General features: G+C 39.3%; 3 protein-coding genes across 3 annotated transcripts; all 3 read left to right on the top strand.

Moving 5' to 3' along the window:
* The first annotated feature begins 17337 nt into the window (after nucleotides 1–17337).
* On the top strand, nucleotides 17338–34075 carry LOC128923507 (uncharacterized). Its single transcript, XM_054235766.1, has 3 exons — nucleotides 17338–17655; nucleotides 33445–33913; nucleotides 33996–34075. The coding sequence occupies exons 1-3, from the start codon at nucleotides 17338–17340 to the stop codon at nucleotides 34073–34075; spliced, it is 867 nt and encodes a 288-aa protein (XP_054091741.1).
* LOC128923506 (uncharacterized) lies at nucleotides 34001–45257 on the top strand. The gene is made up of 2 exons (XM_054235765.1): nucleotides 34001–37049; nucleotides 45031–45257. Exons 1-2 carry the CDS (start codon nucleotides 34514–34516, stop codon nucleotides 45255–45257), a joined length of 2763 nt encoding a protein of 920 aa, XP_054091740.1. The 5' UTR covers nucleotides 34001–34513.
* Nucleotides 39375–47306, top strand: LOC128923528 (uncharacterized). The gene is made up of 2 exons (XM_054235794.1): nucleotides 39375–40563; nucleotides 46294–47306. The coding sequence occupies exon 2, from the start codon at nucleotides 46300–46302 to the stop codon at nucleotides 46879–46881; it is 582 nt and encodes a 193-aa protein (XP_054091769.1). The 5' UTR covers nucleotides 39375–40563; nucleotides 46294–46299; the 3' UTR covers nucleotides 46882–47306.
* The last annotated feature ends 24783 nt before the right edge of the window (nucleotides 47307–72089 follow it).

Raw genomic sequence — 72089 nt, 5'->3', positions numbered from 1 at the left:
CCGCGGGTTTTGGTTCAGGGGGTTCACATCGAAATCTCCCATGATGACTTCATGGAGGAGCTCTTTCGGTTGAACCTTCAGGACATCAGCCCTGAGGCACGAAAGTCAGATGTGCGGATGGTCAGTCGGCCCTGGAAGGTGGCCGCTGATGGTAGCACCAACGTTGTCCTTGAGGGGTCGGACAAATTAATGTCCGCCCTCTTGGAGGCGGGAAGGTGCTACATAAAGTGGTTCTCCTTCAGGGCTGCTGGCTGCTTCCGGTGTATGGGTTTTGACCATAAAGTGGCTGAGTGTAGGGCCAAATCAGATGTTTGTAGGCGGTGTGGTCAAGAAGGGCATGGAGCTGCCGGTTGTGGCAATGCACCCCATTGTCGCAACTGTGCATTTAGGGTAGGCCAGCTGGGCATCTTATGATGTCAGCTATCTGCCCGATATACTGCGGCGTTGTTGAGCGCGCCCTTGCCAGACACTAATGGGAGGGATTTTTCAGCTTAATTGTCAGGGGTCGTATGCCGTTATGTGTGAGTTGGGGGGTTGTATGATTGAGGGGGGGTGTGGCATTGCCTTACTCCAGGAGCCTTACGCCACCAATGGTGTGGTTCGGGGTCTTCCTGGAGGTTTAGGGTCTTTACGGACCTTGGGGTTAATGCTGCAATAGTTGTGAATGATTCCGGCTACGATTGTGTAGTGTTGGATTCGTCACAACAGGGGGTGTGTGTGTCTATAGAGGGGGAGTTCGGTAGAATGATTGTCGCTAGTTTGTATTGCAAATTTAGCGAGCCCCTAGAGCCCTACCTGGGCTATATGAATAAGTTACTACTTCTGGCGAGTGGTAGCCCATTAGTCCTAGGGTTGGATGCGAATGCCCCGTCCTCGATGTGGTTTAGTAAGGTATCCAGACATTCGTCTGGATATCAAAGCCACTTTCGAGGCGAGGTAATAAATGAATGGGTGTTGGCTAAGGGCCTTCACATTCTGAATGAGCCGAGTGAGTGGTATACGTTTGATGTCCCTAGGGGTGTAAGCGATATTGACGTGACGCTTATGAGTGAGGCAGCATGTAGAGTGTTTGATTTTAAGTGGGAGGTTAGAGGAGGGTGGGGTCTGAGTGATCATAATTTGATCCAAATTGTGGTTGCTCCTCGTTCCCCTCCTTTGGTGTGTGTGAGTCCGTTGCGGCGATGGCGTACCTCTGGTATTGACTGGAACCGATATGGAGAGAGTGTAAGGAAGCGGTGTTAGAAATACCGTGTTTGTTTGATGATCTGGAGGTGGAAGAGCAAATTGCTCGGCTGTGTGAGTTGGTGTGGGGTGTGAATGACAGATTGTGCAGGAAGTGTGGAAGTTTTAGGGTTAGAAAAATTAAGTGGTAGACGCATTAGTCGGCGGTTCAATTCTGATAAGCTGTCCCAGATTAGGTATGATTTTAGTTGTGCGATGAGTGAATATAAAGATATGATTGTGAAAATTTAAGAAGAAGAGTGGAGGAGTTTTGTGAATGACAATAGGGATGACCCCTGGGGTCAGGTCTATAAGATCTGCAGGGGTCGTAAGAGGGAGGATATCACCTCTCTTCGTGTTGGTGACACTGTGTTATCAACGTGGAGAGAGTGTGCTGGGGTTCTGTTAGGAGCGTTCTTTCCCAGGGCTGAGGTTCAGGCACCCCATGCACATGAGGTACCTGTTCCTCCATTAGATGATGGGGAGCTGGGATATGCCTTTGGCTTGGTCAGGTCTAAACGGTCTCCAGGTTTTGATGGTCTGAACGGAGAGATGTGCAAATGCTTGTGGAAGTTCATTCCGGAATACTTGGAGGTCATTTATGATAAGTGCATTTGTGAGGGATATTTTCCACGTGAGTGGAAAAGTGTCAGGGTTGTTCCTCTCCTGAAGTCTCCTGATAAGATCAGGAGTGATCCTCGTTCTTCGTTCTGGAGGAACGGCTTCAGGAGCTAACGCGGGATTTGAGGTCGAATAGGCAGTATCGGTTCAGGAAAGGACGCAGTGTAGAAGATGCCAGGATGTATGTTCAGAATGCTGTGAGGGAGAATACCAACAAATATGTCCTTGGCATATTGTGGTCCATACATTTGAAACCTCATGATGGACTCATTGCTTGGGCAGCTCGAACCACTCTGTAGGTGTTGTGCGTATGCGGATGACCTACTTTTTTTGGTCGAAGGTCGTTCGAGGTCTGAGATTGAAAGGGTAGGAGGGCAATTGTTGGAGATTGCTCATAATTGGGGTGTGGGTGTGGGGGTTGACATATCGATGGATAAAACGGTGACAATGCTCTTAAAGGGTAGACTGTCACCGGGGCGTCCACCGGTTGTCCGTGTGAATGGGGTCAGCATCAGGTATGTGACGCAAGTCAAATATCTGGGGTTGACCATGAGTGAAAGAATGTGTTTTACTCCACACTTAGTGAATGTGAAGCGGCGGCTGCAGGCGATTGTTGGTAGTGTCAGGCGCGTTTTACGGAGTGATTGGGGTCTCGGGCGTCGTGCTGTTCGCTCCATATATCGCGGTTTATTTGTGGCCTGTGCCACTTATGGATCTGCTATATGGTGGAAGTTGGCTACGATGGCTTCGGGTCATCGAAAACTTCTTTCCATACAGCGTTGCATGATGCTTGCCTGTTTGCCTGTATGTAGCACCGTTTCTACGGATGCGTTGCAGGTTTTATTGGGTGTGCCCCCTCTTGATCTGATTGTTTTACAGCGTGCTGTTTCTTTCAGGTTGCTGCGGAATGAATGAATTTCTGACGATGATGTGGAGAGGTTGGGATATCTAGGAAGCAAGAGGCTTCTAGATGACAGCGTTAGAAGTAGGTGGCAAGACCGTTGGGATAATAGTCCTAACGGTCGTGTGACTTATGAGTACATTCGGGATGTTGGGTTTGTTGGGGAAAACCCAGATTTCAGATTCTGTCTGAGTCTGGGTTTCCTATTTACGGGGCATGGGCCTTTGAGTGCTTTTTTGCTTCAGAGGCACCTCTCTGATGGAATGGAATGTATGTGTGGGGCGCGTGTTGAGGATTGGGTGCATGTTATTGCTGAATGCCCGATGTACTCGGACATTAGGGACCATGGGGGTATGGGGAATAGTTGGACTGATGGACGGTTAGATGTCAGTGGTGTGATCTCCACTAGTTGGGATGCCGAACGGTTAGAGTTATTTGGTGTGTTTGCGCGTGAGGTGTTTAAGCGGCGAATTAGCTGGAAACCAAGAATTGTTTCTTTGTGTGAATGGCGTGTGTATTGTGTGTGTGTTGGATGGAAGAATGGGGTCCAACCCCTGGTCACCAGTCCAGAGCAGTATGGAAGCTCAACTGGTAGTAGCTTTTTGGCTACGAGGTCTGACCGGAGACTTAATTCTGGTACCACGGGGAGTAGGAGCCCTTGGAGTTCGCTCCAACCTACTCGTGCGGACTGGCCCCTCGGGGAGCATCGTTGTGGTTATGGTTTAATACCCGAATGCGGGGAGAGTGATCTTTGTCACTCAAGGTGGAGTTGCATTGCACCCGTGTGCCGGACCCAAAGTACGGCAGAGGTTTTAGATAGGCCTCGAACCTCACCAAGGTGGTTAGTGTGTTCATTCCACACTGCCAATTGGTACCGAATAATGCTTTGCATATTCGGGGCGCTGATCATCGCATTGATTTGTTCCGCTGTATTTTTGAGCACCGTGATGTAAGGCCGTCGTCGGCAGGTACTCACGTTAATATTGGCTCTAGATGTCCCTATCTTTAAAGAGCCGAAACCACATGGTTGGTGATATATTTGCATATAAAAGCTAAATGTTTAAATTCGTACAAGTAAATAATTTTCATATAAGTACTAATTATTTTTCATATAGATACTAAGTTTATGAATTCATACAAGTAAATAATTTTCATATAAATACTAATTGTATGAATTCATACATGTAAATAATTTTCATATAGATGTAGGATTGTGTAAACGGACAATAAGACTGAAATAGAAATTCAACACTGTGTAGGGAACAGATGTGACAGTAGCGAACGGACTGGAATGACAACGAAACAGTAGGGACGAAGACGAATTAAGGACAGACAAACAGACAGACCACCGGCAACCACGGACCACGCAAGACCACGGCAGATCACAGCGGACGTGATCGCTATTTAATATTTTTCCATTTTATCTGGCCATTGCAATAATTTCTTTGCGGTCATACTTATTAAATAATTGAATAAAGTTGTTATTAATCATTTTGCATAAAACGCGGTGTTTTTATTCGTCAAGTTAATCGGCCATCCCACAAGTGGTGTCCGAAGATTAAAGTGCTATTTTGCGTGAAAAACTTGCGATTTAAAGTGAATTTTTTTTGATAAATTTCAAACGCGTTAATTTCAACAAGTGGTTCGAAATTTGCGGTACTCAAACCGCATAACGGAGGAGTGGTACAGCGACACTTGGCTGTCGAGAGGAGCGCTAGCAACAGTGGTAGCAGTAGCAGCGGCATCAGCGGTAGCGGCAGAGCAGCAGTAGGGGTAGTAACAATTAAAACATTTGTTAGGTTTCTTAAAGTAGTTCTTACTTTATTGAATCAAAGAATATGACTAAATTGGTTTACAAAAATTCTTAATCTTAAATACGAAATCAATAGCAAAAATAGAGAGCAAAATACAATTAAAATTCTATAGAATTCTTATCAGCAAAATTAATAAGTGCAATGCTTCTTAAGAATTTCGATCGTAAAGCAAAACGGAAATGCACTTAAAATTCTTTAGAATTTTGGTTACAAATATTGTCAATGCAATTTCAACTATTTTATAAACAAATGAAATTCGATATTATTCTTAATATGAAAATTAAAGAGTTCAATGCCTCTTATGAAAAGTACATTGCCCACAATTAAGTGGAAAACAATAAAAGAACTTAGTTTATTTTAATTTATGTATTGATGACGTAAGTATGTAAACTAAATAAAAGTGTACATGTATGTAAACATACATACATGTATGTTTATAATAATGTTTTGTGTGATGGTGAAGTGGATATCATAACTCCCCCACCGTTAGCCTGAGGCTCCGACGAAGAGATTACATAAGTTCTGTTGTTGTTTTTTATACAGATTATAATAATAGTACAGGTAAAAATCATTAGTATTCCTATATTACTCCCAGTGTTTATTATAGCATTTCTAAAAAGATTATGTTTTACAGCCTTTATTGTTTCGTTAAAATGTATTTCGTTAAGATTTAAATTCGGGAGTGATATATTATTTTCTTTAACTCTTAATGCTAGTTTGTTTAGGATAAACATTTCTTTTACATTTATTTTATAATTTTCATAGATTTTTAAATTAGTTTCTACAAAGCAATTTTCATACTTTATCAAAAATGTTTTTAAATTTTCAAATATTCGTGGTTTTTCACAATTCTTTAAGATCTTTAGATAATTCATTTCGTTTAGGGCGGTCATTGTCTCAGTCTTACTTTTTTCTAGAGTTTGAATTTTGTCCATAATTTCTTTTTCGTCATCACTATCCATTGTCCCTACTACAAATTTAAGTCCTTTCCCTATTTCTTATTAGTCCTCGTTTCTGTCTAAAATTAGGAATTAAGTTTTTAATTTTTGTCCTACATATGTCCATGCTTTTGTTAACGCTTCCTAATAGAGGAGTAACATTTGTATATGTTTCCGAAAGTTTATGTATATTGTCTTGTATTGTTATAAAACATAATTATTTTATATATTTTTTCTTCTGTATCTTTATTAGGATCACGTTTTAAAATTCTAATATGTTCATTTATAGTGTTGTGTAACCTCTCTACATCTGAGTTAGATGTATGATTATTATTTGACGTGTAGTGTATCTCAATTTCTTGTTCTCTAAGAAATTCCAATAGAGGTAGAGCTTTAAAACCTAGTTCATTATCTACAACCAATTTCTTTATATTTTCTACTATTGATAAATACTGCGTTAGGGCTAATTTAAATTCTAACCAAGATCTTTTTTTAATTTTAATTGCCTGCGCAAATTTCGAGAATTTGTCGATAAACGTTAAAAATAGTGTTTTCTGTAAACTATAAAAAACATCTACGTGAATAATTTCTCCAGGTTTCTCAGGAGTTTCAGTTATTTTATATTCCTGTTTGATTGGGCGCCTGTCATATTTTTCCTTGTTACAAATATCGCAGTTATTTATATATTGGGTTATTCGTATTCTTAGTTGGGGGTGATAGATTATTGTTTTCAATTCAGCAAAGTTTTCATTTATTCCTCTGTGATTATTTCGTTTATGTTCTTTTTCGATTTTTGTTAATTGATTTTCATCTGTGATATCTTCTAGTAGCTTTTTACATCTAATGATTTTGAATTGCCTATTATCGTTAAAATATTTCTTGACTGTTTCATTGAAAATATTAAATAAAGATTCATCTGTAATGAATATGGCATTAGTCTTATTAGGATTAAAATGTTTTTTTTATTATAGTGATAAGTGTTTGTTCGTCGAATATTTTTGCAGTTATTGTTTTTCTTTTATTCTTAAAAATATTTTCGTTTTTTTATTTTTAGTGATCCCGATACAGTTTTATTAAAAATTATTTGCTGTCGATAGAAATTTATTGGGTAATTAGTTTCTAAAATGATATTTTCATTCTGAGTCATCTCGGCAGTTTCATCCATTTCAGTATTTTGGGTTTCTTCATTAGTATTTATTTCAACTCTTGATAAGGCATTACCATTTAAAACTCCTTTCTTATATTTTATTTCATAATCATATTCTTGTAAACGAAGTCTCCATCGGACCAATTTAGAATTCGGCTCTTTAATAGAAAATAGCCACGTTAAGGGTCTATGATCCGTTTCTATCAGAAATCGCCTGCAGAAACAAATATGGTCTCAATTGTTGAGTAGCCCATACAATTGCTAGTAATTCTTTTTCTATAGTACTATAGTTTTGCTAATGATCATTAAGTGTTCTACTAGCAAAACAAATAGGATGTCCATCTTGGGACAGCACTGCTCCCACTGCAAAGTTGCTTGCATCCGTTTGCAAAACAAACTTTTTATTGAAGTCTGGATATGCCAAGACAGGGGAATTAGTTCATAATTTTTTTAGAGTATCAAAACTTTCTTTATAATCAGGATCCTTAACATCAATTTTAGCGTCTTTCTTTAAATACTTTGTGATTGGTCGTGCAATTTTCGAGTAGTCTTTAATAAATTTGCGGTAATATCCTGCGAGACCTAAGAATTGCTTAATTTGTTTTTGTGTTGTTGGTAATGGAAATTTTTGTACGCATAAAATTTTATCTGGGTTTGGTTTTATTCCTGATTCAGTTACTATATGCCCTAAAAAACTAGTTTCTCTTTTCATAAATTCGCTTTTATCTAACTGGATCTTTAAATTTACTTCTTTCAAACGATTAAATACTTTTCAGCCTTTGAAAAGTGGCTGGTGCTGTTTTTAGTCCGAACGAAGGAACTCGTATCTTTTTCATTTATTTCAATCTGATGGAAGCCTTTAGCAAGATCAAGGGTCGTGAAATATTGACACCTTCCCAATTTCTCCAAAATTTCGTCGATGTTGGGAATGGGGTATTTATCATCCATGGTGACTTCGTTTAGCTTACGATAGTAAACCACCAACCTCCATTTTTTCTTTCCGCTTGCATCCAGTTTTTTCGGTACAATCCATACTGGAGCTGAATATGATGAATGGCTGGGTCTGATTATTCCGGCATTCAACATTTCTTTAATTTGTCTACCCACTTCTTCCTTATGAATGCATGGGTATCGATAAGTTTTCGTATTAATTGGAATGTTATTCACAGTCCTTATTTCATGCTTTATTGCATTGGTAAAAGTTAAACCGCTATTTTCTGAATAAAATATTTTTTTAAATTTCTTTATTAACTGTAATATTTTTTCATTTTCTTCGCTATTGAGGTGTTCAACTCTTATTTGTTCCGAAATTGGAAGTTGTTGGGTTTCCTCTCCTACATTATATAAGCAAAAAATTTTTGTATTAGCGTTTTCAATTTTAAAAGGTGAAAATTTTATTATTTTTGGAGTGTTTCCATTAAAATCTATTGTAGCGTTAGTTTTAAAGCAGTGTTGTCCAATGCAATAGTATGTAGCTTTCACTTGTGTGCGTAAAGCGTTGCTGCAAACTGTGTTGGCAGAAAAGTACACAGAATAAATAATGAGCAATTTTTTTTATAATGTTGATGAAAATGATTTAAGTTCAATTTGTACAAATGTTGATCAGTGCGTTTTCCGTTACTTTGTCCACATTTATCTCAGAATTATACTCCTTAATTCGAATGAGGTCAGCTATATGTTGATCCGAAAGATTGTTTCTATACTTATTTTGGACCAATTTAAGTGCTGAAAATGAAACTTCACAGCTATATGTGGATTCAAACATGGAATATAATCTAAAAATTTGTGTTTTTATGTTATAATCTTTTGTTTCATCTATTTTCTTCCAAAAATGAATCCCTGATTCAATAGCCAATGATAAATCACTCCGCATCTGCAGTAATTTTTCTTGAACCTCAGGGTCTTGGTTATGAAGGGTGCAATATAAGGGATTATTATGAATCGAAATAATTTAAATAGTATTCTGCTTTTTTTTGTAAAAACAGACTTGATCGTTCGGTACCTAAAATTAAATCATACTGATTGTGGGAGGATTGATAATGTCTATATAATGCATAACGTGTAAGATGTGCAATCACTTTATTACAAATGAGGCAATGGGCTTCTACCTCCATATTTTCCACAAAAAAAAATTTGTCTCCCATTCAATTTTAAAAATTTTTATAAATTACGCAAGGGGGTATTTTCTGGCAGTGTAAAAATTTAAACTTGCGCATACGTGCTAGCTCACAGAATTCTGAAACGCAACTGAAATAATTAGCTTCGCCATACGCTGTTGCCGAACCAAGCCATTCGTATGTTATACGAGCAGTTTATTGGCTCTTTCGTTTTTTCTGAAGCTGGCAGAAGAGTATACGTGTGAGTATACGTGTTTGACGTCGCAGCAGCTAGCCTATGCCCCGGGCATAGGAAAAACGCATTTTGGCCGACACTGTTTTAAAGTTATCTGCTTCATATATGCCTTCTAATATTTCTAGACTTTTATCGTTTGAAAATTCTTGGTTTTTGTATACTAATCCTTCTTTGCACTCTACTGGTAATTCAACTTGATATATTCCTGGTTTTCCAAAATGATGTTCCACTTGTTGATCTCCATATATTAAAGGTATTTTATGTTCACCTATAATGATTACATCGTCGTTTAAATTTATTATTGCTCCTAATGGCTTTAAAATATTATTTCCTATCAATCCATAGTAAAAATCATGGATGTTACAAATAAAAAATTCAATTGATACGTCCATACTACCTAGTTCTTTAAAAAGAGGTATCCGAACTTTTTTATTTATTTTGATTATATGCTGTAGAGTTTTAATAGTTATTTCATTCGTTGGTATATTCCATTTTGGGTGGCATATGTCTTGATTAATAATTGAATGTGAAGCTCCTGTATCAATTAAAAATTTTAAATAGCCTAATTTAGATTTTATTGTTATATGTGGTAATTTTCCCGTGAGGCTGGAAATTGAAAATTTTCATATGCTGGTTGTTTTTTGACGTTTTGGAAAACATTTACGTCCATAGGTTCTGGTTGATTATTTTGCTGGTGACTTGTATTGGGTGTATTATAAGAGCTATAAAGATTTCTTTGTTGGTTTGAATTATCGTTAGGCCTATAATGAAAATTTTGTCTAGGATAATTTTCTTGCGAATTATAATTAGGTTTATATTGGATATTTTGTCGGTGATAATTATTAGAATTAAAATTATGTCTATATTGAAAATTTGAATTTGGTCTTTGTGAATTAGAATTATTTTCGTTATCATTTTTGTAGTTTTGTTTATTAAAATTTCTATTTCGTGGCTCATTTTCGATTTGTTTGGTCTTGTGGCCATTATATGCCATTGCTATTGCTTCTTCCAGCGTGTTTGGATTTCTACAAATCAATATAGTCTTCATTGGCACGGGAATTTTTTCTTTAAAAATGTTAAGCGCTGATTTCATGTTATTTCTGGCTACTTCTGATGTGCCAGGATTTTCTCCCATTTTTAAATTTTTTTATTATTTAACCTCCGTAGCTTATCTTTTATTTCGTTATAGAATTCTGTCGTGTTTGTTCTGAATACTACTGCTCTCATATTATCATAAAGTTCTTCTACGCTCAATTTTTCTCCAAAATTATTTATAAGAACATTTTTAATGTCCGCCCACGACTGTACATGAAAATTTATTTCTATTATTTCCCTAGCTCTACCTTGTAAACCACTTTTTATTATATCAGAGAAGAGAAGTTGGGACATTTCGTCATATTGCGTTAGTAAGGGGTGTATTCTATCTATAAGAGTAGTAAAGTTGTAAAGGTCATGTCGTGTTCCGTTAAATTCAGGTAATGTTTTGAGGTATTTGTTAGGGTCAAGCGTAATGCTTTGCATATTCGGGGCGCTGATCATTGATTTGATCCGCTGTGTTTTTGAGCACCGTGAGGTGATTGTGTATTAGTTTGTGATTTGTGGTAATTTTTTTAGCGCTTTTGCGTACATATTTACGCATTAGTATATTTATATATTCGTGTGTGTATATATGTGTGTATTTTCATAAAAGTATTCAATTTTCAATATATGTTCGGTTGTGTGTGTAAATAAAGTTTGTCAGTACGTGTATACTTTTTCTGTAGTTGGCTTTGTATATTCTTACATTACCGCAGGTGTTTGAATATATATACGATTGTATGTATATTTTCTCATTTGTTGGTTTGTGTGTGCATATCATAGCTGGCTTTTGAAAATTTTTACATTGCGGCAGGTGTTTGTTTATATACGTGTAGTTGAGTGTATTTTTTTGAAATTTTCAATTTGTTTTTGTGAAAAGAAAATTTGTTACAGCAAGTGTTTTTTGTGTGACGTAATTTGTTTTCGTTTGTTGTTTTTTGAGCACAGGTGTTTTTGAGCACAGGTGTTTTCGAGCACAGGTGTTTTTGTGTGTAGGCGCGTGTTAGTTAGTGCCTTTTGGGGCTACCCACATTGTTAGCGTGTGTGCTGACTCTCTTAGAGTCTCAGTGTTTCTGTGGTTGTTGTTTTTCTGCTTTTTGGTTTTTCTACCAGTGAGTGTTGTGTGGGGTGTCTGGTACTGAGTTGCCACTTGTTTCCGGGGGGATTGGGCAGGTTTTGCCCAAAGGGTACCGGTGTCTGTCCGAGTGTTGAAGGTGCTGATTTTTGTTTAGACTGCGGTTGTAGCTGTTAACCTTAGACTTACAGTGCGATTCGGTTCAGCTCCACATCGGTTGGCTTGGAGCCGTTACGGGGACTTTGTTCTGTCCGGCGGTTTATTGGGTGACCAGTTCCAGACCGTTGGCTGGAGTTGTAGGTTGTGCCCTTGCGATATCGCAACAATCGACTGCTTAGGTGGTAGCAGCTACTGGGCGATTCTACTCTTCTAGTTAGTTCCTTCAGTGCGTTCAGTCACACGTGTCTTGAGAGCAGCTGTTCCAAGTCTTGTCTGGTCGAGTGGCTTCTGTGCCAGTGTTTTGCCGGCGGATCAGCATGCCTGGTGAGAGGCCGGAAGTAGAAATGCTTCCCTCACGGAGGAGAAGGGCTAAACACCCTGCTGGGAATGAGGAGAAAGAGCTTGCGTTAGCAGTGGAGACCTCGTGGTGATGAGGGTACTGGACCTTCGGTTGGGTCTCCGCCGCATAGGAAGGTAAGGATAGGTTCGCCATCGTTGGTGATGTTAGGGGATATGAGTAGTTGCGGTGATATGGGTGACACCACTGAAGAAGTGGTTGTCCACCCTGTTGTTAGCAAGCGTGGAGGTGTAGCGAGGACTAAGGGGAAGAAGCGTGTGAAGGGAACTTCTGCTAAGGAGTGTCCTATTAGCGCTGTTAAGGAGGGTGGGAAAGAGGATATTTTTGTTGGGGGAGGTGCTGTCAGCTATGTTGCTGCTATGAAGGCGGTAACAGCTGAGCTCAGTGGAGTTGTTTTTGGTGACAAAAACTTTGAGGTTACGACTGCGAAGGGGCTGATGGAGCTTGCCTCGAGGTACGAGGCACTCCTGATGACGGTAGTAACCGAGAATGACCATCTTCGCGGTCAGGTTGACGCGTTCAAGGGGGGTTGTGGGGGATCTATTCCCCAACTGAAGAAATCGGTTGTGGGTTTGGCTCCGGCTGAGTTGGCTCCGGCTGAGTCTAAGGAGGTGATTAAGAAGGTCGTGAAGGAGGTGGGAACTTCCCTCGGAGTGCGAGTACACGAGGTGAAGCCGATTAAGGGTGGTGGGGTGGTTATTCGCTAAATTCGGGGAGGTGGGGTTGGATGTGATTGTGAACCGGAAGTTGGGTCCGCGGGTTGTGGTTCAGGGGGTTCACACCGAAATCTCCCATGATGACTTCATGGAGGAGCTCTTTCGGTTGAACCTTCAGGACATCAGTCCTGAGGCGCGAAAGTCAGATGTGCGGATGGTCAGTCGGCCCTGGAAGGTGGCCGCTGATGGTAGCACCAACGTTGTCCTTGAGGGTTCGGACAAATTAATGACCGCCCTCTTGGAGGCGGGAAAGTGCTACATAAACTGGTTCTACTTCAGGGTTCGAATCCGTTGCTGGCTGCTTCCGGTGTATGGGTTTTGACCATAGAGTGGTTGAGTGTAGGGCCAAATCAGATGTTTGTAGGCGGTGCGGTCAAGAAGGACATGGAGCTGCCGGTTGTGGCAATGCACCCCATTGTCGCAACTGTGCATTTAAGGGTAGGCCAGCTGGGCATCTTATGGCGTCAGCTGTCTGCCCGATATACTGTGGCGTTGTTGAGCGCGCCCTCTCCAGACACTGACGGGGGGGGAGTAAGTTGCCTTACTCCAGGAGCCTTACGCCCCCAATGGTGTGGTTCGGGGTGGTAAACGTTTGATGGGCCTAGGGGTGTGAGTGATATTGACGTGACACTTATGAATGAGGCAGCAAGTAGAGCGTTTGATTTTAAGTGGGAGGTTAGAGGAGGGTGGGGTCTGAGTGATCATAATTTGATCCAAATTGTGGTTGCTCCTCGTTCCCCAGGTGGATGAGCAAATTTCTCGGCTGTGTGAGTTGGTGTGGAGTGTGAATGACAGATTTTTCAGGAAGTGTGAAAGTTTTAGAGTTAGAAAAATTAAGTGGTGGACGCATGAGTTAACCTTGAAGAGGAGGACTGTCCAGATTAGGTATGATTTTAGTTGTCTGATGAGTGAATATAAAGATATGATTGTGAAAATTAAAGAAGAAGAGTGGAGGAGTATTGTGAATGACAATAGGGATGACCCCTGGGGTCAGGTCTATAAGATCTGCAGGGGTCGTAAGAGGGAGGATATCACCTCTCTTCGTGTTGGTGACACTGTGTTATCAACGTGGAGAGAGTGTGCTGGGGTTCTGTTAGGAGCGTTCTTTACCAGGGCTGAGGTTCAGGCACCCCATGCACATGAGGTACCTGTTCCTCCATTAGATGATGGGGAGCTGGGATATGCCTTTGGCCTGGTTAGGTCTAAACGGTCTCCAGGTTTTGATGGTCTGAACGGAGAGATGTGCAAATGCTTGTGGAAGTTCATTCCGGAATACTTGGAGGTCATTTATGATAAGTGCATTTGTGAGGGATATTTTCCACGTGAATGGAAAAGTGCCAGGGTTGTTCCTATTCTGAAGTCTCCTGATAAGGTCAGGAGTGATCCTCGTTTTTATCGGGGCATCAGTCTCCTGCAGTGCTTGGAAAAGTGCTGGAAAAAGTTTGGTGGAACGGCTTCAGGAGCTAACGCGGGATTTGAGGTCGAATATTCAGTATGGGTTCAGGAAAGGACGGCGTTTGAAGGGGGCGTTTGATTACCTAATCTGGGATCGAGTGATTCAACTGCTAGAGGAACTTAACTGTTCGGAAATTAGTCTCTGGCGGAGCTTCTTTTCGGAGAGAAAAGCCTCTATCGTTAGTATGAATGGGAGTGTGGAGATCGGAGTGGTTCGTGGCTGCCCGCAGGGGTCCATCTGTGGTCCATACATTTGGAACCTCATGATGGACTCATTGCTTGGGCAGCTCGAACCAGTCTGTAGGTGTTGTGCGTATGCGGATGACCTACTTCTTTTGGTCGAAAGTCGTTCGAGGTCTGAGATTGAAAGGGTAGGAGGGCAATTGTTAGAGATTGCTCATAATTGGGGTGTGGGTGTGGGGGTTGACATATCGATGGATAAAACGGTGACAATGCTCTTAAAGGGTAGACTGTCGCCGCAGCGTCCACCGATTGGCCGTGTGAATGGGGTCAGCATCAGATATGTGACGCAAGTCAAATATCTGTGGTTGACCATGAGTGAAAGAATGTGTTTTACTCCACACTTAGTGAATATGAAGCGGCGGCTGCAGGCGATTGTTGGTAGTGTCAGGCGTGTTTTACGGAGTGATTGGGGTCTCGGGCGTCGTGCTGTTCGCTCCATATATCGAGGTTTATTTGTGGCCTGTGCCACTTATGGATCTGCTATATGGTGGAAGTTGGCTACGATGGTTTCGGGTCGTCGAAAACTTCTCTCCATACAGCGTTGCATGATACTTGCCTGTTTGCCTGTATGTCGCACCGTTTCTACGGATGCGTTGCGGGTGTTATTGGGTGTGCCTCTTATTGACCTGATTGTTTTACAGCGCGCTGTTTCTTTCAGGTTGAGGAGGGGTTTGAGTGTGTTATTGCTGCGGAATGAATGGATTTCTGACGATGATATGGAGAGGTTGGGATATCTAGGAAGCAAGAGGCTTCTAGATGACTGGGTTAGAAATAGGTGGCAAGACCGTTGGGATAATAGTCCTAACGGTCGTGTGACTTATGAGTACATTCAAGATGTTGGGTTTGTTGGGGAAAACCCAGATTTCAGATTCTGTCTGAGTCTGGGTTTCCTGTTTACGGGGCATGGGCCTTTGAATGCTTTTTTGCATCAGAGGCACCTCTCTGATGGAATGGAATGTATGTGTGGCGCGCGTGTTGAGGATTGGGTGCATGTTATTGCTGAATGCCCGATGTACTCGGACATTAGGGACCTTGGGGGTATGGGGATTAGTTGGACTGATGGACGGTTAGATGTCAGTGGTGTGATCTCCACTAGTTGGGATGCCGAACGATAAGAATTATTTGGTGTGTTTGCGCGTGAGGTGTTTAAGCGGCGAAGACAATTAGCTGGAAACTAAGGATAGTTTCTTTGTGTGAATGGTGTGTGTATTGTGTGTGTATTGGATGAGAGAATGGGGTCCAACCCCTGGTCACCGGTCCACAGCAGGATGGAAGCTCAACTGGTAGTAGTTTTTTGGCTACGAGGTCTGACCGGAGACTTATTTCTGGTACCCTTGGAGTTCGCTCCAACCTACTCGTGCGGACTGGCCCCTCGGGGAGTATCGTAGTGGTTGTGGTTTAATACCCGAATGCGGGGAGAGTGATATTTGTCACTCAATGTGGAGTTGCATTGCAACCGGGTGCCGGACCCAAAGTACGGCAGAGGTCTTAGATAGGCCTCGAACCCCACCAAGGTGGTTAGTGTGTCCATTCCACACGCCAATTGGTACCGAATAATGCATTGCATTTCGGGGCGCTGATCATCGCATTGATTTGATCCGCTGACCTTTGGGGCACCGTGAGGTAAGGCCGTCGTCGGCAGGTACTCACGTTAATATTGGCTTTAGATGTCCCTATCTACTCATTCGATTGTAGTGTTTCGTAGTGTTCACACGTGTTTACGTTTTCTGTGCGTTTTGTGTGTCTTGTAATAGTTAGATAATTAGTGATTTTGTGTGGGAGCCCTCAGTATTGGATGTAAGTACATTCATCAGTGTATTTGTACGTTAGTTTGTGTTTTTGTCGTAGTTTTTTAGCGCTTTTGCATACATATTTACGCATTTGTATATTCATTTATACGTGTGTGTATATATGTGTGTATTTTCATTAAAATATTCAATTTTCAATATATGTTCGGTTGAGTGTGTAAATAAAGTTTGTCAGTACGTGTATACTTTTTCTGTAGTTGGCTTTGTATATTTTTACATTACTGCAGGTGTTTGAATATATATACGATTGTATGTATATTTTCTCATTTGTTGGTTTGTGTGTGCATATCATAGCTGGCTTTTGAAAATTTTTACATTGCGGCAGGTGTTTGTTTATATACGTGTAGTTGAGTGTATTTTTTTGAAATTTTCAATTTGTTTTTGTGAAAAGAAAATTTGTTAGAGCACGTGTTTTTTGTGTGACGTAATTTGTTTTCGTTTGTTGTTTTTTGAGCACAGGTGTTTTTGTGCACAGTTGTTTTTGAGCACAGGTATTTTTGAAAATCGCCATCAATCAAAACAAAAGAGTGTTCACCGAGCTTTATACTCGGTGCTTAAACGAAGGAGTTTTTCCAAAAGTGTGGAAAAAACAGCGCTTAGTCCTACTACTGAAGCCGAATAAACTGGCAGGTGAGCCGAGTGCGTATTGAACACTTTGCATGATCGACATCATGGGTAAAATACTGGAGAGGTTGATCTGTGCACGTCTGCAACGACACCTAGAAGATGAGCCATCTGGTCTATCTGATAACCAATTTGGCTTCAGAAGGCTTTGGCTGTAGGGAAAGTGACTGATATTGCGGCCAAAGCCATATCGGGCACCAGATGGATGTTCGGTGAGAAAGAATATTGTGCGGTTGTCACACTTGACGTAAAAAATGCTAAAATTCGGCATACTGGCCGAACATTATAAGCGCATTGGAGGCGAGAAATACACCGAGGTATCTACTGCGAATAATTAGTAGTTATCTGTCTGATAGGCTGCTATTGTACGATACCGATGTAGGTCCAAAAAAGTACGTGGTGACAGGTGGAGTACCGCAAGGCTCCGTATTGGGTCCGTTATTATGGAATGTGTTGTATGATGGTGTGTTACGCCTACCCCTACCAAAAGGCGCCCAAATAATTGGCTATGCGGACGACATCGCCGTGACGATCGTTGCGAAGGAACTTTTTCACATTCAAAGCGTTTGCAATGAGACCACTGCAAAAATCAAAGATTGGCTCACCAGAACTAAACTACAGGTTGCTGGGGAAAAAACTGAAGCTGTTCTTATCACGAGCAGGAAAAAACTGGAAACCGTCACCCTAAATATTGATGGGTACAACGTTGTAACACAAAATGCACTGAGGTATCTCGGCGTTATGATCGATGCGAGGCTGAATTTTAAGGCACACATCGAGAAAGCATGTGGCAAAGCAGCTAGGGTGACAGCGGCCCTATCGAGAATCATGGCCAACATTGGCGGACCCAGCCATAGTAGGAGAACTCTACTAGCTAAAGTTAGCCAGTCAGTACTGATGTACGCGGCGCCTATATGGGGGATGGCTTTACATCAAAAAACATGTGCCAACAAGGCAAAGACAGTTTCCAGACTAAGCGTCATTAGAGTTGCCTGCGCGTTTAGAACGGTGTCACATGAAGCTGTTGGTATCATAGCTGGCCTTATGCCACCGGATATAATGGCTTCGGAGCTTAGCAGAGTCTATCAAAAGACAAAACGTGTGAATAGGCGCCTAACGGACGATGAGCGCAATGAGGAGAGACAAGTGAGTCTTAACGAGTGGCAAGTGCAATGGGATGCGGCAGAAAAAGGAAGATGGACCTATAGACTCATTAAGAACGTATCAACCTGGATTGAGAGGCTATCTGGCCATGGCTGTTTCAGGCAGTACCTCCACAGGTTCGGCCACGATGACAATATTGAATGTTCCTTCTGCAGAAGTGCAGAAGAAAATGCAGAACATATATTTTTCTCCTGCTCGAGATATGTAAAGGAGAGAACCTCGGTAGAGCAGATAATTAATGAAGAAATGACGCCTGATAACATAGTGAGTCACATGTTGCAATCGCAGCTGGTGTGGGCCAAAATGAAGGAGTGGACTGCTATAGCGCTCCAAGAACTTAGGGTTAAAGAACGACAGCGCAGAAGTGTAATACAAAATGAATAAACCTGCGGGGAGTATCTGAAGTGGCATAGTGGCCCAGCTTGGTCCTGCGAAGTAGTGCCTAACGGCGGTCCCGCAGGTCCAATTAAAAGCTATAGGAGCCGGAGTTCAGGGTTTAGTACGCAGGCATACTGTTTCGCAAGTCCAACATAGTTGCGCGTGGTCCCGAATGAGGTGTATCTTTAGCGGACAGTATGAATCGTGCATACTGGTAACATACATTACCAGTATCTTTTGAAGATTCCCCCTTCGGAAACAAAAAAAAAAAAAAAACAGGTGTTTTTGAGCACAGGTGTTTTTGTGTGTAGGCGCTTGTTAGGTAGTGTATTTTGGAGCTTACGTGGTTTACCCACATTGTTAGCGTGGGTGCTGACTCTTAAAGAGTCTCAGTGTTTCTGTGGTTGTTGTTTTTCTGCTTTTTGGTTTGGTTGAGTGTCAACTGAGTTGCCACTTGTTTCCGGGGGGATTGGGCAGGTTTTGCTCAAAGGGTAGCGGTGTCTGTCCGAGTGTTAAAGGTGCTGATTTTTGTTTAGACTGCGGTCGTAGCTGTTAACCTTAGACATACAGTGCGATTCGGTTCAGCTCCACATCGGTTGGCTTGGAGCCGTTACGGGGACTTTGTTCTGTCCGGCGGTTTATTGGGTGACCAGTTCCAGACCATTGGCTGGAGTTGTGGGTTGTGCCCTTGCGATATCGCAATAATCGACTGCTTAGGTGGTAGCAGCTACTGGGCGATTCTACTTTTATAGTTAGTTCCTTCAGTGCGTTCAGTCACACGTGTCTTGAGAGCAGCTGTTCCAAGTCTTGTTTGGTCGAGTGGCTTCTGTGCCAGTGTTTTGCCGGCGGATCAGCCTGCCTGGTGAGAGGCCGGAAGTAGAAATGCTTCCCTCACGGAGGAGAAGGGCTAAACACCCTGCTGGGAATGAGGAGAAAGAGCTTGCGTTAGCAGTGGAGACCTCGTCGGCTGATGAGGGTACTGGACCTTCGGTTGGGTCACCGCCGCGTAGGAAGGTAAGGATAGGTTCGCCATCGTTGGTGATGTTAGGGGATGTGAGTAGTTGCGGTGATATGGGTGACACCACTGAAGAATTGGTTGTCAACCCTGTTGTCAGTAAGCGTGGAGGTGTAGCGAGGACTAAGGCGAAGAAGCGTGTGAAGGGAACTTCTGCTAAAGAGTGTCCTGTAAGCGCTGTTAAGGAGGGTGGGAAAGAGGAGATTTTTGTTGGGGGAGGTGCTGTCAGCTACGTTGCTGCTATGAAGGCGGTAACAGCTGAGCTCAGTGGAGTTGTTTTTGGTGACAAAAACTTTGAGGTTACGACTGCGAAGGGACTGATGGAGCTTGCCTCGAGGTATGAGGCACTCCTGATGACGGTAGTAACCGAGAATGCCCATCTTCGCGGTCAGGTTGAGGCGTTCAAGGGGGGTTGTGGGCACCGACTGTCCGAGTGTCAACAAGCACAAGGAAGGTTCGACATCGAGAAGCTGCAATCACACCGACAGCCGATTTCCCACTCGAACAGACTCCGAACGGACCAAAATTGGTAGTTTGGTTGGTAGATTGAAGGTTTTGGTCTGCAAAATTTTTTATCAGTTGTACATAACTATAAAGAGTGCTAATCTTGAAATATTATTAATATTTCGTCGTAAATTTGTTGGTTGACATATTTGTATGCTAAAATTATTTTTACACTTTTAACATGAAAGAATTTTAAGACACTTAAGTGGGAAAGCAACTTAATTAAATAAATCCCGGTTAAGTGCCTCGAGGTCCTTATCAAGCTCTCTCAGATTATGAAGGCGTTGACAATGCTCGGAGTTCCGACTCCATAGTGCGAGCTTGTATATTTCTAATATTTTCTTCAAGCCGCTACACACGCTCCGTACTCGATTTTTAGTTTCAGATTGCGATTCTCCACCACCAAGTCCTTTTTGATACCCTCTCCTGGGAACTATTTCCAGAAAGTTGAGATCTAGATTAAACTGCTTTGGTACACTGTTCTAAATTATTTGCTTAATAGCTATAAAAATGTAATTGAAAAATCATAAGAAATAATCGAGTCGCTACGCTGTTCCGATAGTTAAATAGTATAATATATTATTTACTGGAAAAATTAAAATAAGATGGATTTTGTTCTGAAAAGAACTGAATATTAGTTCTGATAATTTTTCATTTCCACAAAACGGTGTTAATTAAATATATTTTTTTAAATTAAAATCACTTATTATGACAAATAATATTTTTTGTAAATATTGTTATGTTATTTAATATTTTAGAATATACATTTGTTCTATTATCGATAATGTCTTTCTAAGGCTAAATGAGCCTCAATCCCATACGCTCAACCAACATAGTTTATATAAATACATATCACACTAGCACACAATCCCGGAAAACTAATAGCACCCGATTTTGATAATTTTTCCACAAGTTTTATTCCGCTATCTTCATTGGTTCCTAATGTATATATTATAAAGTGAACGAATCAGTTTGAATTCAAAATAGAGTTATATGGGAAGTAGGCGTGGTTGTTTACCGATTTCGCCTATATTCCATCCGTGTCATCAGGGTGTCAAGAAAGTGTTAATACCGAATTTCATTGAAATCGGTCGAATAGTTCCTGAGATATGGTTTCTGGCCCATAAGTGGGCGACTCCACTGCCATTTACCATTTTATAAAAATATCTGAGTGCAGCTTCCATCTGCCATTTCTTATGAAAAATTTAGTGTTTCTGATGTTATTCGTTTGTGAGTTAACGCACTTTTAGTCATTTTTAACATAACCTTTGTATGGAAGGTAGTGATGAGCGATATTACTATTTTTGAATCACTGTGATTTCAGTGATTGCTATTTTTAAATCACTGTGATTTTATATTGCTATTGCGATCACAACAAAAAAAAACTAATTTATGAGAATTTGTACCCCGCATTTTTTTTTTTAATTTTTTTATATTTACATTTTTATTAATTTTAACAATATCCAATTTTACCTGCTTTTGTAATCTGAATTAAATAATTAATAAATTTTGGGTACATTTAACTGCTTTTGTAATCACCGTACCCAAAATTATCGGAATCGCAACTAAATTTGCTGCTGTGATCACTGAACAGTGATTGCTACTTTCGAACTGATATTGTTATTGAACAGTGATTACTACTTTCGAACTGATATTGGTACTGCACAGTGATTGTTACTTTTCAAACTCCTATTGCTACAGTGATCGAATTAGAATTACTGAACTCCTATATGTATTGTGCCCGAACAAAAGCACTGAACTTCTCTATAGCTACTGTGATAGAACTCAAATTACTGAACTGCAATTGCGATTGTAAATCACTGATATTTACAAAAATTGATCACAGTTGCTATATTAGATTTTTCAATCACAGTGAAAAAATCACCGGTAGTGAAATATCGCTTATCCCTAATGGAAGGTGGGCGTGGTTATTATCCCATTTCTTTCATTTTACGACTGTAAAAGAAAATGGCTAAAAGAAACAACTGCAGAAAGTTTGGTTTATACATTTTTTTGGCTTGCAAGATATATACAAAAAACCTTTTTGGGGCGGGGTCACGCTCACTTAAAAAAAATTACATCTAAATGTGCCCCTCCCAAATGCGATCCTCTATACCAACTTTATCTATGGCTTAGTTATGACACTTTACAGGTTTTCGGTTTTCGCCATTTTGTGGGCGTGCCAATGGTCTGATTTTACCAACCTCCTCAATGGGGCTAAGGAATATGAGTTCCAAGTTTCATTAAGATATCTTAATTTGTACTCAAGTTATCGTTCGCACGGACAGACGGACGGACAGACATCCGCGCGAAATCTAATACAAATAAAATAATTACCACAAAAAACGAAAAATCAACTCAACTCATTGGATCATCAGAAGAGGAAATTAGCAACAACTTCGCCACATCCCAAACAAACTCCCACATGGACTTATTTATACACTTAACGAAAACCCCTTAAGGAAATTCAAAGTGAGTGCATCCATTTCATTTTTGGCCTTAAATTTTCATGTACGAGGGCTGCTATATATATTTCTGGCCTAATAATGAAAGTAGGAATATTTATCAACGAAAATGGTTTTATTGTTTTTCAAAATATTCTCCATCAAGATTTATACACTTTTACATGCGCTCAAACCAATTTTCGAAGCACTTTTTTTGAGCGATTGTCAAATTGTGCGGGATCCAACGAAAACAAACCTTTTTTACGGCCAGGTGTTCATGCGATATCGAATGTATGCTGGTGGGAGAAATCCATAGGCATGCCTCTATCTCAAGGTGTGTTACATGACGGTCTTGCATTATCAGTTCACGTACGGCATCGATGTTTTCTGGCACAACGGCTGTTTTTGGACGACCTTCACGGTATTCGTCTTTGAGCGAGCGTCGGCCACGATTGAATTCGTTGTACCAGTTTTTCACATTGCTATAGGATGGTGCTTCATAGCCATACAAAGATTTTAGTTCATCGATGCACTCTTGTCGCGATAATCCACGTCGAAAGTTGTGAAAAATGATCGCACGAAAATAAATAAAACAGCTCACGATTAAATGACAAAACGTTCTGAGCGATGTTATGCTAAAAAATGTCAAACTTTCCAATAGAAATGTCAGATTGCACCAGGCAACACTTAGTGTTGCCTAAGCCAGAAATATATATAACAGCCCTCGTATATATGTATGTTTATACGGCTTTATATCACATAAAACCAGTAATTTGAAATCCGTTTAAGCAGCAAAAAAAGATTAAATATACGGTTAAATTCAAGTACCGATATTAAGGAAAATAAACAGTTTTATATACTAAATTTCAAAATATATAGTTTTGCATATATGTATATATTGACAAAGTGTTGATAGCCTACATATGCCCAACTTCGTGTAAAAACGCACACACATAAAAAATCATGTATTTATTTGCAAATTTCTGGCGCAATACCCCTTCTGTTTCTTAAAACACAAGCAGGATTGCATCAAAAGTGAGCAAAGGCAAATAACAAAATTCATACAAAAAGAAAATAAACCAAAGCACACTAGCGTACAAACATACATATATACATACTCGCTTAATTACTACATACACATTTATATTGGTGTAACAAGCTAGTTACAAAGTATTTATATATGTATGTATGTGATTGGCGTTGCAACCGTTTAGCCGGTTACAGCCGAATCGACGATAGTGCGCCACCTGTCTCTCTCCTTCGCAGTTCGGCGCCAGTTGGAGATCCCAAGTGTAACCAGGTCGCTCTCCACCTGGTCCCTCCAACGGAGTGGAGGCCTTCCCCTTCCTCGGCTTCCTCCGGCGGGTACTGCATCGAACACTTTCAGGGCTGGAGTGTTTTCGTCCATTCGGACAACATGACCTAGCCAGCGTAGCCGCTGTCTTTTTATTCGCTGAACTATGTCAATGTCGTCGTATAACTCGTACAGCTCATCGTTCCATCGTCTGCGGTATTCGCCGTTGCCAATGTTCTGAGGACCATAAATCTTGCGCAAAATTTTCCTCTCGAAAACTCCTAGTGTCGTCTCATCTGATGTTGACATCGTCCAAGCTTCTGCACCGTAAAGCAGGACGGGAATGATAAGCGACTTGTAGAGCTTGATTTTGGTTCGTCGAGAGAGGACTTTACTGTTCAATTGCCTACTCAGTCCAAAGTAGCACCTGTTGGCAAGAGTTATTCTGCGCTGGATTTCGAGGCTGACATTGTTCGTGTTGTTGATGCTGGTTCCCAGGTATACGAAATTATCTACGACCTCGAAGTTATGACTGTCAACAGTGACGTGGGAGCCAAGACGCGAATGCAAAGAAGCTGATGCATGCACCTTATCAGTTCTTCGCCGCCGTATTTGAATAGTTCTGCCGGTAATCTATCGGCCCCCGCTGCTTTGTTGTTCTTCAAGCGGGTAATTGCTATTCGAATTTCTTCATGGTCGGGTAATGGAACATCTGTTCCATCGTCATCGATTGGGGGATCGGGTTCGCCATCTCCTGTTGTTGTACTCTCACTGCCATTCAGCAGGTCGGAGAAGTGTTCCCTCCATAATCCCAGTATGCCCTGGACATCGGTTACCAGATTACCACCTTGGTCTCTACATGGGGATGCTCCGGTCTTGAAACCTTCGTTAAGTCGCTTCATTTTTTCATAAAATTTTCGAGCATTCCCTCTGTCTGCCAGCTTCTCAAGCTCTTCGTACTCACGCATTTCGGCCTCTTTCTTTTTTTGTCTGCAAATGCGTCTCGCTTCCCTCTTCAGCTCTCGGTATCTATCCCATCCCGCACGTGTTGTGGTCGTTTGCAATGTTGCGAGGTAGGCAGTCTGTTTTCTCTCCGCTGCGAGACGGCACTCCTCATCGTACCAGCTTGTTTTTTGTCGTTGCCGAAAACCAATTGTTTCGGCTGCAGCGGTACGCAGTGAGTTTGAGATGCCGTTCCACAGTTCCCTTATACCGAGATGCTGATGAGTGCCCTCAGAGAGCAGGAGTGCAAGTCGAGTAGAGTATTTCGTGGCTGTCTGTTGCGATTGCAGCTTTTCGACGTCGAACCTTCCTTGTGTTTGTTGACGGGCATTCTTTGCTGCACAGAGGCGGGTGCGTATCTTCGCTGCGACCAGATAATGGTCCGAGTCTATATTTGGTCCTCGGAGCGTACGCACGTCTAAAACACAGGAGACATGTCTTCCGTCTATCACAACGTGATCGATTTGGTTCCGCGTGTTTCGATCAGGAGACAGCCAAGTAGCTTGATGTATTTTCTTATGCTGGAATCTGGTACTACAGACGACCATATTTCGGGCCCCAGCGAAGTCGATCAGCCTCAGGCCGTTTGGCGATGTTTCGTCATGGAGGCTGAATTTTCCGACTGTTGTGCCAAAGACACCTTCTTTACCCACACTGGCGTTAAAATCACCAAGCACGACTTTTACATCGTGGCGGGGGCAGCGCTCATAGGTGCGTTCTAGGCGCTCATAGAAAGCATCTTTGGTCACATCGTCCTTCTCTTCCGTTGGGGCGTGGGCGCAAATCAGCGATATGTTGAAGAACCTCGCTTTGATGCGGATTATGGCTAGACGTTCATCCACCGGGGTGAATGCCAGGACTCTGCGACGGAGTCTCTCTCCCACCACAAGTCCAACACCAAATTTGCGCTCCTTTATATGGCCGCTGTAGTAGATGTCACAAGGACCCACCTTCTTCCGTTCTTGTCCCGTCCATCGCACTTCTTGGATGGCGGTGATGTCAGCCTTAAGTCGTATGAGGACATCAACCAGCTGGGCAGAGGCACCTTCCCAATTAAGGGTCCGGACATTCCAGGTGCATGCCCTTATATCATTATCCTTAAAACGTTTGCAGGGGTCGTCATCAAAAGGGGGGTGTCTCATCCGAGGCTTTCGTAGATTTTTCATTGGGGGGTGTTTTTATGTGGTGGGTCCCAAACCCTACGCACAACCGCATAAGCGGGCTTCGCCTTCTCACTTTAGCTCGCCTTCAAACGGATGTCTGTTGGCTACCCAGAGGATACTTGGTCTAAAACCGGAAGTCGTGAGCTGCTTGAACCATGTGGAGAAGAATCGTTTCTGGCCACTCCCAAGTGAGTGACAATCAAAAACTTTCCTCACTTGCGTGAACTTCTACACATGATCCCATCCTTTATGCATACATTAATCTACCTACTTATTCGCACATAACTGCAGACGAAATTTACCTGCATATAACGAATTACATTTTTACATCTCTTCTTCTTGACTAGACACCGCTTACGCCATTATAGCCGAGTCCACAACAGCGCGCCACGCATTCCTCCTTCTGGCAGTTTGTCGACAATTGGTAATACCCAGTGAAGACAGGTCCTTCTCCACCTGGTCCTTCCATCGGACTGGAGGTCTCCCTCTTCCCCGGCTTCCACCAGCGGGTACTGCATCGAAAACTTTCAGAGCTGGGGCACTTTCGTCCATTCAAATAACATGACCCAGCCAACGTATCTGCTGTCTTTTTATTCGCTGGACTATGTCAATGTCGTCGAACAACACATACAGCTCATCATTCCATCTTCTGCGGCATTCGCCGTTGCCAATGTTTAAGGGACCATAAATCATTATCTCGAAAAAACCATTCTCTCGAAAACTCCTAGTGCCATCTCATCGGATGTTGACGCCGTTCACACTTCTGCACCATAAAGTGGGACGGGAATGATGAGGGACTTGTAGAGTTTTGTTTTTGTTCATCGAGAGAGGACTTTACTTTTCAATTGCCTACTCAGTCCATAGTAGCACCTGTTGGTAAGAATGATTTTGCGTTGGATTTCAAAGCTGACATTATTATCAGTAATGATGCTGGTGCCCAGGTATACGAAACTATCTACAACGTCAAAGTTGTGACTGTCAACAGTGATGCGGTAGCCAAGACGCGAATGCGCTGACTGTTTGTTTGATGACAGGAGATATTTCGTCTTGTCCTCGTTCACCACCAGACTCATTCGCTTCGCTTCCTTATCCAGGCGGGAAAAAGCAGAACTAACGGCGCGGGTGTTATTTCTAATGATATCGATGTCATCGGCGTACGCCAGTAGCTGAACACTCTTATAAAAAATGTTACCTTCTCTGTTTAGCTCTGCGGCTTGAACTATTTTTTCCAGCATCGGAGAGGTCTTTCCCGATCCTGACGGAGCTTTTGGTGTTGCTCAACGTCAGCTTACACAGCCGTATTAGTTCTGCGGGGATACCAAATTCAGACATCGCGGCATAGAAGCAACTCCTTTCCGTGCTGTCGAAGCCAGCTTTAAAATCGACAAAGAGATGGTGTGTGTCGATCCTCTTTTCACGGGTCTTCTCCAAGATTTGGCGCATGGTGAATATCTGGTCAGTTGTTGATTTTCCAGGTCTAAAGCCACACTGATAAGGTCCAATCAGTTTGTTGAGGGGGCTTTAGTCTTTCACACAGTACGCTCCATAGAACCTTATAAGCGATGTTAAGGAGGCTTATCCCACAATAGTTGGCCCAGATTGTGGTCTCCCTTTTTGTGGATTGGGCAGAGTACACTGAGATTCCAATCGTCGAGCATGCTTTCTTCCGACCATATTCCGCAAAGAAGCTAATGCATGCACTTTATCAGCTCTTCGCCGCCGTATTTGAATAGCTCGGCCGGCAATCCATCGGCCCCCGCCCCCTTATTGTTCTTCAAGCGGGTAATTGCTATTATAATATCTTCACGGTCGGGCAATGGAACATCTGCTCCATCGTCGTCGATTGGGGAATCGGGTTCGCCATCTCTTGGTGTTGTACTTTCACTGTCATTCAGCAGGCTGGAGAAGTGTTCCCTTCACAAACACATTATACTTTGGTCATCAACAACTAGATCACCTCTGGGGTCCTACAGGAGTGTGATCCGGTCGTAAAACCTTCAGTTAGTCGCCGGATCTTTTCGTAAAATTTTCGAGCATTACCCCTGTCGTCCAGCTTGCCAAGCTCTTCATACTCACGCATTTCGGCCTCTTTCTTTTTTGTCTACAAATGCGCCTCGCTTCCCTCTTCAGCTCTCGGTATCTTTCCGATCCCGCTCGTGTTGCGGTCGTGTTGTGTTTTCTCTCCACTGCGAGACGACAATCCTCATCATACCAGCTGTTTTTTTTTTTACTTTTCCGAAAGCCAATGGTTTCAGTTACAGCTGTACATAAGGGGTTTGATATGCCATCCCACAGTTCCCTTATACCGAGATGCTGATGAGTGCTCTCAAAGAGCAGGAGTGCAAGTCGAGTAGAAAATCGTTCGGCTGTCGGTTGTGATTGCAGCTTCTCGATGTTGAACCTTCTTTGTGTTTGTTGACGTGTGCGCTTTTCTACACAGAGACGGGTGCGTATCTTAGCTGCTACAAGATAGTGGTCGGAGTCGATGTTGGGACCACGAAGCGTTCGCACATCAAAAACACTGGAGACATGTTGTCCATTTATCACAACATGATCGATCTGGTTGCGAGTGATTCGATTCGGGAACAGCCAAGTAGCTGGAATCTAGTTATATGGCCGCTGTAGTAGATGTCACAAGGACCCACCTTCTTCCGTTCTTGTCCCGTCCATCGCATTTCTTGTAATTTTATTCATTTGCGGTGATGTCACCCTTTACTCTTACGAGGACATCAACCAGCTGGGCAGAGGCACCTTCCCAATTAAGGGTCCGGACATTCCAGGTTCATGCCCTTAAATCATAGTCCTTTATACGTTTGATGTGGTCGTCATCAAAAGGGGGGTGTCTCATCCGAGGCTGTTGCTTCCTATTCATTGGTTATTCGTTTTTATGTGGTGGGTCCCAAACCATACGCACATATTTACATATTCTCATTTTTCTCTTACCAATCATTTATACATTAGATTAGATTATATAGTAAGGATTGCACCGCGACCTAAGGTCTATTGTGCCCTCTCCAGTTATCACAGCACGTTAAGAAACCTTAACAGTGTTGTAGGGCTAATTCATGCGATACTACCTCTTTGTGGATACATAGCCCTAATTGTCTGTCCCCTTTTCTTCGCGATCGCCGGGCAGTCAAGGAGTAAGTGCTCTGGTGTCTCGGCCACCTAGAAGAGGCAAAGATCACACGAGTAGATTCACAGTTTATGCAGATGACACCGTAGTCTGCAGTGGCCGGTATAGAATTGTCTCAGTTTGTTCCTGGGGAACGCAATTAACTGTTTGAATCTTATCAGGTTGTATCCTCCGAGCAACACTTTGGAGTGACGATTCCTGCTTGCTACTTCCTCTTCTGTAAATGGCTTGTAAGAACGTGACGAGCAACCGCGATGAAGGGCTCCGGCCCTATTGGGCTGGTAGCCGCAACTTTCCTTGTCGGTTGGTCCGCAAGTTCATTTCCTTGTATGCCTTTATGTCCTGGAACCCAGATCAAGGTTATGCTCTTGTTGTTACAAATCCTGTTCAGATTGCCTATGCCAGTCCCGAGTCCACTTCGAAGGATAATATTGGCTGGAGAGCTGCTTGGCTATCGCTAATAATAGCTATGCGCTCATTATGGTATTTCCTGTCTTATTAACCTCTGCACATTTGATAATAGCATAAACTTCAGCTTGGAAGATGCTGGGGAATTGACCCATGGATAAAGACAGCTTGAGGCATGGCCCCGTTATCCCGGCGCCTATACCAACTGCTATCTTTGATCCGTCTGTGTACCATTGTTGTAGGCTTCTGCGTATAAGTTCCTTGAGAGTTGAGTCCTCCCATTCCCTTTTATTGCACAGAACTATTTTAAATCGTCTCACAAGGTGTACCCTTTTGATGACATCGTCCCTTGGGAGGAGAGTCGTTGGAAGCTTTCTTTCGATGATCTCCAATTGTCGGGCGCTTAACATCCTACTGTTTCCTACACCTAGTCTTGTTAGGGCCAGTAAGTCTTATTGGCCATAGTGCCAACCACCAAATAAAGTGCGGTGAGGTTCAGGACTGCCTCCAAAGCTGCAGTTGGACAAGAGCGCATTGCACCAGTGATGCATATACGAGAGTATAAAATGTTCGGTTGGACCCGAACTTGGCGTCTCCTTATTTGTTAGAAATTGTTTTGTTTTCTCTTTTTATATTTTTTCCTGTCAACTCGAATAAAATTCTCTTATTATTATCTTCCTCACAATATTTCCAGATTTCATCACTTTCTAATCTTTTCCTGGCCTTGCACGAATATTTCAAGACTAAAATTAGCCAGATCGGTTTATAGAAAAACTGATAAACACTATATTGCATTCACGGATAATTAAACAAGAAACCAGCCAGAAATTTCCAAAATTTTACTCGGCAGTGACTAATTGCCTATCAGTGTTAAAAACACAAATTACCCCTGTATAATGGTCCCACGATTGTATGCTCTGAAAGTTTTCGATGCAGTATCCGCTGGTGGAAGCCGAGGAAGAGGGAGACCTCCACTCCGATGGAAGGACCAGGTGGAGAAGGACCTGTCTTCACTGGGTATTACCAATTGGCGCCAAACTGCCAAAAGAAGAGATGCATGGCGCGCTGTTGTGGACTCGGCTATAACCGCATAAGCGGTGTCTACGCCAGTCAAGAAGAAAAAAATTGTATAGTATGATGATAGTAACTATTTGTGCAGAAAAACTCCCTGATGCTGCATTACTACGATGGGAACAATCACTAGTGGATAGAAGGGTAATGTCCACATGGCAGCAAATGAAAACATTCCTCACTGCTCAGTACGAGATAGCTTAGCGAATGGACAGACAAACTATAGATCTAACAAGTCATCAAAATGAGTCAAATAAAACCTTGTTTAAACCTCAAGTCAGCAATAATATGTAATACAATAAACACGTCAATTAAAGTCACACATTCGTTTTCAATCAAAATAATCAACAGCAATCGTGAACTCTGTAAGGGAGGTCATAAATTAAGATCTTGCGAGAGATTCAAAAAAATACCCGTTTCAGATAGAAACAATGTCACTACGCGCGGAAGAAGTTATACTTCTTAGTGTACTCCAAGAAATGCATATCATTTTGTATGAAATAAAACTAGCGAGAGGGAAAGGATAAAAATTTGGTGGAGTAACCAACACGTTCTTAAATTCACATTTTATAAATTTATTATGCACATTTTATAAAGCAATGTCCAAATCAATTATCATTTCTGGGTTCTGATATCAATCCATCTATAATATTTACAATTGGTTTATGATAACTAAAATACGATATGAAATGTCTTACATCTATTTTATCTATATTTCTCGCGAATACCGCATCAATACCTCCTTTTGTCGTAGGATCATTTCTTCCATTGATCATTTCTAATGAAAATTTCTCTCTGAGGAATACCAGTAATGGTTCAGCTTTTGGCAATGAGAAATTTACATTGAAATCTCCTGCAAGGAGTACCGGTTGTTCGCTATACTCTACTGGTTCTCCGATAATATCTGCAAAAGCCTGCGAACCTGCAGTTGACAGTTAAATGGCAATTAAATTCAATTTTTATACTCTCGCAACATGTTGCATAGTGTATTATAGTTGTGTTCACATAACGGTTGTTTGTCTCACCAGGAAATAAAATAGTTAGATATGGGGTTATTATATATAAATGATCAGATGACGCCTCAAAATAGGTTTTTTGTATATATCTTGCAAACCAATAAAGCTATATAAACCAAACTTTCTGCAGTCGTTTATTTTAGCCGTATTATGTTAAAACCTTGCTGATAATGATGATGTAAGAGTTGTTGAAATTATGGATGAGAATTGATAAATTTTGTATTTACTATTAACTAATATTTAATCATTTAAATAAAACCACTTCCTTCGAATATAGTTTCTATATTATTATACTTCATGTCCATTCAAAAAGTGCCCACTTTGCTTTGATAAACTTGATTTTTTTATGTACAATTTCTCATGTCGCGAACGCACCTAACAGTTGTCACCCATAAAAGTGCCCAACGCGCCATAAGTTCAAGTTTTCACTTCTGCCTGCACTCCCGGAGTGCAACCCCACTCGGTTTACTTATAACAGTTTGTCTCTGTACCAAAAATGGTTAAAATGGGGTCATAACTTCCCCCAGATCCCATATACCTAATTATAAGTAATAAAAAATTAAGTGACCGAAATCGGTTTAGGAATTACCTCAGTCCCCATATATTATTTATGATAATTTTCGTTATTCTATTGAACCTTATGCCGAATATATGGGTCGAATTGTGTTATCTTTATAAAATTACATCAATAAGTTGCGAGAGTATAAAATGTTACACACGAACTTATCCCCTCCTTACTTGTTTTTCTTTCGTTTCTGTTTCATTTCTGCGAATTCTCAACTATTTTGTGTGACTTTTGGCTGCCACACTACAAACATCTGCCATTTCTTATGTTAATTTAGTGTTTCTGACGTTTTTCGTTAGTGAGCTAACCCACTTTTAGTAATTTTCAACCTAACTTTTGTATGGGAGGTGGGCGTGGTTATTATCCGATTTCTGTCATTTTTGGACTGTATAAGGAAATGGCTAAAAAAATAGACTGCAGAGAGTTTGGTTTATATAGCTTCATTGGTTTGCGAGATATATACCAAAATCCTATTTGGGGGCGTGGCTATGCCCACTTCCCCAAAAAAATTACATCCAAATATGCCCCTTCATAGTGCCATCCTTCATACCAAATTTTATTTCCATAGCTTTATTTATGGCTTAGTTATTGCACTTTATGTGTTTTCGGTTTTCGCCATTTTGTGGGCGTGGCAGTGGTCCGATTTTGCTCATGGTGCCAAGAAATAAGTGTGCCAAGTTTCATCAAGATATCTTAATTTTTACTCAAGTTACAGCTTGCACAGACGGACGGACGGACGGACGGACAGACAGACATTCGGATTTGAACTCCACTCTTCACCCTGATCACTTTGGTATATATAACCCTATATCTAACTCGTTTAGTTTTGGGTGTTACAAACAACCGTTATGTGAACAAAACTGTAATACTCTCTTTAGCAACTTTTGTTGCGAGAGTATAAAAAAAACAATTGTTCACATTAATTGCATGCCTACAACCTCACATACATAGTGACATTTAAGTTACTAGAAACTCTAATATAATTTCAAATTTAAGAGAAAAAGTAAAAAATATTCGTATATAAAAACAAGTAAGGAAGGGCTAAGTTCGAGTGTAACCGAACATTTTATACTCTCGCAATTTATTTATTTAACTTTATTTATCAATATATAAAATTCTCGTGTCACGGTGTACGTTATTGAACTCCTCTGAAACCGCTCGACCGATTTTCGTGAATCTTAGCGTGCATATCGGCTAGGGTGGAGAATCGGACAACATCTATTTTTAATCCTCCTAAATGTTAAGGGTGGTACACCCCTAAATTTTTTTAACTTTCCGATCTGGCTAATTTTAGTCTTGAAATATTCGCGGAAAGCCAGAAAAAGATTAGAAAGTGAGTAAATATGGAAAAATTGCGAGGAAGATATCAATAAGAGAATTTTATTCGAGTTGACAAGAAAAACATAAAAAGAGAAAACAAAAAAATAATATTTTGAAGGTTGTTATTGTTGCTTTGTTAAAATATTTTTGTTATTGTTCAATTGTATAAGGTTGAGTCGATAGCCCAAAACAATTTGTAAAAAATAAGGAAAGGCTAAGATCACGTCCAACCGAACATTTTACACTCTAGCAGTTTATTGATGTAATTTTATTAAGATAACACACAATATGACCTATATATTCGGCATAAAGTCCCATAGAAAATCATCTATATATATAAAATTAAGTGGCAAAACTTCCTGTTCGTATACTCCTCCTAGACGGCTTGCCCGATTTCAATGAAATTTTCAGGGGTGATTGGGATCTGTTAATACTGTCTGGTTTTTATTTTGTAGATACAAGGACAGGACGAAGATACACAGAATAAATTTTTACAAATATATTTCATGGGCAACATGGAAGAACAACTTGATCGACGCCTAGGGATCAATGCAGGAATGAAGCGAGCAATTCTTCAAGACTTGCAGTGTCTGCTTCATGAACATCATGCGTTGGTCAGGTTGTTTAAGAGTGCTTTAGAGCGCATGCCAAATTATGACTATAAAGTTGTCATCAAAGCAGATAAACGACCATCTGGAACACACGAACGCACATTTAATGCTCCAACAGTAGACGAAGTTGCCATCTTGATTGTTGGTGAACAATTGGAAAAACGCGATATTGTGCTTACACGTCGCGATACTGGGCAACTGCAACAAATATCGGAAACTCATCGATCATATGACGCATTGCAATACCCACTGATGTTTTGGCAAGGAGAAGATGGATATTATTTTAATATTAAAATGATAAATCCATTGAATGGTAAAGTATCAGTATCTTAATAATGGTTAATGTCTATATTATTTGCCTTTGAAATTGTTAATTATCAAATTTTTAATTTCAGGTGAAGAAACTACAAAGAAAGTTAGCTCAATGAATTATTATGCATATCGTTTGATGATTCGTCAAAATGCTGACAACTAGAGTTGTGCGGTTTCGTCGATTGTTTCAGCAGTATTGCGTTGACATGTATGTAAAAATAGAAACGGAACGTTTAACATTTATTAGGTTGAACCAAGCCAAACTGCGTTCTGAGGAGTACATCCATTTACGTGATGCAGTTAGTACTGAAGGAAATGCACCTAATATTGGTCGATTAACTATTCTGCCGGCGACGTACATTGGTAGCCCACGTCAAATGCATGAATATGCACAAGATGCAATGACATATGTTCGTCATTACGGCCGGCCAGATATCTTTATTACTTTTACCTGTAATCCAAAATTGATAGAAATTACTCAATTGCTGCTTCCCGGACAAACATCAAATGATAGACACGGCATCACAGCACGTATATTCAGGCAAAAAATTCGGTCCCTGATGAACTTTATTGTTAAACAACGCGTCTTTGGAGATACTCGATGCTGGATGTATTCAATCGAATGGCAAAAGCGAGGGCGCCGCACGCACACATTCTTATTTGGTTAGTGGAAAGAATTCAGCCTGACCAAATTGATGATATCATATGTGCCGAGATTCCTGTTCATGAAGTCGATCCAGACCTACATGATGTTGTTACTACTAATATGATTCATGGACCGTGTGGTGCCATCAACCCCCAATCACCTTGCATGGTCGATGGAAAGTGCTCTAAACGATATCCACGGAAATTAACGGCGGAGACTGTCACTGGCAACGATGGGTATCCGCTGTATCGGCGTCGATCACCAGATGACAACGGTCGAACTGTCACAACGAAAGTGAAAAGAATGGATTTCGTTGTCGACAACAGTTGGATTGTTCCATATTCGCCACTTATTTCTAAAACGTTCAAGACACATTGCAACGTTGAATACTGCAATTCAGTTAAGTCCATAAAATATATTTGCAAATATGTTACGAAAGGCAGTGATATGGCGGTTTTTAGATTGCAATCCTCGAATACCAACGATGAAATTTCACGCTATCAAGTTGGTCGTTATGTGAACTGTAATGAAGCGATTTGGCGTATGTTCGCATTTCCCATTCACGAACGTCATTCTACTGTTATAAATTTGCCGGTGCATCTAGAGAATGGTCAACGAGTATATTTCACGGCTTCGAATGCTACGCAACGTGCTGAAACACCTCCAGCAACTACATTGACCAGTTTTTTTGCAATCTGCCAAAGCGATCAGTTTGCACGAACTTTGCTTTACTCGGAGATGAAACGTTATTATACTTGGAATGCTTCATCCAAGAATTTTCAAAGACGGAAGCAAAGTGATGCGGTTTCTGGGTATCCAGATGTGCGTTCTACTGATGCTCTTGGTCGTATGTATACAGTTCATCCAAAGAATGATGAATGTTTCTATTTGCGGTTGTTGCTGGTAAATGTGCGTGGGCCAACTTTATTTGAGACACTACGAACTGTTAATGGTGTAATATTCCCAACATATCGTGCTGCATGTGAAGAATTGAACTTATTAGAAAACGATACCCATTGGGATACGACAATCGCTGAAGCCATTATCTCTGCATCTCCAAGTCAGATACGCACATTATTCGCTATCATAATTTCGACATGTTTTCCATCAAACCCATGTAACCTGTGGCACAAATACAAGGATAGTATGTCAGAAGATATTTTACATCAAAGTCGTGTCAGTTCCAGAAATCACGATATTGAGATGAATGAGGAGATACATAATCGTGCTTTACTCTTGATCGAAGATATGTGCTACCTCATGTGCGGTAATTTATTAATCAGGTTAGGAATGCCAGCGCCAAATCGTGAAATGAATGACGCATTTAATCGAGAATTGGAACGGGAACGTGAATATGATCACCAGGAATTAGATTTAGTAGTTCAAAGGAATGTACCCCTGTTGAATTACCAACAAAAGGAAGTTTATGATACTTTAATGAAGGTAATCGTTGATGAAAATGGTGGTTTATATTTCCTAGATGCCCCTGGTGGAACTGGCAAGACATTCCTTATGTCATTAGTTTTAGCAACTGTTCGGGCGAGATCCAACATAGCGGTTGCAGTTGCTTCTTCTGGAATAGCAGCCACATTGTTAGAAGGATGCCGTACGGCTCATTCAGCATTCAAATTACCGTTAAATCTTCAAACTATTGAAGAACCAATGTGTAATATTGCAAAACACTCAGCAATGGCCAAAGTTTTAGCGACATCGAAAATCATCATCTGGGACGAATGCACAATGGCGCATAAACGTGCATTAGAAGCACTTAACCGAACATTAAAAGATTTACGCAATGACTCGAGATGTTTTGGAGGAGCAATGATTTTACTGTCTGGCGATTTCCGCCAAATACTGCCAGTAATTCCAAGATCTACGGCTGCCGACGAAATAAACGCTTGCCTCAAATCGTCAAATCTATGGCGCTATGTGAAGAAACTGCAGCTGACAACAAATATGAGAGTTACATTGCTTAATGATACATCTGCTGAAGATTTCTCGGAGCAATTGCTGACTATCGGTAATGGTCAAGTACCTGTCGATGAATCGAGCGGATTAATATCATTTCCAAATAATTTCTGTAATTTTGTCTCATCAAAAGACGAACTTATCAACAATGTATTTCCAAATATTATTTCTAACTACAAAAATAATGAATGGTTGAGTGAGCGAGCAATTTTAGCGGCTAAGAATAAAGATGTAGATGACCTGAACTACATAATTCAAAATAAGATCATTGGAACAATGCATTCATTCAAATCTATTGACTGCGTCACAAATGAAGATGAAGCCACCAACTATCCAATTGAATTTTTAAACTCTTTGGACGTACCTGGCTTACCACCGCACAATTTACGCCTAAAGGTTGGCTCCGTAGTAATCATGCTTCGAAACATAAACCAACCAAAACTGTGCAACGGTACGCGTTTGGTGGTTAGTAAATTGATGAACAATGTAATTTACGCTACGATAATGATAGGAAAATTCAAAGGTGAGGAAGTTCTCATTCCGAGGATCCCGATGATCCCAACCGATATGCCGTTTGAATTTAAAAGACTTCAATTTCCGATACGTCTTGCATTTGCCGTGACAATCAACAAATCACAAGGCCAATCCTTAAAAGTTTGTGGTTTAAATCTAGAAGATTCATGTTTTTCCCATGGTCAATTATACGTGGCATGTTCACGGGTCGGAAGACCATCTGCGTTGTTTGTTTTTGCGCCTGATAATAAAACAAAAAATGTCGTGTATCACAAGGTGCTTAAGTGAAGAGCAACCTATGTACTAAAATACAGAAATAATAATGAATGATTAATGTAGTTATTTAATTTTATTTTGTATTTTTTCGAATAAAATAAAAAAAAAACTGCTTATTTATTGCCATTAAGGCGGAACAAAGTTCGCCGGGTCAGCTAGTAATTTAAATATTTCAAACATATTTTTATGAATGACATTTGTAAAGCATATGTTGCCCATAACGTTGCCATATATCATAATAAAATTTTATAGAAATTAAGCATTGACTGTGAAACGCAAACGACTACTCAGTTTGCAACAATACTTAGCTAAGATTTTATTTAGACACAACTTAAGTATGGACTGTGAAACCGGGCATTAGCCATACAAAATTCTATACCTAAATGCCCATAACGTTGCCATATATCATAATAAAATTTTATAGAAATTAAGCATTGACTGTGAAACGCAAACGACTACTCAGTTTGCAACAATACTTAGCTAAGATTTTATTTAGGCACAACTTAAGTATGGACTGTGAAACCGGGCATTAGCCATACAAAATTCTATACCTAAATGCAAATAAATGAATTTTTTTTTTTTGCATTTAGGAAATACTTGCAGAAATCAACTCTGCGATTTCCTAAATTCCTCTGAAATCTCCCAAATTCGAGGAAGATTTACTGGAAAAGAGTGGCAGCATTGCTTATTTGTCTGACCATACATATGTACATAACTTTATTTATTTCACGGATTGTATGTGATTTTTTCTTAAATTTAGAATATTGGAAGTCATAGATTCGTATAATATAAACTTCAAACAACGCATTTTCATTTAATGTTTTTAGCAAGTGGCAGCTTTTGTTATGACAGCCTAAATCCATGAAAGAAATATAGCGCCATCTACTGTAACATAGCGCACTTAGCGCCACCAACTGGTGGATAGCTCTTTGCTAATAATAAAGAAATAATTTGCAATAAATAAATAATGCGACTATAAGGAGAGTTATAAACTATCCTACCTTTCAAGTTGGACCAACCTGCACACAGTGTTAAAAATTTCATTAAAATCGGTTCAGTAGTTTAGGAGTCCATCGAAAACAAACAACGTGACACGTGATTTTTATATATTCAGACTAGCTGACCCGGCGAACTTCGCCCCGCCCAATTTTTATTTGAAATAGTTAAAACGCTTTTTGAACTCTGTTTAAGGCCATTTATTTGTATGGAATGTTAATATATTCAGGGAATAACGTCTCTGATCAATATAAATATTTTTGGCGAAGTTCGTTCTTTGTTTTGTTGCGTAGCGTGTAAACAAATAAAGAAGATGGCTCTCCAACACGCTAACATGACACATACATACCTATGTATGTACATATGAAACTGTAAAATTTTGAACTTAAATGATAAATCGGTTTGAATCATTCGAATTCTCAGAATGAACATTTCCTCACTTTTAGATTTCTATTCACTACAGTGAAATTATTATTTATGAATAAAGACGGAAACCTTAGTATATACATATCTCGTATAAAAATCCACGGGATTGAGATTTGAACTTGAGGTCAAAATTTTTAAAATTATTGATGAAAATTTTCGTAGAGTTGATAATAAGCACAAATTTTCATAAAATTTGTTTTAATAAATAAGTTAATTACAAAATTATTAGTTGATAACATGTAACATTTAATTTTATAATCTTAGGATAGATAATTCTTAATTTTTAATAGTAGTATTTATTTTTTGAATTATAAACATTTTAATTTAACTTAGCGCTAATTGGTGCACAATATTTTTGGTTAACCTCTCTCGAGCTAACACAAATAGATTTGATGGTTTTCCCACACGTGAGCATGCAACATATAATTGCCCATGGGAAAAACATTATCCAAATCTAACCCACTGTCTAAATGAGTCTTAGCACCCTCAACCCAACACACCAATACACCATCACACCACATTTTCACTCAACCACACAACACTGACACGGCACATTCACCACACTCCCCACATCAGTATACCACGCCTACACCACACATAAGAACACCACCCCAAAAGGAACAAAAAGAAGGAGGAGCGATCGCGCTGATTGCCCTTTTTGCCTTACTAGGTCAAGGCCAGACCGCTCACACACCAGTCTGTCGCCGAGTTCAGTCGAAGACACACCGTGCCGTCCGTGGTCGCTGCATACGCTTTGATTCTTCATACGTACTCGTTTCCAATTTTATATACTTACCTAGTGTAAACCGAATTTATAAACTTAAAGATTACTATTTATATACTTACCTATTTTTATATATTTATCACCGTGAAATAAACCGAATTTGTAATCTTATAACTTATAATTCGTTATTAATCCTTTTTTGATATCATCAGCGATCATCAACACGCAAGTTTTTTTTCGTAATTTCCGATAAACGAGCATCTCGGCCAATCTTTTTTCTATTTTTTATACATAAATTTAATAAATTATAATTAAAAATAATTATCTATTCAAAACGTTATACCATTAAAGCCAAATATCCTTTGGTGAAACCCTTTCGAAGGGAATGCGTTAAAGTGTAAATTGAAATAAACGAAAAGCAAAGAAGCAAAAGACAACACCACTTATTTTATTTCTTCGGTATTTGTAAAAAGGCGAGTGTAAGATTTTAGACATGGTCCTTCGAGCCTAAAAGACAGGCACCAATGAAAATTAAAAATAAAACATTAACTCAGTGACCAATAAATAAAAACAACACATGAAGTGAAGTGCAATATAAAAAATACACAATACAAACCTAAAAGTTTAGTGAAGCTCCAGTGAAACAAATGTGCATATTCTGAGGAAACATAAAAAGAAGCCAAATACAAAATTTTTGTGCGTATATACACAGTGTGGTGAAATTACAAAATATACCTTGATAAGTACAGTGTTAAGTACAAGAAGAGAAGAATAAAGTGGAGTGCAAATTAATAGAGAAGGTCAGTGACCCATAAAATACATACATATGAAGAGAGTGTAAGGTGAAGTTCTGTGCGAAAAGGAAAAACTACAAAACATAATATAAATACATATACCCAAACAAAAAAAAAAAGAAAAAAAAAACGGGCGCGAAATCTAATACAAACAGAATAATCACCACAAAAAACGCAAAATCAACTCAACTAATTGGAGCATCAGGAAAAGAGGAAATTAGGAACAACTTCGCCACATCCCAAATTAACACCCACACGGACTTACATATCTATCTAGCCAATACCCAATACCCCTGAGGAAATTCAAAGTGAGTGTATCCATTTCATTTTTGGACTTAAATTTTCATGTATATATGTATGCTTATACGGTTATATTACATAAAACCAGTAATTTTAATCCGTTTAAACAGTACCAAAACAAGGCTTAATATACGGTTAAATTCAAGTACCGATATTAAGCAAAATTAAACAGTTTTTTACACTCAATTTCTAAATATATAGATTTCCATATACATAAATTGACAAAGTATTAATAGCCTACAGATGCTCAACTTCGTGTAAAAACACTCACACTCACACAAAAAAAAAATTCAAGTATTTACTCGCAAATTTCTCACGCAATACCCCTTTTGTTTCTTAAAACACAAGCAGGATTGCACCAAAAGTGAGCAAAGGCAAATAATAAAATTCACACAAAAGGAAAATAAATCGAAGCATACAAGCGTAAAAACATACATATATACATACTCACTTCATTCCTACATACACATATATATGCATAAATATTTGATATAATATACAAGTCGATTAATATACCAACTTATTCGCGCATAACTGCAGACGAAATTTACCTTAATTTCTCTCTTACCAACCACTTATACATACATACATATTCGCACATAACTGCAAACGAAATTTACCTGCATATAACGAATTAGATTTTAACATATTTCATCATTTCTCTCTTAACAATCATTTATACATACATAAGGCGTAAAACCACCAGTGTTATTATACCCCACGTACACTGGGAAAAATTATTTATTAAAGAACATATCAATTTGGAAAAATAATTTATTATTTCGAAATTATTACTAACAAATTATAAAATTCAATAAACAGCGAATATATCAAACATATAACAAACAAAGCTGTCGGTTAAATCAACAGAAAAACAATATATACACGTACTTCGAAAAAAATAAAAAAATAAAATAAAATAAATAAATAAATATATATATGCGCACTTGTACACATTTATATACATAAAAATTCAAAGTCCTTATTGGCGAATTTCACGTAGTTCCCCTTGTTCTTTGTCAAACAAAAACAAGCAGGACAACGAAGAACATATAAGAGCATTATTATATGCACATACATAAGCACATATCGTGCACACATATGTACAAATGGCATTGACCCTTATAATCACGAGCGCGCTCATATACAAGGGCATACGGATAATTCCGTAACAAAAAAAAATACGATAAACGCGGCATTTAATAACTTACGGAAAAATAACTCTTATTTATATTTAAAAGAGTTTTCGGTCACGACAAATCTCAGTTTACACTGAAAGAAAATATATATATTATTAAATAACATTTTCTAAATGAACATAGATTCAAAAGACTCTAAATCAACTCAGAGTTTAAAAATTCCTAAAATGATTACAGACGATAAGAGTCCATGTACACCGGCAGAAGCTACACGCTCAAAGCAAGGTGCTACAAATCCGAAAAGAGGGAAAGAGATGTTGTACTTTAAATTCATTTCTGAGAGTGACTGTCTAATAAGATACTGCACTCGATTTACATCTTCGCCGATGCAAAACAACTCTGAATCGGCACTTGAAATAAAAGGTCAAACAATTGAAAATTTTTGGACACGTCTCCAAGCGGTGTATGACTTAATAGTAGAAACTGATGATTCAGATCTACCAGAAAATTTTAAATCTTCGGCTTACGCCAAATATGAAAACTGTTTAGACCAGTATGTAGACAAACTTTTGAAAACTTTTTTTGTTAAAACTTTTGAAGTCAATCGCGCCTACTCCCCAATCGGGAGTAGAGCTGGCACAAATAAAACCCCAAGAAAATAATTCAGACATTTATCTCCAAGTGCCAGCATGCGATACGGAAATATTTCACGGATGTTATGATCAATGGCCGTCCTTCCGGGACATGTTCACAGCTCTTTTTATAAATCATCCTAAGCTCGCAGATGCACAAAAGCTATACCACCTAAGATATAAAACACAAGGGGAAGCAGGCATGATCGTCAAGCAATTCGGCTTAAATGGCGAAAGTTTTAAGCTGGCTTGGCAAGCACTAGTCCAAAGATACGAAAATAAAAGAGTAATGATAGAAAATCCTATTAAAACTATACTACATTACCCTAAAATCAAACAAGAAACAAGCCATGAATTTCAAAAGTTTTACTCGACAGTGACAAATTGCCTATCAGTATTACAAACACAAAATGCTCCCGTAGAATATTGGGACCATATGATAGTAACTATTTGCGCAGAAAAACTCCCTGATGCTGCGTTACTACGATGGGAACAGTCACTAGACGATAGAAGAGTGATGCCCACATGGGAGCAAATGAAAAAATTCCTCGCTGCTCAGTACGAGATAGCTGAGCGAAAGGGCAGCCAAAATATGAATGTAACTAGTCTTCAAAATGAGTCGAGTAAAAACTTGCTTAAACCTCAAGCCAGCAAACATATCCAATACAATACACACGTGAATAAAAGTCACTCCTTTGTGCCAACAAATGGCAAACAGTGTGTGAAATGTGTAAGGGGGGTCATAAAATAAGATCTTGCGAGAGATTTAAAAAACTATCCGTCTCTGATAGGAACAATCTCGTCAGACAACATAAACTTTGTATTAACTGTCTGTCGAATGCTCATACGACTAAAGACTGTGAAAGCAAATTTAATTGTGTGTATTGTCAACGAAGACATCACTCATTGTTTCACATTACCAATTATCAAAATACGAAGCAAAATCAGTTTCATAAAACCACGGGGTTAGTTGCTACAACCACATCAGGTAATCCCGAAATAAGGGAGGAACAACCAAGTTGCTCTAAAGCAGCAAAAATTCAAGCGCTTTATTCGGAAAATGAAAGCAAAACTCTTTTACCCACTGCGGTCATCACCATTGAACATAAAGGTGATATATTCAAACTAAGAGCACTAATAGACCAAGGCTCTCAAAGATCCTTCATATCAGCAATAGCTCAAAATCGGATAAAATTGCCAACCAAACATTCCAACTTCCAAATTTCAGGAATGGGCGGAAGAGTAGTCCAAAGCTCTAATAAAATCTGTCCCATTACCCTAATTTCACCCCTAGCGGATAAGCGCATTCAAGCAGAAGCTATAATCTTACCGCAACTTACAAACATGCTTCCTAGATACAAAATACAGAGCAAGCATTGGGATAAAGTTTTACACCTAAAACTAGCAGATCCCAACTGCAATACTCCATCACAAATAGATATTCTATTAGGCAGCGACCTTATACCGCAAATCATACTAGAAGGTGTTGAAAAAATTTCAAACACCCTTCTAGCTCAAAACACAATATTCGGTTGGATACTGAGTTGGCTAATTACGGAAACAGTTTCCACCATGACAACTCAAGTTGAAGAAATTTCAAATGAATGCCTTAATTCACAATTAAGAAAATTTTGGGAGTTAGAAGAACTCCCCCCTATACCACTTAAAACCCCAGAAGATCAGTATTGTGAAGACTTTTACAAAGCCACAACTACTAGATCAAGAAATGGTCGGTACGTCGTACGACTACCATTCAAACAACAATTCCCCAACACACTCGCCTTAGGTCACTCTCGCACCTCTGCAATACAGCAGTTTCTAAGTATGGAAAAAAACCTACTTAAAAAGGGCGAAATCAAACCAGAATATGATGAGGTCTTAGAAGAATACCTTCATTTAGATCATATGGAGGAAGTAAGCCCATGTGAAAAAATAATTAACGGCAAATACTATTCATTTTACTTGCCACATCATGCGGTAGTAAAGCCGGACAAAAAAACAACAAAAGTAAGAGTTGTTTTCAATGCATCGAGATCCACTAGTTCGGGGAATTCCCTAAATGACATTTTATTTACGGGACCGACACTGCAGCCGGACCTAATGCTCCTCGTTCTAAATTGGCGTTTATTCAGATACGTATTTAACGGGGACGTTGAAAAAATGTATCGACAAATAGTCGTACATGAAAAAGATCAAGATTTTCAACGAATTATTTTCCGAAAATCTCCCAATAGTCCACTACGCGACTTTAAACTAAAAACAGTTACCTTCGGCGTCAACTGTGCTCCATATCTGGCCATTCGTACCCTCTACGAATTGGCAGAAGACTCAAAGTCAGAATTTCCTCTGGCAACCGATGTATTAAAAAATCATATGTATGTTGACGATATTCTGTCTGGAAGCCACAGCCTTCCACAAGCATACGAATCACTATCACAGGTCATAAAAGCTCTCAAAACTGCAGGGTTCCCCTTAAGGAAAATCGCGGCAAATCACCCAAATATCATAAAAAATATACCAATAGATAATTTGTTGGATACTAATTTCTTTATATTCGAAAAGGAAAGTACAACAAAAACTCTAGGCATACAATGGAATGCGATATCTGATCAGTTTTCATACACTAGAGATTCAATATCTGCATTATCCGCCAAAACAAAGAGAAACATTTTATCCTCTGTGGCAAAACTGTTTGACCCCGCAGGATGGCTTTCGCCAATTATGATACGAGCTAAAATCCTGATACAAAAATTATGGCTAGACGGAACCGACTGGGACGAACAAGTGAAACCTATTCGCTTAGAAAAATGGTTCCAGTTCGCTAACAATCTCAATGACATCTCGCAAATACACATCTTCCACCTGAACGCTGCAATTTCGCTCTGCCTTTCACTACTACCGGTGTGGATTTTGCTGGGCCTTTTCAGATAAAGGCGTCCATGCTAAGATCACCCACGCTCATGAAAGGCTATGTGGCTGTCTGTGTGTTTCACGACAAAAGCAGTCCACCTTGAGCTATGTACTAATCTGACGACGGACGCCTTTCTCGCGGCATTTGCTCGCTTCGTCGGACGACGTGGCTTCCCTCAAAAATCATGAGCGATAATGGCAAAACTTTTATTGGAGCTCAAAGAGCGACAGAAAGACAATTTGTGGATTTCATGAAACAAGTATCACCCGATATTGTGCAAAAATACGCTCCACAAGGTATCAATTGGCAGTTTATTCCTCCAAGCGCTCCTCATATGGGTGGCCTATGGGAATCAGCTGTAAAAAGCTTCAAATCTCATTTTAAGAAGCTGGCTGGCAACTACAAATTTAATTATGAAGAATTCTCAACATTGTTAACCAGAATTGAAGCCGTTCTCAACTCACGGCCTCTCGCTATCCTCTCGCAAGATCCATCCGACTTCACAGCCTTAACCCCAGGGCATTTTCTTAAAGGAGCGCCCATACTGGCCACACCTGAGGCAGACGTGGCGTCGCTTTCCTTATTAAACAGATGGTAAAGAATTAAAATTCTCCATCATGAATTCAGTCTACGATGGAAAGAAGATTACTTAAAGGACCTCCACAGGTGGAAAACCGGTGGAAAACACCAGAAAAGGCGCCTCAGCTTGGAGATTGCGTTTCAATCAATGATGATTGTCTCCCCCCAACCGAATGGCGGCTTGGCCGCATAGAAAAGCTTTACCACGGCTCCGACGGTCATATTCGCGTAGTCGATCTTCGTACGCAAAACGGAACACTAACTAGGCCGCTCGTTAAACTATGCTTTCTGCCGACAGCCGATAAAATAATAACCTAAAATGAAAACAATAAACCGATAAAACGATAATTAATGAAACTATGAAAACAAATTATAAATGGTCGATCCACATGACGACCAACGCATACTATATAACGTAGCAGCAACTAACATATCGATATCTACAACACGCATATAATATTAGTACTATTTTAACAGGTAAATATGGATAGCGATATGCCCACAGCACCAACGCCAGCCGTTCGGTCAACGATCCACGTGACACGCCCGGGGCCCGCTCCAGCTCCTCGAACCCCTGCGGCCATAGCGCCACCAACCGCTGCCCGTGCATCACGCGCGAACCCGACGCCGGTGCCAGCAGCTCCGCAGCGCACCCGATGCCCACTTTGTCGGCGCCCACACCGATTGCCACACTACAGCATCTTCAAGAAGATGCTACCACCGCTACGACAGCAGATCGCCCAGGCACATGGCCACTGCTTGAATTGCTTGGCGACTACCCACTCCACGCCGGAGTGTACTTCAAGCTATGGGTGCCAAATATGCATGCGGCCGCATCACACCCTCCTACATCGCGAGGGGCAACCTGCCCCCCGCAACCGTGGTACGAACCAACGCCCGCAGTCGAACCATGTTGCACGAAGGCAACCACGGCACTCAGATAATCGACGCTCACACTATGGCACATTCACACGCCGCCGTCCACACAGGTCGCCGTCCCGTCGGTCCACTGGGCTCAGCAATGTGGTGGCTACTTTACAACAACTGCAACGACTACTAGGCTAATTACTCGCCTAGGGGGGCCGGGATGTCTAAATGAGTCTTAGCACCCTCAACCCAACACACCAATACACCATTACACCACATTTTCACTCAACCACACAACACTGACACGGCACATTCACCACACTCCCCACATCATCACATCACCACTTAACTTCCAGATCAGTATACCACGCCTACATCACACATAAGAACACCACCCCAAAAGGAACAAAAAGAAGGAGGAGCGATCGCGCTGATTGCCCTTTTTGCCTTACTAGGTCAAGGCCAGACCGCTCACATACCAGTCTGTCGACGAGTTCAGTCGAAGACACACCGTGCCGTCCGTGGTCGCTGCATACGCTTTGATTTTTCATACGTACTCGTTTCCAATTTTATATACTTACCTAGTGTAAACCGAATTTGTAAACTTAAAAATTACTATTTATATACTTACCTATTTTTATATATTGATCACCGTGAAATAAACCGAATTTGTAATCTTATAACTTATAATTCGTTATTAATCCTTTTTTGGTATTTTCGGCTAGTAATCACAAGGTGAGTAGGGTGACAGTAAAAAAACCCACAAATGGACATTTATTTATAATTTTACTCCATACTTATGTTGTGCTTAAGATAAAACAGGAAAATAGTGTTTTACAGTTCATACTTAGGTTATGCTTAAGCACTGAAAATGGGAGGCTTAAGCAATGCTTAAATAACAGCTGATTTTTGTTTTGAATTTGCTTTGAATTTTCAGCGACATCTTTCGTAGCGTAGGACAAGTGTCCGTTCGTTTGCACTCAATAACAGCTTATACTTTTCCTTCAGTTCCCATAGGTGCTCCGACTCGCTAGTATCACGGATTGTATGTGATTTTTACGAATGTTTCAACGTGTTCGGCGGTTCAATTCTGATAGGCTGTCCCAGATTAGGTATGATTTTAGTTGTGCGACGAGTGAATATAAAGATATGATTGTGAAAATTAAAAAAGAAGAGTGGAGGAGTTTTGTGAATGATAATAGGGATGACCCCTGGGGTCAGGTCTATAAGATCTGCAGGGGTCGTAAGAGGGAGGATATCACCTCTCTTCGTGTTGGTGACACTGTGTTATCAACGTGAAGAGAGTGTGCGGGGGTTCTGTTAGGAGCGTTCTTTCCCAGGGCTGAGGTTCAGGCACCCCATGCACATGAGGTACCTGTTCCTCCATTAGATGATGGGGAGCTGTGATATGCCTTTGGCCTGGTTAGGCCTAAACGGTCTCCAGGTTTTGATGGTCTGAAAGGAGAGATGTGCAAATGCTTGTGGAAGTTCATTCCGGAATACTTGGAGGTCATTTATGATAAGTGCATTTGAGAGGGATATTTTCCACGTGAGTGGAAAAGTGCCAGGGTTGTTCCTCTCCTGAAGTCTCCTGATAAGATCATGAGTGATCCTCGTTCTTATCTGGGCATCAGTCTCCTTCCAGTGCTTGGAAAAGTGCTGGAAAGAGTTATGGTGGAACGGCTTCAGGAGCTAACGCTGGATTTGAGATCGAATAGGCAGTATGGGTTCAGGAAAGGACGCAGTGTAGAAGATGGCTGGATGTATGTTCAGAATGCTGTGAGGGAGAATACCAACTAATATGTCTTTGGCATATTTGTTGACTTCAAGGGGGCGTTTGATTACCTAATCTTTGATCGAGTGATTCAACGGCTAGAGGAACTTAACTGTTCGGAAATTAGTCTCTGGCGGAGCTTCTTTCCGGACAGGAAAGCCGCTATCGTTGGTATGAATGGGAGTGTGGAGATTGGAGAGGTTCGTGGCTGCCCGCAGGGTCCATACATTTAGAATCTCATGATGGACTCATTGCTTGGGCAGCTCGAAACACTCTGTAGGTGTTGTGCGTATGCGGATGACCCACTTCTTTTGGTCAAAGGTCGTTCGAGGTCTGAGATTGAAAGGGTAGGAGGGCAATTATTGGAGATTGCTCATAATTGGGGTGTGGGTGTGGGGGTTGACATATCGATGGATAACACGGTGACAATGCTCTTAAAGGGTAGACTGTCACCGGGGCGTCCACCGGTTGTCCGTCAGCGTGATTGTTTTACAGCGTGCTGTTTCTTTCAGGTTGAGGAGGGGTTTGAGTGTGTTATTGCTGCGGAATGAATGGATTTCTGACGATGATGTGGAGAGGTTGGGATATCGAGGAAGCAAGAGGCTTCTAGATGACAGGGTTAGAAGTAGGTGGCAAAACCGTTGGGATAATAGTCCTAACGGTCGTGTGACTTATGAGTACATTCGGGATGATGGGTTTGTTGGGGAAAACCCAGATTTCAGATTCTGTCTGAGTCTGGGTTTCCTCTTTACGGGGCATGGGCCTTTGAATGCTTTTTTGCTTCAGAGGCACCTCTCTGATGGAATGGAATGTATGAGTGGGGCGCGTGTTTAGGATTGGGTGCATGTTATTGCTGAATGCCCGATGTACTCGGACATTAGGGACCTTGGGGGTATGGGGATTAGTTGGACTGATGGACGGTTAGATGTCAGTGGTGTGATCTCCACTAGTTGAGATGCCGAACGGTTAGAGTTATTTGATGTGTTTGCGCGTGAGGTGTTTAAGCGGCGAAGACAATTAGCTGGAAACCAAGAATAGTTTCTTTGTGTGAATGGTGTGTGTATTGGATGAGAGAATGGGGTCCAACCCCTGGTCATCAGTCCAGAGCAGTATGGAAGTTCAACTGGTAGTACTTTCTTGGCTACGAGGTCTGACCGGAGACTTAATTCTGGTACCACGGGGAGTAGGAGCCCTTGGAGTTCGCTCCAACCTATTCATGCGGACTGGCCCCTCGGGGAGTATCGTGGTGGTTGTGGTTTAATACCCGAATGCGGGGAGAGTGATCTTTGTCACTCAATGTGGAGTTGCATTGCAACCGGGTGCCGGACCCAAAGTACGGCAGAGGTTTTAGATAGGCCTCGAACCTCACCAAGGTCGGCAGGTACTCACGTAAATATTGGCTTTAGATGTCCCTATCTACTTTCCCTGGTTTGGGTAAAGAATATGTCCGAGGTAAGGTATGCCTGTCGTAAGAGGCGACTAAAATCCCATTAGGTCCTGCGGGTTTGGATCGAGAATATGCCCGAGGTAAGGTATGCCTGTCGTAAGAGGCGACTAAAATCCAAACATGCACAAATAGATAATCAGACTGATGCTAATGGCTGATACTCAGTCTGTTATCTATGCGTGCTAGATGATATATTTCATGGCTTGACCGGAATTATGTTATCTTTTTAATATGGCTTTTTCCAAAAAGGAACTCGTCACTCCTTTTATTAAGGACAATTGTGTTCAAGCCACAATTGTCTACCAGTGCAGAGCAGTATGGAAGGGCTCAACTGGAAGTAGCTTCGGCTACAAAGTCTTACCAGAGACTTAAACATGGTGCCACGGGGAGCAGGAGCCCAGGAGGCTTCGGTTTCCGACTGCTCGTTGGGTTACGGCCCTTCGGGGAGTTTCGTGGTGGCTGTGGTTTTAAAACCTAAGAGCAGTCAGAGGGCCTTTGGCTCCTCGGTGTGGAGTTGCAACCAACCGGGTGTCGGAACCAAAGCACGGCAGAGGTTTTAAATGGGCCTCGGCCCTACCAAGGTGGCATAAGTGTGTCCATACCACACGCCAATTGGTACTGGAAGGTGCCTAGCAAATACAGGGCGCTGATCAACGCATTGTATTGATCCGTTGTGTTTTTGAATACACGTATGGTAAGGCCTTCATAGACGGGTACATACGTTAAAACAAATCCACATCTGTCCCTATCTACTATCTAGCGAAACCACAGCCAAAGAATAATTAGCGGGGAAAGAAGACCCTGTTGAGCTTGACTCTAGTCTGGCAGTGTAAGGAGATATACGAGGTGTAGCATAAGTGGGAGATATATAATTTCGGTTATGTATCAACAATGAAATACCACTACTCTTATTGTTTCCTTACTTACTTGATTAAGTGGAACGTGTATCATTGCTTAGCCATTATATGGATATATTTATGTATCTATTGTTATAATTAAAATTTGGTATAACTCCAACACTCAGGTATGATCCAATTCAAGAACATTGCCAAGGGGGGGGTTTTGACTGGGGCGGTACATCTCTCAAATAATAACGGAGGTGTCCCAAGGCCAGCTCAGTGCGGACAGAAACCACACATAGAGCAAAAGGGCAAATGCTGACTTGATCTCGGTGTTCAGTACACACAGAGACAGCAAAAGCTCGGCCTATCGATCCTTTGGTTTAAAGAGTTTTTAACAAGAGGTGTCAGAAAAGTTACCACAGGGATAACTGGCTTGTGGCGGCCAAGCGTTCATAGCGACGTCGCTTTTTGATCCATCGATGTCGGCTCTTCCTATCATTGTGAATCAAAATTCACCAAGCGTTGGATTGTTCACCCATTCAAGGGAACGTGAGCTGGGTTTAGACCGTCGTGAGACAGGTTAGTTTTACCCTACTAATGACAATTGTTATTGCGACAGCATTCCTGCGTAGTACGAGAGGAACCGCAGGTACGGACCAATGGTACAATACTTGTTCGAGAGAACATTGGTATGATGCTACGTCCGTTGGATTATGCCTGAACGCCTCTAAGGTCGTATCCGTGCTGGACTGCAATGATAAATATGGGGCAATTGCATTGTATGGCTTCTCTAAACCATTTAAAGTTTATAAATTTTATTTATAAACGACAATGGATATATGTGATGCCAATGTTATTTGTAACATAGCAAATGCCGGAAATATCACCTGTATGACGCGCTAGTTACTTATGAAAACATTATTTAATACAATGTCAATGCCTAGAATCAATTGTAAACGACTTTGGTAAGGGGCAAGATGTTGTAAGTGGTAGAGCAGCTGCCATACTGCGATCCCCTGAAGCTTATACTTTGCTTGATGATTCGATCAAACTGTTTATAAATTATTTATATGTATACTAGCTGACCCGGCGAACTTCGCCCCGCCCAATTTTTATTTGAAATAGTTAAAACGCTTTTTGAACTCTGTTCAAGGCCATTTATTTGTATGGAATGTTAATATATTCAGGGAATAACGTCTCTGATCAATTTAAATATTTTTGGCGAAGTTCGTTCTTTGTTTTGTTGTGTAGCGTGTAAACAAATAAAGAAGATGGCTCTCCAACACGCTAACATGACACATACATACCTATGTATGTACATATGAAACTGTAAAATTTTAAACTTAAATGATAAATCGGTTTTAATCATTCGCATTCTCAGAATGAACATTTCCTCACTTTTAGATTTCTATTCACTACAGTGAAATTATTATTTATGAATAAAGACGGAAACCTTAGTATATACATATCTGGTATAAAAATCCACGGGATTGAGATTTGAACTTGAGGTCAAAATTTTTAAAATTATTGATGAAAATTTTCGTAGAGTTGATAATAAGCACAAATTTTCATAAAATTTGTTTTAACAAATAAGTTAATTACAAAATTATTAGTTGATAACATGTAACATTTAATTTTATAATCTTAGGAAAGATAATTCTTAATTTTTAATAGTAGTATTTATTTTTTTGAATTATAAACATTTTAATTTAACTTAGCACTAATTGGTGCACAATATTTTTGGTTAACCTGTCTCGAGCTAACACAAATAGATTTGATGGTTTTCCCACACGTGAGCATGCAACATATAATTGCCCATGGGAAAAACATGGATTATCCAAATCTAACCCACAAATGGAAATTGTTTGGCCTTGAGACTTATTAATGGACATGGCAAAAGCTAAACGAATAGGAAACTGTAGTCTGTGCATTATTGAGATATACGAGGTGTAGCATAAGTGGGAGATATATAATTTCGGTTATGTATCAACAATGAAATACCACTACTCTTATTGTTTCCTTACTTACTTGATTAAGTGGAACGTGTATCATTGCTTAGCCATTATATGGATATATTTATGTATCTATTGTTATAATTAAAATTTGGTATAACTCCAACACTCAGGTATGATCCAATTCAAGAACATTGCCAAGGGGGGGGTTTTGACTGGGGCGGTACATCTCTCAAATAATAACGGAGGTGTCCCAAGGCCAGCTCAGTGCGGACAGAAACCACACATAGAGCAAAAGGGCAAATGCTGACTTGATCTCGGTGTTCAGTACACACAGAGACAGCAAAAGCTCGGCCTATCGATCCTTTGGTTTAAAGAGTTTTTAACAAGAGGTGTCAGAAAAGTTACCACAGGGATAACTGGCTTGTGGCGGCCAAGCGTTCATAGCGACGTCGCTTTTTGATCCATCGATGTCGGCTCTTCCTATCATTGTGAATCAAAATTCACCAAGCGTTGGATTGTTCACCCATTCAAGGGAACGTGAGCTGGGTTTAGACCGTCGTGAGACAGGTTAGTTTTACCCTACTAATGACAATTGTTATTGCGACAGCATTCCTGCGTAGTACGAGAGGAACCGCAGGTACGGACCAATGGTACAATACTTGTTCGAGAGAACATTGGTATGATGCTACGTCCGTTGGATTATGCCTGAACGCCTCTAAGGTCGTATCCGTGCTGGACTGCAATGATAAATATGGGGCAATTGCATTGTATGGCTTCTCTAAACCATTTAAAGTTTATAAATTTTATTTATAAACGACAATGGATATATGTGATGCCAATGTTATTTGTAACATAGCAAATGCCGGAAATATCACCTGTATGACGCGCTAGTTACTTATGAAAACATTATTTAATACAATGTCAATGCCTAGAATCAATTGTAAACGACTTTGGTAAGGGGCAAGATGTTGTAAGTGGTAGAGCAGCTGCCATACTGCGATCCCCTGAAGCTTATACTTTGCTTGATGATTCGATCAAACTGTTTATAAATTATTTATATGTATACTAGCTGACCCGGCGAACTTCGCCCCGCCCAATTTTTATTTGAAATAGTTAAAACGCTTTTTGAACTCTGTTCAAGGCCATTTATTTGTATGGAATGTTAATATATTCAGGGAATAACGTCTCTGATCAATTTAAATATTTTTGGCGAAGTTCGTTCTTTGTTTTGTTGTGTAGCGTGTAAACAAATAAAGAAGATGGCTCTCCAACACGCTAACATGACACATACATACCTATGTATGTACATATGAAACTGTAAAATTTTAAACTTAAATGATAAATCGGTTTTAATCATTCGCATTCTCAGAATGAACATTTCCTCACTTTTAGATTTCTATTCACTACAGTGAAATTATTATTTATGAATAAAGACGGAAACCTTAGTATATACATATCTGGTATAAAAATCCACGGGATTGAGATTTGAACTTGAGGTCAAAATTTTTAAAATTATTGATGAAAATTTTCGTAGAGTTGATAATAAGCACAAATTTTCATAAAATTTGTTTTAACAAATAAGTTAATTACAAAATTATTAGTTGATAACATGTAACATTTAATTTTATAATCTTAGGAAAGATAATTCTTAATTTTTAATAGTAGTATTTATTTTTTTGAATTATAAACATTTTAATTTAACTTAGCACTAATTGGTGCACAATATTTTTGGTTAACCTGTCTCGAGCTAACACAAATAGATTTGATGGTTTTCCCACACGTGAGCATGCAACATATAATTGCCCATGGGAAAAACATGGATTATCCAAATCTAACCCACAAATGGAAATTGTTTGGCCTTGAGACTTATTAATGGACATGGCAAAAGCTAAACGAATAGGAAACTGTAGTCTGTGCATTATTGAGGTTCGATTTTTTTTTCAAAATAAGATTTACTAAATAAAATGAAAAGCAAGCTAATAATACTTACTTTTATTTAATTCGTTTAAAGAGTTTTAAATAATAAAAAGAAAGCAAAGTGTGGCCGAGTCTGATAAATTTTAAACACACGTTTCACGTTAATATATATATATTTTTGGCGTAGGAACCGCTTTAAGCGATTATAGCCGAATCCACCAGAGCGCGCCACTCATTCCTCCTTTTTGCTTTTTGGCGCCAACTGGAAACACCAAGTGAAGCCAGGTCACTTTGCACTTGGTCTTTCCACCGGAGTGGAGGTCGTCCTCTTCCGCGGCTTCTTCCAGCGGGTACTGCATCGAATACTTTCAGAGCTGGAGTGTTTTCTTCCATCCGTACAACATGACCTAGCCAGCGTAGCCGCTGTCTTTTTATTCGCTGAACTATGTCAATGTCGTCGTATAAATCGTACAGCTCATCGTTCCATCGTCTGCGGTATTCGCCGTTGCCAATGTTTAGAGGACCATAAATCTTGCGCAAAACCTTTCTCTCGAAAACCCCAAGAGTCGTCTCATCGGATGTTGTCATCGTCCACGCTTCAGCGCCATACATCAGGACGGGGATAATGAGCGACTTATAGAGTTTGATTTTGGTTCGTCGAGAGAGGACTTTACTTTTCAATTGCCTACTCAGTCCAAAGTAGCACCTGTTGGCAAGAGTGATTCTGCGTTGGATTTCAAGGCTGACATTGTTGGTGTTGTTAATGCTGGTTCCCAGATAAACGAAATTATCTACAACTTCAAAGTTATGACTGTCAACAGTGACGTGGGAGCCATTGACGCGAGTGCGCTGACTGTTTGTTTGATGACAGGAGATATTTCGTCTTGTCCTCATTCACCACCAGACCTATTATTTTTTCCAGCAATAGATTGAAGAAGTCGCACGATAGTGAGTCACCCTGTCTGAAGCCTCGTTTGGTATCGAACGGCTCGGAGAGGTCCTTCCCGAACCTAACGGAGCTTTTGGTGTTGTTCAACATCAGCTTACTTAGCCGTATTAGTTTTGCAGGGATACCAAATTCAGACATCGCGGGATAAAGGCAGCTCCTTTTCGTGCTATCGAAGGCAGCTTTAAAATCGATAAAAAGATGGTGAGTATCGATTCTTCTCTCTCGGGTCTTTTCCAAGATTTGGTGCATGGTGAATATCTGGTCCATTGTGGATTTTCAAGGTCTAAAGCCACACTGATAAGGTCCAATCAGTTCGTTGACGGTGGGCTTTAGTCTTTCACACAATACGCTCGACAAAACCTTATATGCGATATTGAGGAGACTTATACCACGGTAGTTGGCGCAGATTGTGGGGTCTTCCTTCTTATGGATTGGGCAGAGCACACTAAGATTCCAATCGTCAGGCATGCTTTCTTCCGACCATATTCTACAAAGAAGCTGATGCATGCACCTTATCAGTTCTTCGCCGCCGTATTTGAATAGCTCGGCCGGTAATCCATCGGCCCCCGCCGCTTTGTTGTTCTTCAAGCGGGTAATTGCTATTCGAATTTCTTCATGGTCGGGTAATAGAACATCTATTCCATCGTCATCGATTGGGGAATCGGGTTCGCCATCTCCTGGTGTTGTACTTTCACTGCCATTGAGCAGGTCGGAGAAGTGTTCCCTCCATAATCCCAGTGTGCCCTGGACATCCGTTACCAGATTACCTTCTCGGTCCCTACATGATAATGCTCCGGTCTTGAAACCTTCTGTTAATCGCCTCATCTTTTCATAAAATTTTCGAGCATTACCCATGTCGGCCAACTTTTCAAGCTTTTCATACTCACGCATTTCGGCCTCTTTCTTTTTACGTCTGCAAATGCGTCTCGCTTCCCTCTTCAGTTCTCGATATCTATCCCACCCCGAACGTGTTGTGGTCGATCGCAACGTTGCGAGGTAGGCAGTCTGTTTTCTCTCCACTGCGGAACGACAATTCTCATCGTACCAACTGGTTTTTTGGCGTTGCCGGAGACCAATTGTTTCGGCTGCAGCGGTATGCAATGAGTTTGAGATCTCGGTGTTTGTTTTCATTGGGGAGATTTTTTTTATGTGGTATGTCTCCAGCCCTACGCACAACCGCACAAGCGGGCTTCGCCTTCTCACTTTAGCTCGCCTCCAAACGCATGTCTGTTAGCTACCCAGGGGATACTTGGTCTAAAACCGGAAGTCGTGAGCTGCTTGAGTCATATGCAAAAGAATCGTTCCTGGCCACTCCCAAGTGAATGGCAATCAGAAACTTTCATCACTTGCGTGAACTTCTACATATGACCCCATTGCCCATGGGAAAAACATGGATTATCCAAATCTAACCCACAAATGGAAATTGTTTGGCCTTGAGACTTATTAATGGACATGGCAAAAGCTAAACGAATAGGAAACTGTAGTCTGTGCATTATTGAGGTTCGATTTTTTTTTTCAAAATAAGATTTACTAAATAAAATGAAAAGCAAGCTAATAATACTTACTTTTATTTAATTCGTTTAAAGAGTTTTAAATAATAAAAAGAAAGCAAAGTGTGGCCGAGTCTGATAAATTTTAAACACACGTTTTACGTTTAATAAATGGTAAATTTTAAACACACGTTTTACGTTTAATAAATTTTAGCTAAAATAAACGTTTGGACTTTTAATATAACAGCATCTGCTTCTATAGCGCCATCTAGTCTAATACAGCGCACTTATTCAATTACCTTACAACGTCAACCGTTAGTATCACAAATAAGTGTCAACAAATGTATTCTCATATAGCGCCATCTACTGCAATAGCACATATAGCTCTAAATTTAACTCCAAATGAACTCCATACTTATGTTGTGCTTAAGATAAAACAGGAAAATAGTATTTTACACGTAATACTTAGGTTATGCTTAAATGAAAATGGGAGGCTTAAGCAATGCTTAAATAACAGCTGATTTTTGTTTTGAATTTGCTTTGAATTTTCAGCGACATCTTTCGTAGCGTAGGGCAAGTGTCCGTTCGTTTGCACTCAATAACAGCTTATACTTTTCATTCAGTTCTCATAGGTGCTCCGACTCGCTAGTGATGAAATTTGGGGTTCTTTTGTTGTTTTCATCAATTTTTGATATAATTTTCCTCGCAAATTTATGTATTGTCGGTTATAATTCAAATATTTCAAACATATTTTAATGAATGACATTTGTAAAACATATGTTGCCCATAACGTTGCCATATGTCATAATAAAATTTTATAAAAATTAAGCATTGACTGTGAAACGCAAACGACTACTCAGTTTGCAACAATACTTAGCTAAGATTTTATTTAGGCACAACTTAAGTATGGACTGTGAAACCGGGCATTAGCCATACAAAATTCTATACCTAAATGCAAATAAATGAAATTTTTTTTTTTGCATTTAGGAAATACATGCAGAAATCAACTCTGCGATTTCCTAAATTCCTCTGAAATCTCCCAAATTCGAGGAAGATTTACTGGAAAAGAGTGGCAGCATTGCTTATTTGTCTGACCATATATATGTACATAACTTTATTTATTTCACGGATTGTATGTGATTTTTTCTTAAATTTAGAATATTGGAAGTCATAGATTCGTATAACTTTACCACAAATAATATAAGCTTCAAACAACGTATCTTCATTTAATGTTTTAGCAAGTGGCAGCTTTTGTTATGACAGCCTAAATCCATGAAAATTTAGAAAGAAATATAGCGCCATCTACTGTACCATAGCGCACTTAGCGCCACCAACTGGTGGATAGCTCTTTGCTAATAATAAACAAATAATTTGCAATAAATAAATAATGCGACTATAAGGAGAGTTATAAACTATCCTATCTTTCAAGTTGGACCAAACTGCACACGGTGTTAAAAATTTCATTAAAATCGGTTCAGTAGTTTAGGAGTCCATTGAAAACAAACAACGTGACACGTGATTTTTATATATTAAGATATATGTATTTTTTTTTTAATGTATATATATATAATACTAGCTGACCCGGCGAACTTCGCCCCGCTCAATTTTTATTTGAAATAGTTAAGCCGCTTTTTGAACTCTGTTCAAGGCCATTTATTTGTATGGAACGTTAATATATTCAGGAATAACGTCTCTGATCAATTTAAATATTTTTGGCGAAGTTCGTTCTTTGTTTTGTTGTGTAGCGTGTAAACAAATAAAGAAGATGGCTCTCCAACACGCTAACATGACACATACATACCTATGTATGTACATATGAAACTGTAAAATTTTGAACTTAAATGATAAATTGGTTTGAATCATTCGAATTCTCAGAATGAACATTTCCTCACTTTTAGATTTGCTGTGTTGAATTAAACTATTCACTACAGTGAAATTATTATTTATGAATAAAGACGGAAACCTTAGTATATACATATGTGGTATAAAAATCCACGGGATTGAGGTATGAACTTGAGGTCAAAATTTTTAAAATTATTGATGAAAATTTTCGTAGAGTTGATAATAAGCACAAATTTTCATAATATAGTTCATTTTTGATTTTATATTCAAGTTTTTAACAAATAAGTTAATTACAAAATTGTTAGTTGATAACATGTAACATTTAATTTTATAATCTTAGGATAGATAATTCTTAATTTTTAATAGTAGTATTTATTTTTTTGAATTATAAACATTTTAATTTAACTTAGCACTAATTGGTGCACAATATTTTTGGTTAACCTGTCTCGAGCTAACACAAATAGATTTGATGGTTTTCCCACACGTGAGCATGCAACATATAATTGCCCATGGGAAAAACATGGATTATCCAAATCTAACCCACAAATGGAAATTGTTTGGCCTTGAGACTTATTAATGGACATGGCAAAAGCTAAACGAATAGGAAACTGTAGTCTGTGCATTATTGAGGTTCGATTTTTTTTTTCAAAATAAGATTTACTAAATAAAATGAAAAGCAAGCTAATAATACTTACTTTTATTTAATTCGTTTAAAGAGTTTTAAATAATAAAAAGAAAGCAAAGTGTGGCCGAGTCTGATAAATTTTAAACACACGTTTTACGTTTAATAAATGGTAAATTTTAAACACACGTTTTACGTTTAATAAATTTTAGCTAAAATAAACGTTTGGACTTTTAATATAACAGCATCTGCTTCTATAGCGCCATCTAGTCTAATACAGCGCACTTATTCAATTACCTTACAACGTCAGCCGATAGTATCACAAATAAGTGTCAATAAATGTATTCTCATGTAGCGCCATCTACTGCAATAGCGCATATAGCTCTAAATTTAACTCCAAATGAACTCCATACTTATGTTGTGCTTAAGATAAAACAGGAAAATAGTGTTTTACAGTTCATACTTAGGTTATGCTTAAGCACTGAAAATGGGAGGCTTAAGCAATGCTTAAATAACAGCTGATTTTTGTTTTGAATTTGCTTTGAATTTTCAGCGAAATCTTTCGTAGAGTAGGGCAAGTGTCCGTTCGTTTGCACTCAATAACAGCTTATACTTTTCCTTCAGTTCCCATAGGTGCTCCGACTCGCTAGTGTTGAAATTTGGGGTTCTTTTGTTGTTTTCATCAATTTTTGAAATAATTTTCCTCGCAAATTTATGTATTGTCTGTTATCTATATATATAAAAGAAAGTCGTGTTAGTTACACCACTTATAACTCAAGAACGGCAGAACAGATTTGGCTGAAATTTGGTAGGGAGGTAGCTTAGAGCCAGGAGACGGACATAGGATACTTTTTATCCCGTTCGACAGCGTTCCTCTGTGACTTGACATGAAACGTCAGTCACTATAAAACGTGGTATAACAAAAAAGAATCAGACTTGGAATAACAAAACGCAAATGACAGCTATGTAATTGACGTAAAATGACAGCTATGTAATGACGTATGGATGACAATTTGATATTTGTAAGAAATCAATATTAAAACTATTTCTATTAAATAAATAATTAACAAGTGGATTGAAGTGAAGTGAAGTTTAATTAATAATGCCGCGACCAAGACGATCGAATCTTTCCCGACAAAGCCGTAATGCAAGAAGAATACAAAATACTGCAAATGAAAGGACTGAAGAAGAACAAGAAATTGCACGTGAACAGCGCCGCAATAGTATGGCTAGACTTCGTGCTTCTCAATCACGAGAGCAAAGTGAAGCAGCCCGTGAAACAGCTCGGTTGGCAATGCAGAATCGTCGAGCGAACAACAGAAGTCAACAAATAGATAATTTGCGACGCAGAACAAGATATTTAGCTGATTTGAATCGAGCTGCGTTTCGATACGATTGCAGCAATGATTACAGCTTGCATCCTAGCGTTTGCATTGGGCAAATGGACGTTGTTTGCGAGTATTGTGGTGCATTAAAGTTTTCCGGAGAAACGCCTGGATTATGCTGCGTTAATGGTAAAGTGAAATTGCCAGTGTTGGCTCCGCCACATGAGCCATTGTATTCATTGCTTTGCGGTGAAACACAAGAATCACGCCACTTTCTTGCAAATACTCGAAAATACAATAGTTGTTTCCAAATGACGTCATTTGGGGCAGACATTATCGAAGAAGGAGGTTTTAATCCGACATTTAAGGTATTTATTTTTGTACTTACATAGAATGTAGTTAAAGAATAACTTACTTTATCTATTGGTATGTATTATACTACTCTCCTACAGAAAAAGTGTTTATAACCCAGTTAATACTGTCTGGTTTTTATTTTGTAGATACAAGGACAGGACGAAGATACACAGAATAAATTTTTACAAATATATTTCATGGGCAACATGGAAGAACAACTTGATCGACGCCTAGGGATCAATGCAGGAATGAAGCGAGCAATTCTTCAAGACTTGCAGTGTCTGCTTCATGAACATCATGCGTTGGTCAGGTTGTTTAAGAGTGCTTTAGAGCGCATGCCAAATTATGACTATAAAGTTGTCATCAAAGCAGATAAACGACCATCTGGAACACACGAACGCACATTTAATGCTCCAACAGTAGACGAAGTTGCCATCTTGATTGTTGGTGAACAATTGGAAAAACGCGATATTGTGCTTACACGTCGCGATACTGGGCAACTGCAACAAATATCGGAAACTCATCGATCATATGACGCATTGCAATACCCACTGATGTTTTGGCAAGGAGAAGATGGATATTATTTTAATATTAAAATGATAAATCCATTGAATGGTAAAGTATCAGTATCTTAATAATGGTTAATGTCTGTATTATTTGCCTTTGAAATGGTTAATTATCAAATTTTTAATTTCAGGTGAAGAAACTACAAAGAAAGTTAGCTCAATGAATTATTATGCATATCGTTTGATGATTCGTCAAAATGCTGACAACTAGAGTTGTGCGGTTTCGTCGATTGTTTCAGCAGTATTGCGTTGACATGTATGTAAAAATAGAAACGGAACGTTTAACATTTATTAGGTTGAACCAAGCCAAACTGCGTTCTGAGGAGTACATCCATTTACGTGATGCAGTTAGTACTGAAGGAAATGCACCTAATATTGGTCGATTAACTATTCTGCCGGCGACGTACATTGGTAGCCCACGTCAAATGCATGAATATGCACAAGATGCAATGACATATGTTCGTCATTACGGCCGGCCAGATATCTTTATTACTTTTACCTGTAATCCAAAATTGATAGAAATTACTCAATTGCTGCTTCCCGGACAAACATCAAATGATAGACACGGCATCACAGCACGTATATTCAGGCAAAAAATTCGGTCCCTGATGAACTTTATTGTTAAACAACGCGTCTTTGGAGATACTCGATGCTGGATGTATTCAATCGAATGGCAAAAGCGAGGCCGCCGCACGCACACATTCTTATTTGGTTAGTGGAAAGAATTCAGCCTGACCAAATAGATGATATCATATGTGCCGAGATTCCTGTTCATGAAGTCGATCCAGACCTACATGATGTTGTTACTACTAATATGATTCATGGACCGTGTGGTGCCATCAACCCCCAATCACCTTGCATGGTCGATGGAAAGTGCTCTAAACGATATCCACGGAAATTAACGGCGGAGACTGTCACTGACAACGATGGGTATCCGCTGTATCGGCGTCGATCACCAGATGACAACGGTCGAACTGTCACAACGAAAGTGAAAAGAATGGATTTCGTTGTCGACAACAGTTGGATTGTTCCATATTCGCCACTTATTTCTAAAACGTTCAAGACACATTGCAACGTTGAATACTGCAATTCAGTTAAGTCCATAAAATATATTTGCAAATATGTTACGAAAGGCAGTGATATGGCGGTTTTTGGATTGCAATCCTCGAATACCAACGATGAAATTTCACGCTATCAAGTTGGTCGTTATGTGAACTGTAATGAAGCGATTTGGCGTATGTTCGCATTTCCCATTCACGAACGTCATTCTACTGTTATAAATTTGCCGGTGCATCTAGAGAATGGTCAACGAGTATATTTCACGGCTTCGAATGCTACGCAACGTGCTGAAACACCTCCAGCAACTACATTGACCAGTTTTTTTGCAATCTGCCAAAGCGATCAGTTTGCACGAACTTTGCTTTACTCGGAGATGAAACGTTATTATACTTGGAATGCTTCATCCAAGAATTTTCAAAGACGGAAGCAAGGTGATGCGGTTTCTGGGTATCCAGATGTGCGTTCTACTGATGCTCTTGGTCGTATGTATACAGTTCATCCAAAGAATGATGAATGTTTCTATTTGCGGTTGTTGCTGGTAAATGTGAGTGGGCCAAATTCATTTGAGACACTACGAACTGTTAATGGTGTAATATTCCCAACATATCGTGCTGCATGTGAAGAATTGAACTTATTAGAAAACGATACCCATTGGGATACGACAATCGCTGAAGCCATTATCTCTGCATCTCCAAGTCAGATACGCACATTATTCGCTATCATAATTTCGACATGTTTTCCATCAAACCCATGTAACCTGTGGCACAAATACAAGGATAGTATGTCAGAAGATATTTTACATCAAAGTCGTGTCAGTTCCAGAAATCACGATATTGAGATGAATGAGGAGATACATAATCGTGCTTTACTCTTGATCGAAGATATGTGTTACCTCATGTGCGGTAATTTATTAATCAGGTTAGGAATGCCAGCGCCAAATCGTGAAATGAATGACGCATTTAATCGAGAATTGGAACGGGAACGTGAATATGATCACCAGGAATTAGATTTAGTAGTTCAAAGGAATGTACCCCTGTTGAATTACCAACAAAAGGAAGTTTATGATACTTTAATGAAGGTAATCGCTGATGAAAATGGTGGTTTATATTTCCTAGATGCCCCTGGTGGAACTGGCAAGACATTCCTTATGTCATTAGTTTTAGCAACTGTTCGGGCGAGATCCAACATAGCGGTTGCAGTTGCTTCTTCTGGAATAGCAGCCACATTGTTAGAAGGATGCCGTACGGCTCATTCAGCATTCAAATTACCGTTAAATCTTCAAACTATTGAAGAACCAATGTGTAATATTGCAAAACACTCAGCAATGGCCAAAGTTTTAGCGACATCGAAAATCATCATCTGGGACGAATGCACAATGGCGCATAAACGTGCATTAGAAGCACTTAACCGAACATTAAAAGATTTACGCAATGACTCGAGATGTTTTGGAGGAGCAATGATTTTACTGTCTGGCGATTTCCGCCAAATACTGCCAGTAATTCCAAGATCTACGGCTGCCGACGAAATAAACGCTTGCCTCAAATCGTCAAATCTATGGCGCTATGTGAAGAAACTGCAGCTGACAACAAATATGAGAGTTACATTGCTTAATGATACATCTGCTGAAGATTTCTCGGAGCAATTGCTGACTATCGGTAATGGTCAAGTACCTGTCGATGAATCGAGCGGATTAATATCATTTCCAAATAATTTCTGTAATTTTGTCTCATCAAAAGACGAACTTATCAACAATGTATTTCCAAATATTATTTCTAACTACAAAAATAATGAATGGTTGAGTGAGCGAGCAATTTTAGCGGCTAAGAATAAAGATGTAGATGACCTGAACTACATAATTCAAAATAAGATCATTGGAACAATGCATTCATTCAAATCTATTGACTGCGTCACAAATGAAGATGAAGCCACCAACTATCCAATTGAATTTTTAAACTCTTTGGACGTACCTGGCTTACCACCGCACAATTTACGCCTAAAGGTTGGCTCCGTAGTAATCATGCTTCGAAACATAAACCAACCAAAACTGTGCAACGGTACGCGTTTGGTGGTTAGTAAATTGATGAACAATGTAATTTACGCTACGATAATGATAGGAAAATTCAAAGGTGAGGAAGTTCTCATTCCGAGGATCCCGATGATCCCAACCGATATGCCGTTTGAATTTAAAAGACTTCAATTTCCGATACGTCTTGCATTTGCCGTGACAATCAACAAATCACAAGGCCAATCCTTAAAAGTTTGTGGTTTAAATCTAGAAGATTCATGTTTTTCCCATGGTCAATTATACGTGGCATGTTCACGGGTCGGAAGACCATCTGCGTTGTTTGTTTTTGCGCCTGATAATAAAACAAAAAATGTCGTGTATCACAAGGTGCTTAAGTGAAGAGCAACCTATGTACTAAAATACAGAAATAATAATGAATGATTAATGTAGTTATTTAATTTTATTTTGTATTTTTTCGAATAAAATAAAAAAAAAACTGCTTATTTATTGCCATTAAGGCGGAACAAAGTTCGCCGGGTCAGCTAGTAATTTAAATATTTCAAACATATTTTTATGAATGACATTTGTAAAACATATGTTGCCCATAACGTTGCCATATATCATAATAAAATTTTATAGAAATTAAGTATTGACTGTGAAACGCAAACGACTACTCAGTTTGCAACAATACTTAGCTAAGATTTTATTTAGACACAACTTAAGTATGGACTGTGAAACCGGGCATTAGCCATACAAAATTCTATACCTAAATGCCCATAACGTTGCCATATATCATAATAAAATTTTATAGAAATTAAGCATTGACTGTGAAACGCAAACGACTACTCAGTTTGCAACAATACTTAGCTAAGATTTTATTTAGGCACAACTTAAGTATGGACTGTGAAACCGGGCATTAGCCATACAAAATTCTATACCTAAATGCAAATAAATGAAATTTTTTTTTTTGCATTTTGGAAATACTTGCAGAAATCAACTCTGCGATTTCCTAAATTCCTCTGAAATCTCCCAAATTCGAGGAAGATTTACTGGAAAAGAGTGGCAGCATTGCTTATTTGTCTGACCATACATATGTACATAACTTTATTTATTTCACGGATTGTATGTGATTTTTTCTTAAATTTAGAATATTGGAAGTCATAGATTCGTATAATATAAACTTCAAACAACGCATTTTCATTTAATGTTTTTAGCAAGTGGCAGCTTTTGTTATGACAGCCTAAATCCATGAAAGAAATATAGCGCCATCTACTGTAACATAGCGCACTTAGCGCCACCAACTGGTGGATAGCTCTTTGCTAATAATAAAGAAATAATTTGCAATAAATAAATAATGCGACTATAAGGAGAGTTATAAACTATCCTATCTTTCAAGTTGGACCAACCTGCACACAGTGTTAAAAATTTCATTAAAATCGGTTCAGTAGTTTAGGAGTCCATCGAAAACAAACAACGTGACACGTGATTTTTATATATTCAGACTAGCTGACCCGGCGAACTTCGCCCCGCCCAATTTTTATTTGAAATAGTTAAAACGCTTTTTGAACTCTGTTTAAGGCCATTTATTTGTATGGAATGTTAATATATTCAGGGAATAACGTCTCTGATCAATATAAATATTTTTGGCGAAGTTCGTTCTTTGTTTTGTTGCGTAGCGTGTAAACAAATAAAGAAGATGGCTCTCCAACACGCTAACATGACACATACATACCTATGTATGTACATATGAAACTGTAAAATTTTGAACTTAAATGATAAATCGGTTTGAATCATTCGAATTCTCAGAATGAACATTTCCTCACTTTTAGATTTCTATTCACTACAGTGAAATTATTATTTATGAATAAAGACGGAAACCTTAGTATATACATATCTCGTATAAAAATCCACGGGATTGAGATTTGAACTTGAGGTCAAAATTTTTAAAATTATTGATGAAAATTTTCGTAGAGTTGATAATAAGCACAAATTTTCATAAAATTTGTTTTAATAAATAAGTTAATTACAAAATTATTAGTTGATAACATGTAACATTTAATTTTATAATCTTAGGATAGATAATTCTTAATTTTTAATAGTAGTATTTATTTTTTTGAATTATAAACATTTTAATTTAACTTAGCGCTAATTGGTGCACAATATTTTTGGTTAACCTCTCTCGAGCTAACACAAATAGATTTGATGGTTTTCCCACACGTGAGCATGCAACATATAATTGCCCATGGGAAAAACATTATCCAAATCTAACCCACTGTCTAAATGAGTCTTAGCACCCTCAACCCAACACACCAATACACCATCACACCACATTTTCACTCAACCACACAACACTGACACGGCACATTCACCACACTCCCCACATCAGTATACCACGCCTACACCACACATAAGAACACCACCCCAAAAGGAACAAAAAGAAGGAGGAGCGATCGCGCCGATTGCCCTTTTTGCCTTACTAGGTCAAGGCCAGACCGCTCACACACCAGTCTGTCGCCGAGTTCAGTCGAAGACACACCGTGCCGTCCGTGGTCGCTGCATACGCTTTGATTCTTCATACGTACTCGTTTCCAATTTTATATACTTACCTAGTGTAAACCGAATTTATAAACTTAAAGATTACTATTTATATACTTACCTATTTTTATATATTTATCACCGTGAAATAAACCGAATTTGTAATCTTATAACTTATAATTCGTTATTAATCCTTTTTTGATATCATCAGCGATCATCAACACGCAAGTTTTTTTTCGTAATTTCCGATAAACGAGCATCTCGGCCAATCTTTTTTCTATTTTTTATACATAAATTTAATAAATTATAATTAAAAATAATTATCTATTCAAAACGTTATACCATTAAAGCCAAATATCCTTTGGTGAAACCCTTTCGAAGGGAATGCGTTAAAGTGTAAATTGAAATAAACGAAAAGCAAAGAAGCAAAAGACAACACCACTTATTTTATTTCTTCGGTATTTGTAAAAAGGCGAGTGTAAGATTTTAGACATGGTCCTTCGAGCCTAAAAGACAGGCACCAATGAAAATTAAAAATAAAACATTAACTCAGTGACCAATAAATAAAAACAACACATGAAGTGAAGTGCAATATAAAAAATACACAATACAAACCTAAAAGTTTAGTGAAGCTCCAGTGAAACAAATGTGCATATTCTGAGGAAACATAAAAAGAAGCCAAATACAAAATTTTTGTGCGTATATACACAGTGTGGTGAAATTACAAAATATACCTTGATAAGTACAGTGTTAAGTACAAGAAGAGAAGAATAAAGTGGAGTGCAAATTAATAGAGAAGGTCAGTGACCCATAAAATACATACATATGAAGAGAGTGTAAGGTGAAGTTCTGTGCGAAAAGGAAAAACTACAAAACATAATATAAATACATATACCCAAACAAAAAAAAAAAAAAGAAAAAAAAACGGGCGCGAAATCTAATACAAACAGAATAATCACCACAAAAAACGCAAAATCAACTCAACTAATTGGAGCATCAGGAAAAGAGGAAATTAGGAACAACTTCGCCACATCCCAAATTAACACCCACACGGACTTACATATCTATCTAGCCAATACCCAATACCCCTGAGGAAATTCAAAGTGAGTGTATCCATTTCATTTTTGGACTTAAATTTTCATGTATATATGTATGCTTATACGGTTATATTACATAAAACCAGTAATTTTAATCCGTTTAAACAGTACCAAAACAAGGCTTAATATACGGTTAAATTCAAGTACCGATATTAAGCAAAATTAAACAGTTTTTTACACTCAATTTCTAAATATATAGATTTCCATATACATAAATTGACAAAGTATTAATAGCCTACAGATGCTCAACTTCGTGTAAAAACACTCACACTCACACAAAAAAAAAATTCAAGTATTTACTCGCAAATTTCTCACGCAATACCCCTTTTGTTTCTTAAAACACAAGCAGGATTGCACCAAAAGTGAGCAAAGGCAAATAATAAAATTCACACAAAAGGAAAATAAATCGAAGCATACAAGCGTAAAAACATACATATATACATACTCACTTCATTCCTACATACACATATATATGCATAAATATTTGATATAATATACAAGTCGATTAATATACCAACTTATTCGCGCATAACTGCAGACGAAATTTACCTTAATTTCTCTCTTACCAACCACTTATACATACATACATATTCGCACATAACTGCAAACGAAATTTACCTGCATATAACGAATTAGATTTTAACATATTTCATCATTTCTCTCTTACCAATCATTTATACATACATAAGGCGTAAAACCACCAGTGTTATTATACCCCACGTACACTGGGAAAAATTATTTATTAAAGAAAATATCAATTTGGAAAAATAATTTATTATTTCGAAATTATTACTAACAAATTATAAAATTCAATAAACAGCGAATATATCAAACATATAACAAACAAAGCTGTCGGTTAAATCAACAGAAAAACAATATATACACGTACTTCGAAAAAAATAAAAAAATAAAATAAAATAAATAAATAAATATATATATGCGCACTTGTACACATTTATATACATAAAAATTCAAAGTCCTTATTGGCGAATTTCACGTAGTTCCCCTTGTTCTTTGTCAAACAAAAACAAGCAGGACAACGAAGAACATATAAGAGCATTATTATATGCACATACATAAGCACATATCGTGCACACATATGTACAAATGGCATTGACCCTTATAATCACGAGCGCGCTCATATACAAGGGCATACGGATAATTCCGTAACAAAAAAAAAAATACGATAAACGCGGCATTTAATAACTTACGGAAAAATAACTCTTATTTATATTTAAAAGAGTTTTCGGTCACGACAAATCTCAGTTTACACTGAAAGAAAATATATATATTATTAAATAACATTTTCTAAATGAACATAGATTCAAAAGACTCTAAATCAACTCAGAGTTTAAAAATTCCTAAAATGATTACAGACGATAAGAGTCCATGTACACCGGCAGAAGCTACACGCTCAAAGCAAGGTGCTACAAATCCGAAAAGAGGGAAAGAGATGTTGTACTCTAAATTCATTTCTGAGAGTGACTGTCTAATAAGATACTGCACTCGATTTACATCTTCGCCGATGCAAAACAACTCTGAATCGGCACTTGAAATAAAAGGTCAAACAATTGAAAATTTTTGGACACATCTCCAAGCGGTGTATGACTTAATAGTAGAAACTGATGATTCAGATCTACCAGAAAATTTTAAATCTTCGGCTTACGCCAAATATGAAAACTGTTTAGACCAGTATGTAGACACAAAAATTATGATCTCAGATCAATTAAAACTTTTGAAGTCAATCGCGCCTACTCCCCAATCGGGAGTAGAGCTGGCACAAATAAAACCCCAAGAAAATAATTCAGACATTTATCTCCAAGTGCCAGCATGCGATACGGAAATATTTCACGGATGTTATGATCAATGGCCGTCCTTCCGGGACATGTTCACAGCTCTTTTTATAAATCATCCTAAGCTCGCAGATGCACAAAAGCTATACCACCTAAGATATAAAACACAAGGGGAAGCAGGCATGATCGTCAAGCAATTCGGCTTAAATGGCGAAAGTTTTAAGCTGGCTTGGCAAGCACTAGTCCAAAGATACGAAAATAAAAGAGTAATGATAGAAAATCCTATTAAAACTATACTACATTACCCTAAAATCAAACAAGAAACAAGCCATGAATTTCAAAAGTTTTACTCGACAGTGACAAATTGCCTATCAGTATTACAAACACAAAATGCTCCCGTAGAATATTGGGACCATATGATAGTAACTATTTGCGCAGAAAAACTCCCTGATGCTGCGTTACTACGATGGGAACAGTCATTGGCCGATAGAAGAGTGATGCCCACATGGGAGCAAATGAAAAAATTCCTCGCTGCTCAGTACGAGATAGCTGAGCGAAAGGGCAGCCAAAATATGAATGTAACTAGTCTTCAAAATGAGTCGAGTAAAAACTTGCTTAAACCTCAAGCCAGCAAACATATCCAATACAATACACACGTGAATAAAAGTCACTCCTTTGTGCCAACAAATGGCAAACAGTGTGTGAAATGTGTAAGGGGGGTCATAAAATAAGATCTTGCGAGAGATTTAAAAAACTATCCGTCTCTGATAGGAACAATCTCGTCAGACAACATAAACTTTGTATTAACTGTCTGTCGAATGCTCATACGACTAAAGACTGTGAAAGCAAATTTAATTGTGTGTATTGTCAACGAAGACATCACTCATTGTTTCACATTACCAATTATCAAAATACGAAGCAAAATCAGTTTCATAAAACCACGGGGTTAGTTGCTACAACCACATCAGGTAATCCCGAAATAAGGGAGGAACAACCAAGTTGCTCTAAAGCAGCAAAAATTCAAGCGCTTTATTCGGAAAATGAAAGCAAAACTCTTTTACCCACTGCGGTCATCACCATTGAACATAAAGGTGATATATTCAAACTAAGAGCACTAATAGACCAAGGCTCTCAAAGATCCTTCATATCAGCAATAGCTCAAAATCGGATAAAATTGCCAACCAAACATTCCAACTTCCAAATTTCAGGAATGGGCGGAAGAGTAGTCCAAAGCTCTAATAAAATCTGTCCCATTACCCTAATTTCACCCCTAGCGGATAAGCGCATTCAAGCAGAAGCTATAATCTTACCGCAACTTACAAACATGCTTCCTAGATACAAAATACAGAGCAAGCATTGGGATAAAGTTTTACACCTAAAACTAGCAGATCCCAACTGCAATACTCCATCACAAATAGATATTCTATTAGGCAGCGACCTTATACCGCAAATCATACTAGAAGGTGTTGAAAAAATTTCAAACACCCTTCTAGCTCAAAACACAATATTCGGTTGGATACTGAGTTGGCTAATTACGGAAACAGTTTCCACCATGACAACTCAAGTTGAAGAAATTTCAAATGAATGCCTTAATTCACAATTAAGAAAATTTTGGGAGTTAGAAGAACTCCCCCCTATACCACTTAAAACCCCAGAAGATCAGTATTGTGAAGACTTTTACAAAGCCACAACTACTAGATCAAGAAATGGTCGGTACGTCGTACGACTACCATTCAAACAACAATTCCCCAACACACTCGCCTTAGGTCACTCTCGCACCTCTGCAATACAGCAGTTTCTAAGTATGGAAAAAAACCTACTTAAAAAGGGCGAA

This window comes from Zeugodacus cucurbitae, chromosome Y, assembly GCF_028554725.1.
Source record: "Zeugodacus cucurbitae isolate PBARC_wt_2022May chromosome Y, idZeuCucr1.2, whole genome shotgun sequence".
In the NCBI taxonomy this organism is placed as follows: Eukaryota; Metazoa; Arthropoda; class Insecta; order Diptera; family Tephritidae; genus Zeugodacus; species Zeugodacus cucurbitae.
The sequence above is the reverse complement of the archived record's forward strand: the minus strand, read 5'-3'. Positions and strand labels throughout refer to the sequence as shown.

Bases quoted from the DNA above. Each gene is read 5' to 3' on its own strand.
- LOC128923528 (XM_054235794.1), top strand. From the start codon at position 46,300: ATGGATAGCGATATGCCCACAGCACCAACGCCAGCCGTTCGGTCAACG.
- LOC128923507 (XM_054235766.1), top strand. From the start codon at position 17,338: ATGGCCAACATTGGCGGACCCAGCCATAGTAGGAGAACTCTACTAGCT. The intron at 17,656-33,444 runs GTGAGTCTTAAC...TTTATTTTGTAG, and splicing joins AGCGCAATGAGGAGAGACAA to ATACAAGGACAGGACGAAGA. The intron at 33,914-33,995 runs GTAAAGTATCAG...TTTTAATTTCAG, and splicing joins AATGATAAATCCATTGAATG to GTGAAGAAACTACAAAGAAA.
- LOC128923506 (XM_054235765.1), top strand. From the start codon at position 34,514: ATGCTGGATGTATTCAATCGAATGGCAAAAGCGAGGGCGCCGCACGCA. The intron at 37,050-45,030 runs GTGAGGAAGTTC...TTGACCCCGCAG, and splicing joins AATGATAGGAAAATTCAAAG to GATGGCTTTCGCCAATTATG.